This window comes from Eleutherodactylus coqui, chromosome 3 (assembly GCF_035609145.1).
Source record: "Eleutherodactylus coqui strain aEleCoq1 chromosome 3, aEleCoq1.hap1, whole genome shotgun sequence".
Taxonomy (NCBI): domain Eukaryota; kingdom Metazoa; phylum Chordata; class Amphibia; order Anura; family Eleutherodactylidae; genus Eleutherodactylus; species Eleutherodactylus coqui.
Genome location: NC_089839.1, coordinates 7,752,211 through 7,824,299, shown reverse-complemented (window position 1 = coordinate 7,824,299; position 72,089 = coordinate 7,752,211). Strand labels below are relative to the sequence as shown.

General features: G+C 49.3%; 1 protein-coding gene across 1 annotated transcript; it reads right to left on the bottom strand.

Moving 5' to 3' along the window:
• Nucleotides 1-27,844: 27,844 nt before the first annotated feature.
• Nucleotides 27,845-62,040, bottom strand: LYPLAL1 (lysophospholipase like 1). Its single transcript, XM_066595082.1, has 5 exons — nucleotides 61,939-62,040; nucleotides 48,238-48,337; nucleotides 38,857-39,026; nucleotides 30,884-30,999; nucleotides 27,845-28,108 (listed from the first exon to the last, which is right to left on the bottom strand). Exons 1-5 carry the CDS (start codon nucleotides 62,021-62,023, stop codon nucleotides 27,863-27,865), a joined length of 717 nt encoding a protein of 238 aa, XP_066451179.1. The 5' UTR covers nucleotides 62,024-62,040; the 3' UTR covers nucleotides 27,845-27,862.
• Nucleotides 62,041-72,089: the final 10,049 nt, after the last annotated feature.

Genomic DNA, 72,089 nt, shown 5'->3' with positions numbered 1-72,089 from the left:
TTTCAGGGGTTCGCCTACACTCTTGCTACATAAATGTTACAGGGGTCCGCCTATACTCTTGCTACATAAATGTTACAGGGGACTGTAAGGTTTGAAGGGTTCGCCTATACACTTGCTACTAAAAGGTTTCAGGGGTTCGCCTATACACTTGCTACCAAAAGGTTGGAGGGGTCTGCCTATACACTTGCTACTAAAAGGTTTGAGGGGTCCGCCTATACTCTTGCAACAGAAAAGATTCAGCGGTCCGCCTATTTCTGTGGGTGCACAAAGGTTTCCCATAGCGGTGTTCAGCTGTCTGACACATACACAGAATGAAGTGTGTGGGGACACATGGATTTCCCATTGCTATGTAACTCATGGCACCTTGGGTCACACAAGGTGGAGGCTGGGACCGAGCCTGACCCAGGGCCCGCTCACGTACTTCCCACACAGAGTATTGTGGGTCCTACCTCGGTCATGGTTTCTCGGCCTTATTATGCCACCTCCTCCTCCTACTTGAGGTCTGGGGATCAGCGCTGGGCAGCATGTATTTGCTCTCGTGTTACCACAGTTATCTGGTTTGGACCAAACAAAAGAAGCGTTACTGAATTAATGAGACGTTCACAGCTGTACTAGCATCCGAGTCTGCTTTATCCCCACGATTACTGAGGATATGGGCAGAGGCCAAGGTTCTGGGGGGAAGAATCAACTGTGGCAGCTTTGGCCTGTCGAACTTCTTTGTGGTTCATCCAGTCTTTGGAGGGATGAAAGCAACTGTAACTGATTTAATGAGATGTTCACAGCTGTACTACCCTGTTTCCCTGAAAATAAGACGCGTCTTATAAAAGTTTTTGCTCCCAAATATGCGCTACGTCTTATTTTCAGGGGGTGTCTTATTTCGCCGCGGCAAATCCATCTGTGGCCGCTAATCCCTCAATTGGCCAGCTTTTTGGACGAAATTTCTCAGAAATCTCGTCCATATTGGACAGCAAATCTGTCACGGCAAAGCTGGGAGAAGCCGGTGTTGTGGTGCGGATTCACCGGCCACAGAAACGGAAAAGCGTGCAGCCAGGTCACTTCAAAACAAGCGGCTATGTGCCATGGGTTTTGAAGCAGCGCTTTCCCGGCAGAAATCTCGCTGTTTATCGCTGTGGCCAAACTGCGAGATTTCCGCTGGAAATACGCTCTGTGAGAACCCAGCCTTAAGAATCACACACAGGGTGCCTGACTCACACACAGAGCCATAAAAAAATAAGGGCTGTAAAGTAACGTACCTGTCTGCAGACAGAAGTTCCTGTACCACTTGTAAGCAGGGATGGTATTGCAGCTTCCGGCCACCAGGGGGAGCTCATCACAGCAGACATGTACAGCAGGAACAGAACGTACAGTATGGACTTTTCCAGCCAGCAAGGGGAGCTCACAACAGCACACTCGTACAGCACAGCAGGGACAGGATAACAGCAGACTGTCTGCAGATCTACCTATACATCTGGAGGTAGGAGACAACGGGGATGGCAGCAGGGGACAGGCCTCTTGACTTGCCTGCACACTTTACTATGCCTTACTATCGGGGAGTGCCTTATATTTGGGACTTCTGCAAATTTCAGGGGTGCCTTATTTTCAGGGGGTGCCTTATTTTCAGGGAAACATGGTAGCATCTGAGTCTGCATTATGCCCACGATTGCTGAGGGTGTGGGCCGAGGCCGAGGTCCTTGGCGGGGTGAAACTCTGCCATGTTTGGGGATTCTGATTTCTTTATCTGTAATACTATCTTTGAGTTTCATGGGCTCGCCTATGCTGTGGGTGCACAAAGACTTCCCATTGCGGTGTTTTACCTATCTGGCACAAAAACGCAAAATGAGTAGGGAAGAAGTGTGGGCCGAGGTCCAGGGCGGGGTGAAACTCTGCCATGTTTGGGCACTTTCTTTTCTTCCTGTTTAATACTGTCCGTGGGTTCCAGGGGCCCACCTATACTGTGGGTGCACAAAGGCTTTCCCATTACATTGTTCAGCTATCTGACACATACAAAGAATGAATTGGGCAGAAATGTGGGCCGAGGTCCTTGGTGGGGTGAAACTCTGCCATGTTTGTGCACTCTGATTTCTTTATGTGTAATATTGTCTTTGAGTTTCATTGGCTCACATGTATTATCTCTCGTGCTACAAATTACCACAGTTATCCGAGATACAGGATTGGAGCATTCACAGGAAGCGTTAGTGATTTCATGAGACTTTCACAGGGTCACTGTATACCTGTGGTGGCTACTTTTGCGACACCTCCTGCTTCAAACCAATCTTTGGTGTTAGTATGCACTGCAGCATTGTGGCGATGTGTAGAAGTGCTGGCACCTGAGTCCCCTTTATGCCGACGTTTGCGGCTCCTGACAATTTTGTGACGGAGGTGGCACGGGATTGGAATGATGATCGAACATCAATTTATCATCAATTCTCATCAGCATTGTGGGCTATTGCCCACACTTTCAAAGAGGGTCACTGCCTAGCCCTGCCAACCCTCTGCAGTGTTTGCCTCCGGTTCCCCCCTTATCCAGTATGCGCTTATAAATAGACATGCGGGTGGTGTGGCTATAAAGAGAGCATGTGGCATGAGGCCAGCTGAACACTGCGCAGGGACAATTTTGTGTGCGCTGTGGATGCAAGGTCGTGTTGAGGGTTGGACAGCAATGCCAGCATGTAACCCAGGAGAAGAGGCAGCGGTGTCACCCACAGACAGTGATTGTCCTTGGTGGCAGCTAGTGTGGTGCTTAGCTAAGATGTGCCAGCGCGTGTGCCTTGCTTCTTATGGTCTGTCCCAAGTAAATTGTTTCTGTGGTGTTTCCATGACTTTCTGATGTTTTCAGGTGTTTCAGAAATCATCCCCTATGCGGAGCATTGGTCCCATATAAAAATGATTGAGTCCCCCAATGACTTCAACGGGGTTTGTTACTCGAAACGAGCTCTCGAGCATTACGAAACGTTCGACTCGAGTACCGAGCACCCGAGCATTTTGGTGCTCGCTCATCTCTAGTTGAACACTAACTGCTCTGCACCATGCTTCCCTGCTGCCTGCTGACACTCATTATTGTACCGCTTTCCACCATGCTTCACTGCCGCCTACAGACACTCATTATTGTACTGCTCTCCACCATGCTTCACTGCTGCCTGCAGACACTCATTATTGTACTGCTCTCCCCCATGCTTCACTGCTGCCTGCAGACGCTCATTATTGTACTGCTCTCCCCCATGCTTCACTGCTGCCTGCAGACACTCATTATTGTACTGCTCTCCCCCATGCTTCACTGCTGCCTGCAGACACTCATTATTGTACTGCACTCCACCATGCTTCACTGCTGCATGCAGACACTCATTATTGTACCATTCTTGACTGCTGCTTGCAGAAACTCATTATTGTACCGCTCTCCACCATGCTTTACTGCTGCCTGCAGACACTCATTATTGTACTGCTCTCCCCCATGCTTCACTGCTGCCTGCAGATATTCATTATTGTACCGCACTCCACCATGCTTCACTGCTTCCTGTTGACAATCATTATTGTATCGCTCTCCCCCATGCTTCACTGCTGCCTGCAGACACTCCTTATTGTATTGCTCTCGCCCATGCTTCAGTGCTGCCTGCAGACACTCATTATTGTATTGCTCTCGCCCATGCTTCAGTGCTGCCTGCAGACACTCATTATTGTATCGCTCTTCCCCATGCTTCACTGCTACCTGCAGACACTCATTATTGTACTGTTCTCCACCATGTTCGTTGTGCTTGCAGACACTCATTATGGTACCACTCTCCACCATGCTTCACTGCTGCCTGCAGATATTCATTATTGTACCGCACTCCACCATGCTTCACTGCTTCCTGTTGACAATCATTATTGTATCGCTCTCCCCCATGCTTCACTGCTGCCTGTAGACACTCATTATTGTACCACGCTCCCCCATGCTTCACAGCTGCCTGCAGACACTCATTATTGTATTGCTCTCGCCCATGCTTCAGTGCTGCCTGCAGACACTCATTATTGTATCGCTCTTCCCCATGCTTCACTGCTACCTGCAGACACTCATTATTGTACTGCTCTCCACCATGTTCGTTGTGCTTGCAGACACTCATTATGGTACCACTCTCCACCATGCTTCATAGCTGTCTGAAGATACTCATTATTGTACTGCTGTCCACCATGTTTCACTGCTACCTGCAGACACTCATTATTGTACCATGCTCCCCCATGCTTCACTGCTGCCTGCAGACTCTCATTATTGTACTGCTCTCCAAAACTTCACTGAACAAACTACCTTCTGCTACAGCTGAATATTTCACATTGTGAGTCACTGCCCCAGAGCATCTACTGCCATTTCCTACACCCCCGATCTTATGTTTTCATGCATCGTTGAATCGCATGACCTTGTTTCCACATGGAAGGCATGTTTTTTGGCCCCAATTCCTCCTTGAAGACCACTTCTGACCAGACTTCTCTGAACAGTAGATGGGTGTACATGAGTCACACTGGTTTTTACTAGAGATGAGCGAGCGTACTCATCCGAGCTTGATGCTCGTTCGAGTATTAGGGTACTCGAGATGCTCGCTACTCGAGATGAGCACCACGCGGTGTTCGAGTTACTTTCACTTTCATCTCTGAGAAATTTGCGCGCTTTTCTGGCCAATAGAAGCACAGGGAAGGCATTACAACTTCCTCCTGTGATGTTCCACCCCTATACCACCCCCCCCGCGGCTCGCCACAGATGCATGCTGACATAGATCAGGGACAGTGCTGCTGCTGCTGCTGCTGCTATAGGGAGAGTGTTAGGTGTTATTTTAGTCTTCAAGAACCCCAACGGTCCTTCTTAGGGCCACATCTGACCATGTGCAGTACTGTTGAGGCTGCTTTTAGCAGTGTTGCACAATTATTTTTTTTTTGTATATCGGGCGTGCAGACCATAGCGTCCTCAGTCTGCAGTCATTTTACTCAGTATAGGGGCAGTACTGGTGAGGCAGGGAAAGAGATATACTGGCTATATAGGCAGTGGGCTTTTTCCCAAAAACTTCCAAAAAACACAATATTAGGCCTGCCTGTCACTGCCTTCAGTTTACTGCGTCTCTGCTGGGGGTAGTAGTTGTTGAATTAATACTCAGCCTTGCACATAATGGTTGCCTGCCTCTGCAGTGCATTACGTACGCGAAGTCAGCCTCCAACAGGGAAATCGAAAAACATTGTATATCAGAGGCAGTGGGCTTTTTCCCAAAAAGTTAAAAAATATACAAGATTTGGCCTGCCTGTCACTGCCTTCCGTTTACAGCGTCTCTGCTGGGTGTAGTAGTTGGTGAATTTATACCCAGCCTTGCGTATAATTGTTGCCTGCCTCTGCAGTGCGTTACGTAAGCGAAGTCAGCCTCCAACCACAGGCCAATAAGCGGCACATTTAATAACAGCGTTCTGTTTCTGCTCTACTCGTAATACACCATGCTGAGGGGTAGGGGTAGGCCTAGAGGACGTGGACGCGGGCGAGGACGCGGAGGCCCAAGTCAGGGTGTGGGCACAGGCCGAGCTCCTGGTCCAGGTGTATCGCAGTCAACTGCTGCGGGATTAGGAGAGAGGCAAGTTTCAGGGGTCCCCAGATTCATCTCACAATTAATGGGTCCACGCGGTAGACCTTTATTAGAAAATGAGCAGTGTGAGCAGGTCCTGTCGTGGATGGCAGAAAGTGCATCCCGCAATCTATCGACCACCCAGTCTTCTATGCTGTCCACTGCTGCAACTATGAATCCTCTGGCTGCTGCTCCGCCTTCCTCCCAGCCTCCTCACTCCATGAAAATGACACATTCTGAGGAGCAGGCAGACTCCCAGGAACTGTTCTCGGGCCCCTGCCCAGATTGGGCAGCAATGGTTCCTCTCCCACCAGAGGAGTTTATCGTGACCGATGCCCAACCTTTGGAAAGTTCCCGTGGTCCGGGGGATGAGGCTGGGGACTTCCGGCAACTGTCTCAAGAGCTTTCAGTGGGTGAGGAGGACGATGACGATGAGACACAGTTGTCTATCACTCAGGTAGTAGTAATTTCAGTAAGTCCGAGGGAGGAGCACACAGAGGATTCGGAGGAAGAGCAGCTGGACGATGAGGTGACTGACCCCACCTGGTTTGCTAAGCCTACTGAGGACAGGTCTTCAGACGGGGAGGCAAGTGCAGCAGCAGGGCAGGTTGGAAGAGGCAGTGCGGTGGCCAGGGGTAGAGGCAGGGCCAGACCAAATAATCCACCAACTGTTTCCCAAAGCGCCCCCTCGTGCCATGCCACCCTGCAGAGGCCGAGGTGCTCAAAGGTGTGGCAGTTTTTCACGGAGAGTGCAGACGACCGACGAACTGTGGTGTGCAAGGTTTGTCGCGCCAAGATCAGCCGGGGAGCCACCACCACCAGCCTCACCGCCAAATTGATCAGCCTGGAGATGCTGCCGTATAGGCTTGTGGAAACGGAGGCTTTCAAAAACATGATGGCGGCGGCGGCCCCGCGCTACTCGGTTCCCAGTCGCCACTACTTTTCCCGATGTGCCGTCCCAGCCCTGCACGACCATGTCTCCCGCAACATTGTACGCGCGCTCACCAACGCGGTTACTGCCAAGGTCCACTTAACAACGGACAGGTGGACAAGCACAGGCGGGCAGGGCCACTATATCTCCCTGACGGCACATTGGGTGAATGTAGTGGAGGCTGGGACCGAGCCAGAGCTCATGTCCTACCCACTCCCAGAATTGCGGGCCCCAGCTCGGTGGTGGTATCTGCGGCGGTGTATTCCTCCTCCTCCTCCTCCTCCTACGCAACCTCTGTCTCGCAATCAAGATGTGTCAGCAGCAGCACGTCGCCAGCAGTCGGTGTCGCGCGGCGTGGCAGCACAGCGGTGGCCAAGCGTCAGCAGGCCGTGCTGAAACTACTCAGCTTAGGAGAGAAGAGGCACACTGCCCACGAACTGCTGCAGGGTCTGACAGAGCAGACCGACCGCTGGCTTGCGCCGCTGAGCCTCCAACCGGGCATGGTCGTGTGTGACAATGGCCGTAACCTGGTGGCGGCTCTGCAGCTCGGCAGCCTCACGCACGTGCCTTGCCTGGCCCACGTCTTTAATTTGGTGGTTCAGCAGTTTCTGAAAAGCTACCCATGCTTGTCAGACCTGCTCGGAAAGGTGCGTCGGGTCAGCGCACATTTACGCAAGTCCAACACGGACGCTGCCACCCTGCGGACCCTGCAACATCGGTTTAATCTGCCAGTGCACCGACTGCTGTGCGACGTGCCCACACGGTGGAACTCTATGCTCCACATGTTGGCCAGGCTCTATGAGCAGCGTAGAGCTATAGTGGAATACCAACTCCAACATGGGTGGCGTAGTGGGAGTCAGCCTCCTCAATTCTTTACAGAAGAGTAGGCCTGGTTGGCAGACATCTGCCAGGTCCTTGGAAACTTTGAGGAGTCTACCCAGATGGTGAGCGGCGATGCTGCAATCATTACCGTCACCATTCGTCTGCTATGCCTCTTCAGAAGTTCCCTGCAAAGCATAAAGGCAGACGCTTTGCGCTCGGAAACGGAGGCAGGGGAAGACAGTATGTCGCTGGATAGTCAGAGCACCCTCATGTCTATATCTCAGCGCGTTGAGGAGGAGGAGGGGGAGGAGCATGAGGAGGAGGGGGAAGAGACAGCTTGGTCCACTGCTGAGGGTACCCATGCTGCTTGCCTGTCATCCTTTCAGCGTGTATGGCCTGAGGAGGAGGATCCTGAAAGTGATCTTCCTAGTGAGGACAGCCATGTGTTGCGTACAGGTACCCTGGCACACATGGCGGACTTCATGTTAGGATGCCTTTCTCGTGACCCTCGCGTTACACGCATTCTGGCCACTACGGAATACTGGGTGTACACACTGCTCGACCCACGGTATAAGGAGACCCTTTCCACTCTCATACCCGAAGAGGAAAGGGTTCGAGAGTGATGCTATACCACAGGACCCTGGTGGACAAACTGATGGTAAAATTCCCATCCGACAGCGCTAGTGGCAGAAGGCGCAGGTCCGAGGGCCAGGTAGCAGGGGAGGCGCGGAGATCAGGCAGCATGTACAGCGCAGGCAGGGGAACACTCTCCAAGGCCTTTGACAGCTTTATGGCTCCCCAGCAAGACTGTGTCACCGCTCCCCTGTCAAGGCTGAGTCGGCGGAAGCACTGTAAAAGGATGGTGAGGGAGTACGTAGCCGATCGCACGACCATCCTCCGTGACGCCTCTGCTCCCTACAACTACTGGGTGTCGAAGCTGGACACGTGGCCTGAACTCGCGCTGTATGCCCTGGAGGTGCTTGCTTGCCCTGCGGCTAGCGTCTTGTCAGAGAGGGTGTTTAGTGCGGCTGGGGGAATCATCATGGATAAGCGTAGCCACCTGTCAACTGACAGTGCCGACAGGCTTACACTCATAAAGATGAACAAAGCCTGGATTTCCCCAGACTTCTCTTCTCCACCAGCGGACAGCAGCGTAAACAATACGTAGGCTGCACCCGCGGATGGAAGCATCGTTCTCTATCACCATAAAAAACGGGGACCTTTTAGCTTCATCAATCTGTGTATTATATTCATCCTCCTTCTCCTGCTCCTCCTCCTGAAACCTCACCTAATCACGCCGAACGGGCAATTTTTCGTATGCCCACAAGGCTCAGTCATATTACTTTTGTAAACAATGTTTATACGTTTCAATTCTCATTAAAGCGTTGAAACTTGCACCTGAACCAATGTTTATTTCAACTGGGCTGCCTCCAGGTCTAGTTACAAATTAAGCCACAGTAACCAAAGCGATTAATGGGTTTCACCTGCCCTCTTGGTTGGGCATGGGCAATTTTTCTGAGGTACATTACTACTGTTGGTACACCAATTTATTTGGGCCCTCGCCGACAGTGTAATCCTAGTAATTTTTATGGGCTTCGCCTGCACTCATGGTACAGCAAGGTGTGTGGGGTTGGCCTACACTTTTGCTACATAAATGTAACTGGGGCCTTGTCTATACTGCAAATACTGAAATGTGAAAGAGACTGTTATCTCCCTAAACTGCTGCAACGGGAATGTTACTGGGGCCTGTCTTGACTGCTACTACTACTGAAATGGAACTAATACTGTGCTCCCCCTATAATGCTGCTACTGATATGTTACTGGGGCCTGTCCCTAATGCTACCGCTGAAATGTTACTAATTCTGGGCTCTGCCTATACCGCTGCTAATGCTATGTCACTGGGGTGTGAAAACGGAGGCTTCCCAAAGACATGATGGTGGCGAGGCCATTTCCCACCAACGCGGTTACTGTTAAGGTGCATATAACCACGGACACGTGGAGAGGACACGTAGTGCCTCAAAAACATCCCCCTCCTCCTCCAACAATGAAAACATTCTTGGCAAATACCTTTGCATTGGTCCGTCTGGTGGCAGTCCAAGAATTTCACCTTTACCGACACAACAAGAGAGCCCCCCCACCATCCCCCCGCCACGGCCCACTTAATCCTGGCCACATTCCGAAAACCAACTAAATAAACCGCACTACTAGGTCCGCAGTCACCACCACATTACCACCAACGCGGTTACTGATAAGGTACATATTACCAGTCTGACTGGGGCATGCACTGTGGGCCGAAGCCCACCTGTATTGTATGTGACGTTAGCTCTGCTGAGCAGGGCACTGCAATGAGATACATTTATGTACCACCGGTGGGTTCCAGGGAGACACCCATGCTGTGGGTCCACAGGGACTTCACATTAGGGATTTGTACCTGCCAGTGTCTATGTATTAAAAACCCCGGTCAGACTGGGGCATGCAGTGTGGGCCGAAGACCACCTGCATTTAATCGGACATTACCTCAGCTGTGATGGGCAATGCAATGGGATATATTTATGTACCGCCGATACATTTATGTACCGCCGATGGGTTCCAGGGAGCCACCCATGCTGTGGGTCCACAGGGAGTTGTAACTGCATGTGTCTACTTATAAAGAACCCCAGTCTGACTGGGGCATGCAGTGTGGGCCGAAGCCCACCTGCATTAAACCTGACGTCACCTTAGCTGTGCTGGGCACTGCAATGGGATATATTTATGTACCGCCGGTGGGTTCCAGGGAGCCACCCATGCTGTCGGTCCACACGGACTTCACATTAGTGAGTTGTACCTGCCTGTGTCTATGTATTAAACATGGACTGGTGCATGCAGTGTGGGCCGAAGCCCACCTGTATTTAATCTGACGTTAGCTCTACTATCCGTGGCACTGCATTGGGACAAACTACAGGAGCAATACAGCGCTAATGCGACGTGCACAGCTACGCTAGCATTGGAGTCCGCTGTAGGCCCGCGATTGCTGAGGGTTTGTGCAGAGGCCTATGTCCTGGGTGCAGTGAAAGTCCGCTTCCTGCCTAGGATTGCTGAAGCTGTGGGCGGAGGCCTATGTCGTGGGCGCGGTGCAAGTCTGCCATGTTTGGCCGCTCAGATCAATTTTTTGTCTTGGGCTTCCTAGGACCCCCCTATGCTGTTGGTGCAAACTTAGTTCCCATTGCGGTGTTTGACCTGGCTGGCACAAAGGCACTGATTGACTTGGGTAGAGGGCAGAGCGCTGACGGCTTTCCCCTTGCAGTGTGGATTGAGCTATGCGACACCTTGACAGAATGAATACTGTGTGGCACATGGATTCCCGATTGCTATGCCCACGTTTGCAGCTCCTGATGGAGGTGGCACAGGATTGGAGTTCTCATTGCTTCTGTAAAGCATTGTGGGCTATCGCCCCGCCCCTTATAAAGAGGGTCGCTGCCTGGCCCTGCCAACCCTCTGCAGTGTGTGCCTCCCGTTCCTCCTCATGGCAGACGAACTTATAAATAGACATGAGGGTGGTGTGGCTATGAGGCCAGTGTGTGGCATGAGGGCAGCTGAAAGCTGCGCAGGGACACTTTGGTGTGCGCTGTGGACACTGGGTCGTGCGGGGGGGTTGGGCAGCATGTAACCCAGGAGAAGTGGCAGCGGAGTGTCATGCAGGCAGTGATTGTGCTTTGTTGGAGGTAGTGTGGTGCTTAGCTAATGTATGCCTTGCTAATGAGGGTTTTTCAGAAGTAAAAATTGTTGGGGGGGGGGGCACTCTTGCCGCTATTGTGGCTTAATAGTGGGACCTGTGAACTTGAGATGCAGCCCAACATGTAGCCCCTCGCCTGCCCTATCCGTTGCTGTGTCGTTCCCATCACTTTCTTGAATTGCCCAGATTTTCACAAATGAAAACCTTAGTGAGCATCGGCGAAATACAAAAATGCTCTGGTCGCCCATTGACTTCAATGGGGTTCGTTACTCGAAATGAACGCTCGAGCATTGCGAAAAGTTCGACTCGAGAAACGAGCACCCGAGCATTTTGGTGCTCGCTCATCTCTAGTTTTTACCAGTTCTGAGCTGATGGCCCTGCTGGACATCTTCTAATTTCGAGAAGTCAGCATGACGTGTCTTTAATAAGCAGCATTACGTTTCCTTGGCCAACTACGGAGTCTACGGTCTTCAAAGTTGTCTATTTCTTTGTGCTTCTTTGAAGAGCCTGAACAGCGCGTCTTAAAACCCCAGTTTCTGAAATCTTTGCCTGGGAGGCACTTTGCTGATGCAGTATAGGTAACTTGTGTCTTATTGCTGGGTTGAGTCCTGCCATGGTGTATGACCTGTGACATGACATGGTGTTCTAAAAGCTGACCTTTTAGCAGAGTTTGGCTATTCCTCACAGTTTTCAGCCTCCTACACAGCTGTTTCAGTTTCAGTTAATGACTGTTTCAATGCTGATAATGATCACTTGTTTGGTATTATTGTTTAATCATACACATATCATCCTGCAAAATCCCGATGGTCTGCAGGTGTGCTGAGAAGAATTCATGCTGTTTAGAAGGTAAAAGGCGGTCACACCAAATATTGATTCTCTTCAGATTTCTCTTTTGTTTGGTTTGTTTTCGCATTTTAATAGTTTATTTTTGCCAACTAACAACACTTCTATTTCTGAAAGCATTTTTCCTTTTGCATTGTACAGTATATTAGGGTATGTTCACACCACGTTTCAGTTTCCATCCAGGGGTTCTATTCAAAATACAGAAAAAAACGAATTGGGATGGAGCCCTTGGATAGAAGCAATCTCTCTATCTCCGCCATTCTAGGAAGCTGTAGAAAGGAGACCATGAGGTCTCCATTTTGGCAGGTTCCTGTTAACTTCTAGAATTTCTGCCAGAAATACAATCCCTTCTGTCCGGGAGTTTGGACCCAATTGTGTTTTCAGGGCTTCAGATGTAACCCAGGATTAAACCCCCAGAATGAAGCTGGACCGAGATGGAACCTTCTCTAACATTCCAGAAAGTTGTCGAATTGAAGACCATTAGGTCTCTGTTTCGACGGGTTTTTGTTCATTTCTGGCATTCTATGCCAAAAAGAATAATGTGGTTCACCTACTGGTCTCTATTTCAACAGCTTTCTAGAATGGCAGAAATACAATTGCTTCTGTCCAGGAGTTCTGGCCCAGTCTTGTTTACAGGATTTGGGGCATAACCCAGGATGGAAGATCAAATGTGGTATGAACATACCCTTGTATGTAAAATGCTTTATACAAAAATAGCTTTTTGATCAAGATCTCTGGGCAGGGTCCAAGTGGCCAGTCCAGTTCCACTGGTGGGTCCAGTTGCTAATGGAATAATGTCCACTAGAAGGCAACACCATTTGGAGGTGACTTTGAAGTCAAACACTTGCTCCATTTCTTATAAGTTTATTAAAAATTAACTTATTAGAACTTTTGATAAATGTACAATGATAATAACAAAGATAAAAAGTTGGCATGTACATGGGCATGTGTATAGATGGAGAGTAGACCCCAGAATAATCTACTCTAGGGAGCCTAAGGAACCTCAGTCTGACACCATTGCTGTGGACCACAACAGCCCACTCTTGCCCCAAGTCTCAGTATACGATGTTATTATGACACTGTTGCTTACATATTCTTCTTTGAAAGGTAAACCAAAACAAGTCCCCATTGGAATAGTACATCTGTCCTCTGAAGGTTATCTACCGGATGCTAATATTCTGCTAACTCTAAGTGACCAATAGGAAGCTGGAAGCCGCATATGTTGCCTACTGACTTAATAGAAAAAAAGACTCCAGTTTTTAAGACGTCAGGACTGCAGTCACTTGACCTCTTTGGTCTTGGTGAGCTGTAGAGGAGGCTTACATATGCATTGCCCTGCTTTCAAACCCAACTGGCCATGTAGTAGTCACCCATTCGAGACCCCTTGTATGAGCCAAAACGGAAAGGTGCTAACAAGCATTGGCTCTTGCTTTGGTGGGGTGAACTAGAGCTGTCCATTTATCACATGGTTGGCCATTAATTGCAGGGGAAGTATACAGTCGTATGCTCTAAAAACGGTTATTTGTTGAAGTGTGAAAGCCAGACTGGCAGAATCAATCTGAATAGGTGCAGTCGTTTTGAGACAACCCCTTGAAAACTCTTAGTGAGTATTGTGAAGGCTATGGGCCTAAACATGTACATATATATTTCATCCTGTCTCCTATGAGCATCTCTGATATACGCTTATACATTATATGTTGTTTGCACAGCAGGATTGCATTGTTGCAGGAATATAAATAGAGAATAGTACTCAGAAAAAGTATATATATATATCTTACATGCTTTCCTTATCTTCTGTTACACTGTTCAAAGGTCAGTGTGCAACAGTGTCCAGTAAAGACAAGGCCTTAATGATTAACTGCTATCTATGTAAAAGCACATGACTGGCTGAAATGTACACATAGTGACAATAGACCCCTCTCCAATAACATACTATATAAAGGAAGAGGTTTTGTAATAAGGACAGATTGCCTTTAGACACAGTCTTAAATCTCTGTGTCCATTGCTTTCTCAAGGCGGCTACCATAACCACCTCTGATTTGGAGCCTCACAGCATACTGACGGAATGATTGAATTTCCCTAGCAGTACAATGACCTCCCATAGATCCCATTTCATCACTAGAATACACATACAGATTATAATGGACTTAAGGTGCATTTACACCACAAAGATGATCGCTCAAAAGATGGCATTTGAGCGATCATTTTGCATAAACTACTACTTGGTACTAATACCTACAAGACCTCCCGCTGTTCCCTGATTACTTTCACTTTGTTCTGCTGGCGGGGCTGACAGCTGAGACAATGCAATCAGCTGTTATCAGCTCTCCCCAAGAAGAGCTCAGCGTGCGGTCCTGCTTATCAGCGGTTCTGTTGGATGTTGGACAGACATCTGTCTGGGATGATTTAGTGAGCCTGCACTGAGCAGGGTGTTGGACCCGATGACCCCGGAGGACCCGACGACCCTGGAGGACCCTTCCAACTCTACCATTCTATGATTCTATGTTCTGCCAACGATGGTTTTCAGCCAGAACTGAAATTCATTGTTCGTCCAAACAGTGAAAGATGGGCACATTTACACACAACGATTTTTCCTCAAAAGATGGCTTTTGAGCGATAATCGTTGCGTCTAAATGGACCTTTATGTGTAGTTGTCATCTTCCATTGTCCAGTGTATGACCTTCTGATGGTGCTATATACCAATCATAGCATTCTGTTCTCTAAGGAACGTAGATGCATTTCCAGACATCCTCCCAATAAATACAGATCAGGATTAGTGGTTACAGAAGTACATTGTGGCCGGAATAGAATTCACTCGCCAGTAAGCAGATTTACAAAATTCTTCAATGTGTCCATCTGGAGTTTATAGGATCCGGAATATATATGGGTTCAGATCACAAATCGCAGAAAAAGGGATATTCAAAATAATCACAGAAGACGGCCTTATACTTACTGATATACTAATACAACTTAGAAGGGCCACATCCCTCAGCATGCAGACAAGCTGTTACATGGAGGAGCACTGCATAGCTGCACAGCACTGAAGAACAACCACTCACACACCTACCTTACCCTGAGGGAAGTGGCTGCTAAGTACTATACTTGCACATAGATAAAGCATACAAAGGGTGTCAGGCCTCATAGTACATGTAGTGCACCATGCAGGCCTACAGTCTATTAATGATACCACATCTCCATCTGGAGGGTTGCCCTGCACCTCAGAAGTGAACCCACTGGCACTGAGTCATCCTTGTCGGTGCGGAGCTACAGAGTGAGTTAAAATGCTGTTTGCTTTGTTGCCTCACTGGGGGTACTATTACTCCTGGAGGACAATATTACTACTAGAACCACTATGGTGGTCACTATTACTCCTGGGGCCACTAACTGTGTCTCTGATGTCACTGGGGCCATTAAGGGGGGGTCACTATTACTATTTGGGCTACAACTGCGCACACTATTACATTACTACTGGTGCTATTAAAGATATCACTATTACTACTGGGGCTACTAATGGGGGACAATATTACTACCAGGGCTACTATGGGGGGGTCACTATTTCTCCTAGGGCCACTAACTGTGTCATTACTGTCACTAGGGCCATTTAAGGGGGTCACTCTTACTATTTGGGCCACAACTAGGGAAAACTGTTACATTATTACTGGAGCCAGTAGTGGGGGCACCCTTACACTGTCACTTCAGACAAGTCTCAATCAATGGTTTAAATGTGTTGGGTATCTTGTGTATTAGCGCTTCCAGTGCCTGTAAAGGTAGTGGGCTTTTTATGTGGAGGTGGGGGGGTGAATTTTCACACTTTGCCTCAAGCAGCATAAGGGCTTGGGGCGCCCCTGGATGCAATACCAGATAGAACATTTGCTTTTCTACTTTCATACAGCCCTTTTTGTCTTGGGACAAACTTTTTTAACCTGCTCATTAGTGCCCCCTGTTGACTATTACACTGCCAAGCGAAATGGAAGAAGGAAAATGAGAACGCTCAGCGACAAAGTGCCTTTACACAATACTGGCCAAAATCCTGCAATCTATGGGCAAGAACAGGCTGAAGTATTCCCATACGGGACTAGAACTTTTTGTTTACGCAAAAAATGAGCATTTTTCAATTTGTGTTGATTATATCATTCTGCTTATAATTGCACACCAATTATGTACTTCCCGCTTGGTTGCTCAAAAGGGAGACACCCGGGACTCCACCTCAGAACTAAGTCATCTAGTGACAAGATGATGGTAATTTAGACTAAGTCAGAGTATTCCAAATGTCACCAGAGAAGACGAATGACGCAGAACATGTCCCCCGCCTCGGGTCGGCACTGTGTAATGGCGTAAGATGTTTGAGAGATTACATGTGTCGCTTCATCAATCTCTTTCCATATATCCTACTAGGGCGCATGGATGTTATAGACGGGACTCCCCCAACTACTAAAGGGAAGGACATTGGAAAGAGTGGTTCCTACTCTGGAGGAATCAGTGCAACCTCACACTACATGGCCTCCAACTAATTTTAATCGGCACCATATATTACAAGACTCCCCTGGTGGGCATCGCCAGCCTCAGGTCTGATGGGACCTTGTGCGTCATAAGAAAAAAGTAATATATATTATAGTGATGGTCGGTCTGCCCGATTCTGCTTGTGCAGAAAGCAGCAAAATAGCAGCATACCTGCACCAGAACAGCTCAGTGAATAAATACTGTACCGGAGTCAAGCTCAGTACATACAGTCCCAGAACCAAGCTCATAACATAAATACAGTAGCAGAACTAAGTTATTGTGTTGCGGGGGTGCTGATGGTCTGACAGTGGTGCCTTGGAACATCAGAGAAGAGGGGAGGGAGCCAGGAGGAGGATTCTTTGACGCTAATAGACTGAGAATACAGACTGCAGCCTAAGTTGCTGTCATGGCAGCAGATGTAGATCCATTATGCCCGAGAATGGATCAGATTTAGGGCTAAATTGTGGAGCCGGACCTGAGTTCTGCAGTTTTCTCCCTTTTACCCCACCAGTTGGGATCTAACCTTCGTGGCAGGGACCCATAGACCATTACCCTAAAAACAGTCTTACTCGGGGGTCAGGCCAGGCAGAAGACAAGGAAAGTGTAGTCAAATAATGAGCTAAGGTCAGGATTACAGAGGTCAGGAAAGCTGGGCAATTTAGGCATGGATCAAATACTAAGAGATCAGACAGAAACAATCCTGAGCATTTCAGAGATGTTATCACTGGCTTGCTGCAGCAGGGAGTGGAGAACAAGGCAGCAGCAGAACGGTAGTAGCTGGGGCCCGAATGAGCTGTGTTATTTTAAACAGGTTGTACCACAATTTATCCACTGTTCATAGGATAGGGAATAACCCGCTGATCGTCGGGGGTCTCACCATTGAGACCTTTGTCAATCCTGAGAATGGGAGGTCGAGTCTCCTACGTCTTCCTCCCTGCGAGGTTACTGCACCCCCTAAAGCGAGAAGACTGAATAGCCCACAGGTCGCACAAGCTCTTCATTCACTTTCAGTTGGACTGTGGAGATACCATAGTGGGTGCTGCTCAGATATTTCCATCAGGCCCATTGAAATGAATGGAACTCTGACTGCACACATGCTTGGCCAGCACTTCATCCGCAGTGACATCACTGCAGCGGGAGAAGCGAACCCCACAGTGACAGGAGCGCGGGATATGGGATTGGCGGGATCTCAGTGGTGAGACCCCCACAGACCAGCCAGTTACCCCATCCTATGAATATCTTGTGGATAGGGGATGAATTGCAATAGTGGTCCAACCCTTCACTGCTCATCACTAGACTAGGCACGTTTCCTTGTTGGGGAGGCTGGATATCCCCTCTAAGTGAACATAATAGCTGCTTTGGGGGGCGGCTGGTCCAAGTCAAGTTAAACTGCCTCTAGGGGGCAGGAGACGATCAATCTGTTTACTCTTCCTTTCCATTCGATCATTTTCCATTTCCTCTACTTGAATGATGGCGTTAATGACAACACAAAGGCAGCCTCGGCATCCAGTATACACTGCGCTTACACCGTGTTCCTGCCCGATACAAGGCGTGCTGTTTACTCCTCTCTATCACATAATCAGCTTTCCTCATCATTCGCTTTGGATGAAACATCTGCATTCTTTCTAATTTAACAAAAACTATTAAAAGAACCATTTTCACTCCTTTTCATAACAGTTTAGTTAAAAGGAATATAGTTTTGTTCGAAAACCCATTTTGTGAAAGTCCTTGTGCTTTATCGGCGCGGCGCGTGCCAGCGACATGTGACCTGCTTTGCTTTTAGAATAGTCGGGAAAGCGATGTGTCGGCTTCGCACTTAATCTAAACTTCAAGCAACAAAAAATAGCTTCTTCTGTGAAAAAAAAGAAATGTAAAGAAAAAAGGAAAAAAACTGCCCAAAATAATATCCACTTCAAACCATATTTACGAAGACGATTTTATGGCAATGCATAAAAACTCGCAACGGAAATAGAACCTATTATTCTATATGGGGGGAGGGGCTTGTTATTTGTATAGCGCCAACTTATTCCGCAGCGCTTTCAGGTAATTTATTTATTAACCTCCACCCAGCTGGGCGCTTATTTTACCGACCTCGGAAGGATGGAAGGCTGAGTCAACCTTGAGCCGGCTACCTGAACCATGCTGGGATTGAACCCGCAACCTTCAGATCATGAGCGAGAGCTTAGGACTAGAGATGAGCGAGCACCAAAATGCTCGGGTGCTCGTTACTCGAGACGAACTTTTCGCGACGCTCGAGGGTTCGTTTCGAGTAACGAACCCCATTGAAGTCAATGGGCGACCCGAGCATTTTTGTATATCGCCGATGCTCGCTAAGGTTTTCATGTGTGAAAATCTGGGCAATTCAAGAAAGTGATGGGAACGACACAGAAACAGATAGGGCAGGCGAGGGGCTACATGTTGGGCTGCATCTCAAGTTCACAGGTCCCACTATTAAGCCACAATAGCGGCAAGAGTGGGCCCCCCCCCCCCAACAACTTTTACTTCTGAAAAGCCCTCATTAGCAATGCATACCTTAGCTAAGTACCACACTACCTCCAACAAAGCACAATCACTGCCTGCATGACACTCCGCTGCCACTTCTCCTGGGTTACATGCTGCCCAACCCCCCCCCCCCCACGACCCAGTGTCCACAGCGCACACCAAACTGTCCCTGCCCAGCCTTCAGCTGCCCTCATGCCACGCCACCCTCATGTCTATTTATAAGTGCATCTGCCAGAGGAAAAGCAGGCACACACTGCAGAGGGTTGGCACGGCTAGGCAGCGACCCTCTTTAAAAGGGGCGGGGCGATAGTCCACAATGCTGTACAGAAGCAATGAGAAATCCAATCCTGTGCCACCTCCATCTGGAGCTGCACACGTGGGCATAGCAATGGGGAACCTATGTGCCACACACTATTCATTCTGTCAAGGTGTCTGCACGCCCCAGTCAGACCGTGTTTTTTTATAAATAGTCACAGGCAGGTACAACTCCGCAATGGGAATTCCGTGTGCACCCACAGCATGGGTGGCTCCCTGGAACCCACCGGTTGTACATAAATGTATCCCATTGCAGTGCCCTGGACAGCAGAGCTAACGTCAGATTAAATGCAGGTGGGCTTCGGCCCACACTGCATGCCCCAACCTGACCGGGGTTTTTAATTCATAGACACAGGCAGGTACAACTCCCTATTGTGAAGTCCCTGTGGACCGACAGCATGGGTGGGTGCCAGGAAGCCACCGGCGGTACATAAATATATCCCATTGCATTGCCCATCACAGCTGAGGTAATGTCATGTTTAATGCAGATGGGCTTCGGCCCACACTGTATGCCCCAGTCAGACTGGGGTTCTTTAGAAGTGGACACATGCAGTTACAACTCCCTGTGGACCGACAGCATGGGTGGGTGCCAGGAAGCCACCGGCGGTACATAAATATATCCCATTGCAGTGCCCAACACAGCTGATGTAACGTCAGCTGTAATGCAGGTGGGCTAAAAATTAATTTGATTACACTGTAGGCGAGGGGCCCAAAAAATTGGTGTACCAACAGTACTAATGTACCTGAGAAAAATTGCCCATGCCCAACCAAGAGGGCAGGTGAAACCCATTAATCGCTTTGGTTAATGTGGCTTAATTGGTAACTAGGCCTGGAGGCAGCCCAGTTAAAATAAAAATTGGTTGAGGTGAAAGTTTCAACGCTTTAATGAGTATTGAAACGTATAAAAATTGTTTAGAAAAATTATATGACTGAGCCTTGTGGGCCTAAGAAAAATTGCCCGTTCGGCGTGATTACGTGAGGTTTCAGGAGGAGGAGCAGGAGGAGGAGGAGGAATATTATACACAGATTGATGAAGCTAAAAGGTCCCCGTTTTTGGTGGTGATAGAGAACGATGCTTCCATCCGCGGGTGCAGCCTACGTATTGCTTAGGTATCGCTGCTGTCCGCTGGTGGAGAAGAGAAGTCTGGGGAAATCCAGCCTTTGTTCATCTTGATGAGTGTAAGCCTGTCGGCACTGTCGGTTGACAGGTGGGTACGCTTATCCGTGATGATTCCCCCAGCCACACTAAACACCCTCTCTGACAAGACGCTAGCCGCAGGACAAGCAAGCACCTCCAGGGCATACAGGGCGAGTTCAGGCCACGTGTCCAGCTTCGACACCCAGTAGTTGTAGGGAGCAGAGGCGTCACCGAGGACGGTCGTGCGATCGGCTACGTACTCCCTCACCATCCTTTTACAGTGCTCCCGCCGACTCAGCCGTGACTGGGGACCGGTGACACAGTCTTGCTGGGGAGCCAGAAAGCTGGCAAAGGCCTTGGATAATGGTCCCCTGCCTGCGCTGTACATGCTGCCTGATCTCTGCGCCTCCCCTGCTACCTGGGCCGCGGAAATGCGCCTTCGGCCACTAGCGCTGTTGGATGGGAAGTTTACCATCAGTTTGTCCACCAGCGCCCTGTGGTATAGCATCATTCTCGAACCCCTTTCCTCTTCGGGAATGAGAGTGGAAAGGTTCTCCTTATACCGTGGGTCGAGCAGTGTGTACACCCAGTAATCCGTAGTGGCCAGAATGCGTGTAACGCGAGGGTCACGAGAAAGGCATCCTAACATGAAGTCAGCCATGTGTGCCAGGGTACCTGTATGCAACACATGGCTGTCCTCACTCGGAAGATCACTTTCAGGATCCTCCTCCTCCTCCTCCTCCTCCTCTGGCCATACACGCTGAAAGGATGACAGGCAAGCAGCATGTGTACCCTCAGCAGTGGGCCAAGCTGTCTCTTCCCCCTCCTCCTCATGCATCTCCCCCTCCTCCTCTGGCCATACACGCTGAAAGGATGACAAGCAAGCAGCATGTGTACCCTCAGCAGTGGGCCAAGCTGTCTCTTCCCCCTCCTCCTCATGCTCCTCCCCCTCCTCAACGCGCTGAGATATAGACATGAGGGTGCTCTGACTATCCAGCGACATACTGTCTTCCCCCGCCTCCGTTTCCGAGTGCAAAGCGTCTGCCTTTATGCTTTGCAGGGAACTTCTCAAGAGGCATAGCAGAGGAATGGTGACGCTAATGATTGCAGCATCCCCGCTCAGCATCTGGGTAGACTCCTCAAAGTTTCCAAGGACCTGGCAGATGGCTGCCAACCAGGCCCACTCTTCTGTAAATAATTGAGGAGGCTGACTCCCACTACGCCGCCCATGTTGGAGTTGGTATTCCGCAATAGCTCTACGCTGCTCATAGAGCCTGGCCAACATGTGGAGCGTAGAGTTCCACCGTGTGGGCACGTCGCACAGCAATTGGTGCACTGGCAGATGAAACCGATGTTGCAGGGTCCGCAGGGTGGCAGCGTCCGTCTTGGAGTTGCGGAAATGTGCGCTTACCCGGCGCACCTTTCCGAGCAGGTATGACAAGTGTGGGTAGCTTTTCAGAAAGCGCTAAACCACCAAATTAAAGACATGGGCCAGGCATGGCACGTGCGTGAGGCTGCCGAGCTGCAGAGCCGCCACCAGGTTACGGCCGTTGTCACACACGACCATGCCCGGTTGGAGGCTCAGCGGCGCAAGCCAGCAGTCGGTCTGCTCTGTCAGACCCTGCAGCAGTTCGTGGGCCGTCTGACTCTTCTCTCCTAAGCTGAGTAGTTTCAGCACGGCCTGCTGACGCTTGCCCACCGCTGTGCTGCCATGCCGCGCGACACCGACTGCTGGCGACGTGCTGCTGCTGACACATCTTGATTGCGAGACAGAGGTTGCGTAGGAGGAGGAGGAGGGTGGTTTAGTGGAGGAAGCATACACCGCCGCAGATACCACCACCGAGCTGGGGCACGCAATTCGGGGGGTGGGTAGGACGTGAGCGGTCCCAGGCTCTGACTCTGTCCCAGCCTGCACTAAATTCACCCAATGTGCCGTCAGGGAGATATAGTGGCCCTGCCCGCCTGTGCTTGTCCACGTGTCCGTTGTTAAGTGGACCTTGGCAGTAACCGCGTTGGTGAGGGCGTGTACAATGTTGCGGGAGACGTGGTCGTGCAGGCTTGGGACGGCACATCGGGAAAAGTAGTGGCGACTGGGAACCGAGTAGCGCGGGGCCGCCGCCGCCATCATGCTTTTGAAAGCCTCCGTTTCCACAAGCCTATACGGCAACATCTCCAGGCTGATCAATTTGGCAATGTGCACGTTTAACGCTTGAGCGTGCGGGTGCGTGGCGGCGTACTTGCGCTCGCGCTCAAACAGTGGCGCTAGCGACGTCTGGACGCTGCGCTGAGAGACATTGCTGGATGGGGCCGAGGACAGTGGAGGTGAGGGTGTGGGTGCAGGCCGGGAGACGGTAGTGCCTGTGTCCTCAGAGGGGGGTTGGATCTCAGTGGTAGGTTGGGGCACAGGGGGAGAGGCAGTGGTGCAAACCGGAGGCGGTGAACAGCCTTCGTCCCACCTTGTGGGGTGCTTGGTCATCATATGCCTGCGCATGCTGGTGGTGGTGGCTCCCCAGCTGATCTTGGCGCGACAAAGGTTGCACACCACTGTTCGTCGGTCGTCAGGCGTCTCTGTGAAAAACTGCCACACCGTAGAGCACCTTGACCTCTGCAGGGTGGCATGGCGCGAGGGGGCGCTTTGGGAAACAGTTGGTGGATTATTCGGTCTGGCCCTGCCTCTACCCCTGGACACCGCACTGGCTCGGCCTGTGCCCACACCCTGACTTGGGCCTCCGCGTCCTCGCCCGCGTCCTCTAGGCCTACCCCTACCCCTCAGCATGGTGTATTACCAGTAGTGCAGAAACAGAACGCTGTAATTAAATGTGCCGCTTATTGGCCTGTGGTTGGAGGCTGACTTCGCTTACGGAACGCCAGGAAATAATTTTGCGCAAGCCTGCTGTAACACTTAGCTGGCTGCGTATGATTTTGGAGAACTACTACACCCAGCACAGACCCAGAACACTGAGGACAGTCACAGCCAGCCCAAATAGATTTTTTTCCCGAAGTTTTTTTGCAAAGGCCCACTGCCTATATCCAATCAATATGTCTTCTGTCCCTGCCTAAGCACTTCTGTCCCTGGAGTATTACTGCAGGGCTCAATGCTCTGCACGGCCGATATACCAAAAAAAAAAAGTGCAACACTGCAAAAAGCAGCCTCCACACTACTGCACACGGTTAGATGTGGCCCTAAGAAGGACCATTGGGGTTCTTGAAGCCTACACTAACTCCTAACGCTCTCCCTATAGCAGCTCCACCAAGATAGCACTTTCCCTCAGCTATCTCACAAGGCATGTGTGGCGAGCCGCGGGAGGGGCCGATTTTTATACTCGGGTGACACCTGATCTCGCCAGCCACTCACTGCAGGGGGGTGGTATAGGGCTTGAACGTCGCAGGGGGAAGTTGTAATGCCTTCCCTGTCTTTCTATTGGCCAGAAAAGCGCGCTAACGTCTCAGAGAGGAAACTGAAAGTAACCGGAACACCGCGTGGTACTCGTTACGAGTAACGAGCATCCCGAACATGCTAATACTCGAACGAGTATCAAGCTCGGACGAGTACGTTCGCTCATCTCTACTTAGGACTGAACACGGCTGCCTTAACACTCGGCGCCGCACAGGGCCCCTAAATCTACTTACATGTACGATTTTTCTCTGGCAGCGATGAGAGAGAAAAGGTCCAAGTCTCTTGAAAACGTACTGCGCTTACATGTGTGAATACGGTCTAAGGCGACCTTTTTGTTCTCGCTACACACAAAACTTGCCCATTCTATGAACTGGGTCTGTCCACACGTGGATTGATCCCTCGCAGCGACGCTACAGGATTGGTTGCAGCACGCCCTATTTTTTTGCGGTTCAGCTGAAAACTCGCCAGTTGTCTCCAAGGAGTGAGGAGTGCATCGCCCTCGCACGTCCGGTAACGACAGCCTCATGGAGGGGCAATGCAAGGGTTTAATTTTCCTATTCAAACATGCGTGAAAATCGTACGCACTGTGATGCAAAACATCGGACTAGCAGGCAAAACCACGGGGGGTAAGAGTGCGATATCGGTCTGAGTGTGCTCTGCCCGGGGCATGCGGCGTTATCTAGAGTCCTTTCACCCACGCAGTCCTTATAGTGCAAAACTAGGTAAGGCCCTGTGACTATTGCGTCTTAGCGTATATCTCCTGACCTATAACTCTATTGGAAGCCCCTGCTGTGCACCGCTGGGCGTATTCATCACTGCACTCCGCCCACGGTGCTGTATATGCATATGGTAGCATGCCTTGTCTATAGGTTTCCATTGAACAGAGAAAACCATATACTTATTTTTGGCAGAGGCCCCCCCATATAGGACAAGTGGTCTGCACTCTTTTGGCCTCTGTTGGGTAAATGGGGCCCTATGATGTGTACTGCACAAAGAATTATAGGGGTTACCCTTAAAGGGATGTTCTGAGATTGGGTGGAATTTTCAAAATTTCCCTAACGTTTCCACTTACAGCCATTATTGCAAACGGCCATCTGAATAGTCAAACTGAACTCCAGCACTTCGTTTGCTGACTTCGCCACCGCTGATTTCCAGCAGTTTCAGATTTCCACATTGTTTAAACTACAAAAACTACATCTCCCACAATGCCCCACCGCCAGTTACTGCGCATTCACAACTGTACAAACGGTGTCACCACTACCCAATCTGAAGGCACTGAGCAGCCCGACCGGTAACACAGCAGCGCGGTCAGGTCGTAACCACTGGAGAACTAAGCAGGGGGACCGCTGGGAAAGGAAGACCTCTGCAGGTGGAAAACAAGTGGTAACATTATACTGAAAAATAGTATGTAATCACCTGATGGAGCGAGTAGCTTTCACTTTGAATTGGCAGAACCCCTTTTAAGGAGAGACAGTCCGGAACGTTCACCATTTGTACATATTTGTTTCAAAATATGTTTATTGAGATTTTTACAATAAGAAAACCAATAAAGTGACATTCAAATTAATAAGCCTCGAAATCTAATTAACATGTTAGTTTGGAAAAGTACTGGTGGCATTTACGATGGTCACTTTGGTGACCCAACAAGAGAACCGTGTGTGTGGGCAGCTGTATATGAGACAACCGTGTCTCCTCAAGTTCTGCCGCTTGGTTAAATATCGCTAGGCTTCAGAGTTTGGAGTTGATAGCCAAGTAACGTCGATACACCTAACTCGGGTTTATTAAACTATGTGCGTCACTTGTTGGATGTTGACGCCTTAAGGAATACGTAGGGGCCGGAGCGGTTCGGGGTGAGCTTCGGCTCCTAGGTGATGTAGTGTAAAGGGGAAGAGCACAGTGAGGTAAGGGGGGATGGGGAGCAGGGAAGAGTGACCGAGGTTAGGTCTAGAAGGGGAGTGGGTTAGGGTGGGGGTGGGGGGTGGGGGTGAAAGTGAGTGGAGAGCGAAAGGAAAAGATAGGGTAAGAGAAAGGTAGCGTCTCGGAGGAATGCCCCTGTCGGGGTTTGTGTGTTTGTTTAACTGGGCAGGACCCCATGTTCAAGCCATTGTTTGAACCTGGGGGAACCACGGAACGTCATCCATACCTCCCATAGGGCGTAGTATTTGGACCATTTTTCGTCGTCTTTGGCTCTCAGCTCCTCCATGTATCTAATATCCTCTAGGGCTGTTGACCAGTTCAGGCGTGTCGGCGACGTCTGAGATTTCCAGAGTCGAGGAATCACTGTTCTCATGGCTAAAAGAAAGAATCTCAAGATGTCTTTTTTACTAGCCGCGATGGAACTCGGCATGACTGAGAGAAGAGCAGTTTTTGGGGTGAGGTCTAGTGAGCTTTTTTTAAGGGTGTTGTATAGGGCTTGAATCTCTGACCACAGAACTCTGATCCCTGGGCACGACCACCATATATGTGTGAGCGATCCTGTCTCCCCCTTGCATCTCCAGCACGTTGCTGAGGAATCAGGGTATATTCGTGAAGAGCTTATAATTTAGCTCGTGGTGCCTGCCCGAGACCGACATTCTGTGAGTCATGTTGGTGCCCTTAACCCACTCCTCGTCAGAGAGGGTCTGTCCCAACTCTTTCTCCCACGCCTTACGGCAGCCCTCTCTCAAGTCCCGGGTCCCCCCGGCCAGCAGCATACCATAGACCGTGGAGATTTCGCCTCTCGACTCCCGAGGTTTTGCACACATCTCTACGAAAGGAGTGGGAGGGACCGTCAGCTCCGAGACTGGACCTTGTGCTCTAATGAAGTGGCAGAGCTGCAGGTATTGGAACCACGCACCCGTCACGGCCCCCTCATCTCCCACTAGCGAGCTCAGAGGTCTGATTCCCTCCTCCCACAGTAGATCTTGAATTCTCGGGAGACGGACTCACAGGTTTTCTAGGAGTGGCAGGCCTTCCATCCCCAGGGGGAAGTCCGGGTTTCCTACCACGGGGGTCCAGAGGCCTGGGACAGTGACCAGCCCTCCCATTTGTACATATTTGTCTAGCCATGGATTTATATACACTGTCTGTAGCTTTTGTAGCTTTCTTCAGCTTCATGCATCTCTATAATATATGATCCTCGTTGTTTGTATCAAGGCACGGTTCACGCTAACCAATTTTCTTGAGAACAGATATGTCAGTAACCAGGCTTTGTGTGCCTTTATTTAATAGGCAAAGCATCTGTGAAACCTGCACTGCCAATCTCCATTTCTTACCCAAAACACTTTTTGCCAACGAACTCTTGAAGGAGTCATAAAATACAGAGGTTCACTTACTTTTCTCCCTGCACTGTGAATGGTTACTCTATGTGCTCAATAAATGAACAGTACAACAATCTGTATGGTATTAATTACAATTGGCTGAGCAGTGTTCGAGAACCAATCACAGCCATCGCTTCCTGGAGGCGGGATTTATGAATCCCATAACAAGGAAGCGATCTTCTGTGGGTGGACGAGGACTGCAGCTCATGTGCTGGAGCTCTGGAGAGCAGTGGGACGGCCCAGACCGAGCTTGCTAGTTAAGCATAATAAGACATCCCCTGAAAATAATACCTAGTGCCTCTTTTGGGGTAAAAATTAATATAAGACAGGGTCATATTTTGGGGGAAAGACAGTATTAATCAGTTCAGTAAGCCAGGTCATTGCAAAGGGTTCACTTAAATTATTGCAAATGTATTCTGCTCTGCTGTCCACATTTCAATGACGCTCAGAATATCTTCAACAGACTAGGGCTAATTTCATAGGAAGCCAGTAAAGCCATCAGTATGTTTTTGGAATGTAGCTGGAAACCGAAGAACCCCTGAGAACACGCGGAGAACATACAAACTCCATGCAGATGGAACCCAAGAAGCCAGTGCTGCGAGGCAACGGTACGAACCACTGAGCTACTAGAATAAACTAAAACACACAACAATCTTGTAGCCGGAACGTCTCGAATGCCTCTCAGCGCTCAAACTAACCCAAAGGAGGATTACAGAATCACAGTCGTAAGAAATAAGAGTCGTAAACAATTTCAGACACACAGAATGTGGAAAAGCTTCCCATAAAACCGACTCCGGACCCAAACACAACGTATCTCTGATTACAAACATTTATTAGGTTTCTTCTCCTGGTGTTGCTGTGACCTCGGGCAATTTCTTTAGGATCCAAGCCCGTAACTGTTCTAATTCTTGAAGACTGAGTTCATGAAGGAGGTTTGGGAAACTGTGGAAAGATGAAGTCACGCCAAGACCTTTCAGTCGTGTGCAAGTCTTTTCTCCCCACTGGTGAAAGACTAACTCGTCGGCCTGTCCGTGGCACTGGAATAATTCCGGTAGGCCCTGCCGAGTTCCTTCCAGTTCCTGAAGAAGATGGGAAAAAGCAGTAAAAATAAAAACTCATGACTTAAATGAGAATTCTGCTTTTAGAATATCAGGGCTATTCTTTGTATAATGACAGGTTGTACAAGTTGCTGGTATACTTTCTGGATTGATTCCTTATGGTTTTTAACCCTTTCGCAACCACCAACGGTAAGTTTATATCACTGCTGGCTGGGCTCTGTGCAGCAGCAACATAAATTTACGTCAGCGGCTCTGTAAAATACCAGAAACAGGTTGTTTAGGGGCCGTCCTCAGGACCCGATTGGTTCAGGGCCTGGTGACATCATCAGTAAAAGCCAAGGTTTGTTATACTACAAACTTTCCCGGCCTGTCAGTGTTTTTCCTTCCCTGTCCTGTCAGTGTGAGATCGGAGAAGAGATAAGGAGGATACAGTCTGTAAAACGGCAAACTTTAACCCTTTACACACATTAACCCCTTCTATTACAATCCCCTATACTATCTAGTTAGTATAGGTGATTATATAGTGTAGCGGTCATTTTTTAATAACTTATCTAGAGGCCCCAACGCCTGCAGCATGGTTGGCACTGTGGATTTTGGTGTGAATTCTCGTCTAAATCTTGGTCCAAATGAACACCATTTCACACTTTCAAACGTAGGGGGCGGAGTCTGTTGCAGATACATGTAAAAATCCGCACCAGTGGTGTAAGGCAGGATTGGACAAGGACTTTCTGCAGTGGAAAATCCGCACCGATTCTGCTAAACGTGAACATTACATTAACGTATTACAGAAATCAGTCGTTCCATCAACTCATTTACTGAACGCCATCTTTATAACCTTGAAATTATAAAATGCAATTTAAAAAACCACCAAAATAAAGTACAATATATGAAGAAAAACAAAGAGTCAGGATTAATCGGATGTGTAAAAACTACGAGTTCTCCTCTGTTAAAGGGACACATGTCAGATTCCAGAATTGGCCCGGTCATTAAGGCACCAACAGGCTTGGCCTTTAAGGGGTTAACATGTGATGCGTGTGTTTTTTCGTATTGCTACCTGAAAACCATCAACAAGCAGGGTGATAGAAGATGGGTTTAAGCTGTCAGCAGACGTTACATCCACTGTGCGAAATTCTGTTTATTCTGGGTTTGATGCCAATCTAATGTCTATGGAGGCATCAAACCTTTGGCGTTGGAGGAAACCTGGAGCGGACACGATGCAATATATCCATGGAGATCCGTGGTGACCAGAAGCTTTCACTCATTTCGCGCTCTATCTATTGTTACAAAAAACATTCCCACGGCTGTACACTGATTGGCCCATTTATTAGATCCCCCTGCCCTTTACTAGAGATCCCGTCTCCTTATTAGATCCCCCAGCTCTTTATTGGAGCCCCCAGCCCCTTCATTACAGCCTCTGTCCCATTCATGATTGGCCCCCCCTGTACGGTAATTCTCCCCGTACCCCGGAGCATAAAATCACGTGACAAGTTTTCCGTGGATCAGTTTCAGTGTGAATCCACATTAGACGGGAAAATCAAGCGATCTGAGCGACTTCCAACAAGGCCGGTCATCAGTGCTGGACTAGCCGGGGTCTCACCGCCAACCGTGGGGTTTTTTCTCATGTAACGGTGTGGAGAGTATACTGAGAATGGCGCGATTGAGGAAAACATCCAGCGAAAGGGGATCCTGTGGACGGAAACAACTCATCACTGAAAGGGGTCGGAGGAGGATGTCAGGAATCGTTCTGACCAACAGGCTGCACAGTCAGCTGAATACAACGCTGGAGCTCCAACTAACGTGTCCGAACGCACAACTCGCCGTTCCTCCGCACGGATGATATAACAGCAGGCGACCAGTTCCAGCGCCATTGTGTCTAAGAGAAACAGAAAGACTCCAGCGGGCAAAAGAGCGCAAAACTTGTATCACTGAGCAGCGGAAAAACATCTCCTGGTCAGATGGAGCCAGATGTCTGTTGCTGATGGGAGGTCAGAATTTGGTACAAGCAGCATGAATCGCTGACCCCTTCCTGTCAGATGGTCAGTACATGTCAGCGTCTTCATCTAATCTACAGCGACTACAAGAAGCTTCCTGTCCGCAGGGGCCGATATTCCTGCAGAACCGTTTCATCACCGAGTGGGGTCTACAGCACAATGAACTGCTGCAGATCTGAAGACCAAAGGAGTCCAACGCTACTAGATGGGGGGTAAAAAGGGGGTCATGTGGTATATATAATGTTGTATCCATCAAGTCTTTTTGGGTCTTCCCATCCTTCTACACATCCTCTGAAAACACACATTTGGTTTTTCCCTCTCCTCTCCTAGTGACCCGATGGTTTACAGCACTTATCTCATCCCACTTCTTGTCCCCCCTCTACTCACAAGGAGCGGTCTCAGGGCCCCCCGAACCTGCGGCTGCACCCCCTCCTCCAGATACTATTTACTGCATTACTGATGATCTGCAGGCCGATGAGATATCTGAAGCGGAGAAAACCAAGTGCTGCCGGCAGTCGCCCCCCTAATAGTATACGGTTTGTGTATTTACCAAGCGAACATCTCTTCAGTACAGTAGAAGTACCATGCCGCGCCGCGTGCGTCATCGGAGGAGCGGCAGTTATGTAGCCTTTATGGCCAACGTTAGTTACGTCATGAATGAGCAGATTCCCCATTTACAGGACTGATGCCGCGCTCAATCCAACTCTCAGACGGCCCACCGTAAGCCTGTGAGTCACCGGCCAAATCCGAGGCTTCGTGGCCGACGGTAGAACAAAACCCGCATCCCTTAATCCATGGCCGTTACCTTATAAACTACCGAGTTGTCATTCAGAAAGCTTGAGAGCGCGAAGACTCCAGCAACATCTCGATGGTACCGGTAAGCCAAGTGCATGGCCATAGCGCCACCCATCGAAAATCCACCTAGAGAAAGGGAAAAAGTGGGAGAGATAAAAAACAAGAGCATCTATACAAAGTGGAAATGACGTCAGTAACACCTACACCCATCGGATTTGTCAGCTTGAATCTATTAAAGGGATTGTTTTAATAGAGCGTGAAGCAACCCCGCAGTGACCGGCAGAGCCGCACACAGAACCCCCGTTCTAGAGATCGTGGGGGTCATAGCAGTGAGACCCCCACTAATCAGCAAGTTATGCCTTATCCTGTGGGCAGGGAATAACTTGTGATCCTGATACAGCCCCTTTAATGCCAGGTTGCAGGACCTAAAGCACCTATGTAAAATGCTGTGGTGCAGCAATAGGTTTCTGTAATTCAGATTGAGAATGGGTTCGGTTCCTCCCTGTGGAGAGCACAAAGTAGGCATCAAAAGACTTCTAGTCCACCCAATGCTGCTCTGGGAAACTTGGGATGCAAATGGGGCATAGTATAATGCCATTAGAGTGTCACCTATTGAAAGGTAGTCAATGTCCGACCTTCTAACAGGCCTTGCCACAGGACTAAGGATACGCAGAAGGTCCTAGTTTGACCTATATATCCTTGGTTCTATTGCAAGGACTGAGGAAGAGCCTTTCAGCTGCGAAACATGCTGCTATTAACGTTTTGGATCCTGCTCAGTACAGGCATATACAAGCCAAAGCAACAGAAGCCGACTATGCAATAAAGAAACTTTTTTTACCCCTTTAAAAGCCATAGGACTCATTCTCTCTTCTCCATAACTGGAATGTGGGCGCTAATGCCATACCGAGTGACTCTGCCATGACGGCGTGTGAGGTCAATGCTAGCTACTATGCTGAGCAGGAGTTTAATCATGGCAGAATGGACATGCTAACACATACAGCATGCGACTAGTCCCCACCATAGCTCCGCCCAGAGGACTAGTGGTGAGCGGTAAGTGGAGGGTTCAGGACTTCTTTTTGTCCCTCCAAGTACAATAAGCAATTTCAACAAGGGCGCATCCAGAAAGGTATTTACAGGCGCTGAAGCAGCAGGTCCGCGGTTTAATAACCAAAACTCTGCTACGGGCTCCTTCTGATGCCGGCTTCCTGCACTGGCCTTACGGAAGGGGCAAGGTGGCTGCAATTTTCACTCTCCTGACCCGCTCCACGGAATAGTTACCATTTCTTCTGAGTTTCCTCGACGTTCCATCTGCGTCGGCCAAGTTTGTTTACACTGGATAGCTTCGCCCTATCACTTTCCCCATTAGTGTAAGTCATTTCCCATGAGTACCTGCACTGGCTTCTCTGCGCAGGCGCAGTTCAACAGTTCTTGGGGGAACTGGATGCAGGCACAGCAGCTGGCACAAACCGCGCATGGGCATAGCATTCCTTCAACAAGCCGGGGACATCTGCATTCACTGAATTAGGTGCTGATCCCAGATTAAACCGAAAGCCGGGGACCCGCAAAGAATCGGAACGCGAACAGAAGACAGAGAATTGCCGAGTGGAGGGATCATGTCATTGGACACTAGCCTGGCCCCGCTACCTCCCACAAGGAGTTTCTTCTGTTTACACTTGCATACGTATGGGCTCTTCTTGGATTCGACTCCTGAAGCTGTGAAGGTGTCAAGTGGGCGATCCCCACCGCTTACTATCAATCCTGTCTGATGAGACCCATTGACACAGAGAGGTAGAGACGGCCCGCTTGACACATTTACAGCGCTGGGAGCCGGATCTAAGATAAGCCTGTTAGGCAGAGAAGGGAGGAGAGAAGTTAGAACAGAAGAAAGGCTGCGGTTGCAAGGCTATAGTGCCGGCCCTGCCGACGTGCACATGGCAGGTCCTCTTTAGGTTGTACCTACTGAAATAGAGCTCATAGTAAAAAACCCTCCAAAGTAACCCAGAATGTCTTAATTCCATCCCGCTCCTCTAGTTTTCAGCTGGTTGAGGGAGCAGAAAGAGTTTAATAGCGCTGTAACTTTATATATGCTCCCTCACATACTACACCGTGACATTTTATGGCTGCTATTGCATAAGTAGCTTCGCAGAATGAATCCATTGAAATCGCATTACTTCTGAGAAAACCCAAAAGTTACATTTTACACCCAGTTAGTCACAATCTGGCAGATATGACGGGGATGACTCACTTACAATCTTCTATGATGCAGTCACCTCCAGCGTCGAATATTAAGTAATGATACTTTCATGTGGTGAGCGCTACAAGAAGGAGGCTGAGCGCAAACACAGAACCAGGAGGAGAAGCTCAGCGCCTTAAAGGTCATTTTCCATGGGAAGCAAAAAGAAAAAACAAAAACCCCCTGCAGCGCCTCATCCATAGCCCAGACCCCCAGACCCCAGACTCCCAGGTACGGACGGCAGTGAACGCTCTGCAGACGGGGATTCCAATAAACATTTAGACTTTGTGGCAAACTTTTATGATTCAGCGAGATAGTATTTCAGGGCTGAGATTGACGTGATGCATAAAACACATGCCGCCTGCTTAAAGGGATCTCCTTTCCTTCTTCTCGGGAAGAATAACACGCGTCTTCCTTGGCATCGCCTCCAACAATGGTGACATAATGACTTGCTCGCTACGTGGAGTGACTGCTCGGCATTTCATAAAGTCTCCTCAAGAGTAAAAAGGTAATGTCTTGTCAGAAGCCAAAGTTCTCGGTCTTCCTCCGGCTCACGACACAAACGTGGGACCAGCCGGAATGTTCCATGAGTTCATTCCAATCATCTTGGATCAGGATATCGTCTATCAGCCGCGTGTTACATCTTTTGTGATCTGCTAACAATGTGTTTGGGTTGTAGGAAGCGTCTAGACGAAGCCCCGAGGGGGTACTGGGGGTCTATCTGTGAGGTGGATTCATGATGCTTATTACGTGATGATTACCATTAGCTTTGGTTGTACATTATGATATTTATACAGACTAGTCAGAACGTCTGACCGGCGCTATAAGTCATACTGGTGTCTGACAGTGAAATAACAGAAGCGTACTTGAATAGGAAGGCATGGATGCGCTACATAATGGTGCAGCGCACCGGCTCCTGGGGGCCCTACACTATTGTGTTGTGGCCCCTGTAAGAGATCGAGAGTAAAACCCAACTGCACAGGTGAAGAGCAGCGTGTGAGGAGCAGAAATCCACTTCTCGTGTCCCTCTAAGTCCTGTGGGACCGCTGCTATGACCGAGGTAAGGCCTCCTTCTACGATACATGCATAGAGCCACTCAACACTGCAGTCCAGGGCCGATTCAGTGCGGATGTGATGAAGATGACCCAATCAAGAGACAAGGAAAATATTAGTGTGAACGTGTTCATTCCAGGGACTCTCAAAGCAGATCAGTACCGGAGTCTACTGCAGATGGCGGTGGGTGACTTCCTGGATGTTCGGCCCCTATCGTCGCCGAAGGAGGCCACTCCTAGTCCGCTTTCCTTACTTCAGTCATAGCATCGGTCCAACGGGACTTAGAGACATGAGGGAAACGGATCTCTGCTCCTCACACGCTGCTCTTCAACATTGCAATTGGGTTTTACTCTCTACCTCTTACAGGGGCCACAACACAAAATTGAAATCCATGTTCCGGGGTCCCCAGGAGCCCATGTGCTCTACCATCTTGAAGAACATCCATGACTTTCTATTCAAGTGTGCAGGAGATCTGGTGCCGGATCAGCTTTTTGACTACACCCTCTATAGTATTTATATTATCATGTTGTTTCTCTTAAAGGGGTTGTGTCAAGATGGTGGGATTGGACCTCCAGATGAATTGGAACCATTTATGGCAAGACACCAAAGTAATAAACTTTCTTTTCTTTATTGGGTGGTAGGAACACAGATCAACATACTTCTGACCGGGACCCAATCCTTTGTGGGATGTTACGCCTAATACTTACCTGGTGAAGGATTGGGTCCCGATCAGAAACGCCTTCATGGTGTTCCTACCACCCAATAAAGAAAGGACAGTTTACTTCCCTTGGTGTCTTGCCGTGGGAAGTGCCGAATTATCCGGAGGTCCGATCTCTCAGGGTCTTGTTGTACCACAATTGCAAGTTATCCCACATCTACAGGATAGCGAATAACTTGCTGAACGGAAGGCTCTCACTGCTTAGACCCCTGCTAATCCTGAGAATGGGGTCCCGTGTCCCCCGTCCTCCTCCCTGCATGGTTACTTCACCCCCTGCAGTGAGGAGGAGGCTGAATGGAGTGCTAGTAATCAATTAATTTTCATTGGGACTGCGGAGATACCAGAGCGACCCCCATTGAAATGAATGGAGCACTCCCTGCACATGCTCGGCCAGCGCTCCATTCAGTGACATCACTGTGGGGGAGGGGAGACTTGCAATTGTTGTAGAACCACATTAAGGGTTTATTCAGAAAATTGACTCTTATCATGGATGCACAGGATAGGTAATAGAAGTAAAAGTCTGATCAGTGGGACCCCCAACTATCCCAAGAATGGGGGTTTAGTGTTCCCCTCTCCTACTCACTGCCGCCTTGCTGCACCCACCTGCAGCCAAGCAGAAACTGAGTAGAGCAATCGCTGAGCTCCATTAATTTCAATGGGAATGACGCAGTACAAGCGCTTGGCTACCTCCAGCAGTCCCATTGAAGGTGAACCGAGTGGAACTGTATATGACCGATCGCCACTCCATTCAATCTCCTCCTCGCTGTGGGGGGTGCAATGAGCCTGCAGTGAGGAGGAGTATGGAACATGGGACTCCCCGATCTCAGAATTGTTGGAATCTCAGCAATGAGACCCTCAATGATGGGACTCCTTATCTATCTTATTGATAGATGATCGCAGTCGACATTGGGCATACCCCTTAAGGGTTTGTATGTCCTGTTTCTGCACATCTCACCCTGTAGCTGGCTATCCTGCACAAAGCCTTTTCCATTACATAAGCTCAGAAGTTATCGGCGGTCCACAGGAGAGGGGAGAACTATCTAATTGGTGGGGGTCCAACTGCTGCAACTCCCCCTTATCACACGATTCGGGGCCTTGAAGGTCCCTGCCTGAACAGTGTGGTGGTCGAGTACACGCTCTGCCACTCCATTTATTTCAATGGGACGGCCGGAGATCGTCCAACACTACAGCTCTACTATTTGTGGTGGTCCTGTTGGAATGAATGAGGCAGATGTTTGATGGGCGTTCCATGCAGGGATCTTTGGGACCCTCATTCTCACGGCCAGTGGGGTCCCAACGATCAGATAGTTAATGTCTTTCCATATTGATAAGCCGATCACCCGCTGCTGGGAACAGATAGAACCTGTGAAGGAACCCAGAAAAGAGGGTTCAACGCTGCAGCAGCGCCACCTCAGGAGAAAAGGAGCGCTGCAATCGCTGTGCTGCCATTGTAACAGTTAGTGTTCTGGCTTCTCCGGATGGATGCGTTTTGTAGCCTCTTTCCACTCGGTTTAAAAGGGTATTCCAGGCCATTTAAAGTAATGATCTATCCCCTCAATAGGTTATTAGTAGTTGATGGACGGGGGCCGCCGCTCTGGACCACCGCCCATCAGCCTGCTGTCTACATATGGTCAACATTGGTCAGAGGAGAGAGTCGGAGTGCCGGCTTCTCTCCCATTGAAATCAATGGAGCTTACTACTCCTACACTTCCTGCCCCAGACAGGATGTGACCATGAGAGGAGCCGGAGCTATAAGAGCAGGGTGGTGCTCCATTAACTTCAATGGGAGTGAAACTGGCACCCCGGCTTCCTCTTCTGAAAACCGATGACGATGTCTGACCAACGGCACAATTACCTGATAAATGGGGGTCCCAGGGAATAGGCCACCTGTTAAAAAAGCCCAGACTAGCCCCTTAATAGATAAACCCCTGTACTCCCTAATAGGGTGTTTGAAGATGGGTTTTTGTACCAAATGACGCTCTCTAGTTTGCTACTCAAGGACACAGTGAGTTTTGGGGCATTTTTACCTCCTTTTTCAAAAGCTGTAACTTTTTGTTTTTCCATCAATGCGGTTGTATGAGGGTTGTTCGCTGCGGGACGGGATGTAGTTTAGATCCACCCCAAAAGTGTACCAATATAATGTATTGCATATATTTTTTTGGTGTGGTGGGTGCGGGGTGTGTTTTGGGGGGAGTATTAATTCTGCCATTGTTTTTAGGTTTTCCACAATAAAAATGATTACTTACATAGCCTGTTACCCCCAGTGTTGATCTGGAGGAGGGCAAAAAAACCCCAATGAGGTAGAAGCCAATTTTCCCCATTTAAGGGAAAGAAATTCCTTCCCGCCTCCAATCTGGCAATCAGAATGATCCCCGGATCACCGACCCTCCTGAGTGATCAGTGATACAATGTGTAATATTGTAAGACTCAAGAACGACCTCCAGAACCTCTTGTACTCTTCTCGTATCCCCGTCACTGCGTTCCAGGCTCTCCTAGTTGTGCGCGGGCTCATGTCTTACAGGCGGTCCTGCAGCTTCTATTGGTTGGAGTTCATACGACTTTTTGATTGCTTTTTATAGGTTTTCTTGGAGACAAAGTGACCAAAAAAGCACAATTCTGGCGGTATATATATTTTTTTTCCTTTCTGGAGCCCCTTTGGATTGCCCCTAACCCCTGTATTCCTGTCGGGTGCGAGCCGCTCACAGTCAGTAATTAGGATGTATTAAACGTTTCCCAGTTATTGTCTGCGCTCTTATTGTTGAGGCCGTTCTCCCAGCCTGTAAGGTTTAGGGCAGCACTAGGCTGATAGAACTTGGCCTTCCTAAAGTTTAGTATTTTCGTAGCTCCCCTGTAAAACAAGTTGAAATGTATTCTATTCTGGTCATTATTTCCCAGGCGACCCTCAGCCAACCTGCAAGGGGTTAATGTCAGATGTGAAGCTCTCTGGTCCCAGTGGTTGCGGCAGGGCCTCGGACGACCGGCAGTTACGACCAGCTCCTGCTGTGGATGGCGCTGGCATCTAGATGCCATACATGTACGTCATTTCACGGAAGGGTTTCCATCTCACGGCGGCCATGCAGCATGGGGGAGGGGCCAGTGGTTAAAGGGAATGGATCAGCTGTTTTTTTTTACTAATTGAAATCAAATAGAAAAGTTTCACTATTTTCTAATCTGTTTTTATATTTTGACTGCATGTTTTTTCCTATTTTGTGCACAGGGCGGCCATCTTGCCTGAATTGCAGTTAGCAGCGTTTCAAGATGTTTTACGGCATGGTCCATAGACACAAGCTACAGGACGGGACTCATTAAAGGAGTTAAAAAAAAAGTTAAGAGGGCTTAAAAAACAAACAAAAAAATCAATACCAACCCGGACCGCCGCACTACAGACAGTGCCAGGCAAACAGAGGGCCGGCGACAATCCTGAGCTGTGGACCAATCAGCTATTGATGACCTATCCTGAGCTCATCAATATCAAAAGTCCCAGAAAACCCCTTTGGTGGACCTTCTGCAATCATTGGGTCACGTTTACACGGAATCATATGCTTCATGTAACACAGTGGATTCGATGTCACGTGACTGACGCTAATCCTAATAAATGATCATCGTCACCTTAAAGGAGTATCCCCATCTCAACCTTTATGGTAGATCCACCTCTGGGGGGCGCTGCTCCTATCTCAAGCTGTATGCGGTGGCTGGGACCTAGAGGAACAACCAAACGGTTTGCTGCACTCTTAGGAGTCAATGGGAGTTACGCAAACAAGATATCCGAGAACGCTACGCCTCCGTAACTCTGGAGCGGTGCTGTTTATGTCTATGGGTAGTCTCAGGAGCGGCGTAGCCCTACCGCTGCTTCCATCCACCTGGCCACCGCGCACACAGGGGTGCTTCCATCATGGGAACAATCCGAAAACTACTAAACGTCATATAAGAGAACTATGAAGACTAAACAGGTTTACGGCCCGGCGGCACCGGATCTTACCCAGCAATATTCTGTTTTTTGCAACGCCGGATGCCACTTCCTCTTTGATTAGGTCTGCTAATACGTGGCACATAGGAGTGATGGAGCCGAGGTGTTCCGGGCTGTCCATGGAGATCTTATACCTGTCGAACCAAACATTGGAGATGCCTCCCATCATAGGTGTGTAAGGTCTGGAGGCAAGAGAATAAAAGGCACATCAGAAATACTGCATGTCATTATCAGTATGTGGGCTTCCAGGTTAACCCCTTCCTGCTGCCACCCTTTTTTGTTTTTTTTTCATTTTCATTCCCCACCTGCCAAAAAAAAGGCACAAAAGTGGGAAAAAGCGCAAATCTTATATATATACAAACACGTAAGAATATATATAAATAATTTTGGCATTGCCGTGTTGTGATCGCACCAATCTGCAGAAGGAAGCCATCATGTCATCTACGCAGTATGATTAGTGCTATAAAAAAAACAAAACACAATGACAGAACTGATGTTTTTTCTCCTTGCCACCCCAAAAAGGTTTTAATAAAAGTTATAAAATTACACGTACCCAAAAATGGTACCAATCAAACCTACAGCTCGCTGCGCCAGAAACACGCCCGCCGTCGATGGAGAAATAGAAATGTTCTGGTTTCTGAAAAGTGGTCCAAAATAGACAGCGTCACTAAGGGGTTAAAGACATATTAGCACTCGCAGGATTCGGCTAGGATACGCCATCGCTCCATAATTGGTCCGGAGGATGACGGGGCTGAGGCCAGGGTTTGGCGCGGCTCCTATCATTTTACGTACTTTCCTCTGTTTGTCTATTAGGAACCGCGCAGATGATCCAAGAAGCGTTCTGCCCTCCGGCGATCAGATGGAGGATTAGCGTCGCACACGCTTACCTTTGATATCAACCGAACCGTGAAAAATGGGGGAAAAAAACCCGAGCCGTCGTCTGGATGTTTGTTTGAGCGATCGTGTCTCCGCAGGCGATGGAGGTTTTGCCAAAATGTTCTATTTTTTTTGGGTCGCAAATAAACGTGTTGCTGAATCAACAAGCGTCATGTTAGACGGCGGGCCGGCCGCTGAAGGGCTCTGATCTCCCAAAGCCTTCCATCAGATTACGGATCTGACAGGCTTTGATCAGACGGAGATCTGAGATGCCGACTTGCTACATTTTTCCTCCAAGATGGGCAATAAACAAAGGCTTTAGGGTTAAATCAACTCCCAACATTCTAACCTACATGTCCTCAGGCCAGCGGGGCCGGCTATAGAGCTGTGCGGCCGCAGACCCACTGAATCCCACTGGATTCGCCTCCCCATACTTTGAATTGGTCAAGTGGGCGGTCTCTATTGCTGCCTGTCAATCGAATCTGAGGTCATCCATTGTCAGGGAGTGATGAAGACCGCCCACTTGACGGATTCAAAGAGCCAAATCTAACTGGACTTGGAAAGTGGGAGGGAGTAGAGAGAGAAGAAAAGGGGTGATAAAGTCAGCAGGGCCACGGCGGCAAAGGTCTAGGTCAACAGGGACAGCTGTGGCCCCGCCGACTATCACACCTGCTCTTCTCTCTCCTCCCCTCACCCTGCCCCAGCAAGACTCGTTAGTTTCGGCTCCTGGCACTCTGAATTGGTCAAGAGGGCAAACTTCCCCACTTCCTGTCAATGGCTGACTTTAGATTTGACAGACAAGGAGAAGTAGAGACCGCCCACTTGACCAATTCAAAGCGCCAAGAGCCGAATCTAATGTGTCTCTCTAATGGGGGAGGGGAGGAGAGAGTATAAAGAGAAAAAAAAAAAGTTGTGATAAAGTCAGCGGCTGCGAAAGCTCTACAGCCGGACCAGAGGGCATGGCGGACCAGAGGACATGGCGGACCAGGGGACATGGCGGACCAGGGGACATGGCGGACCAGAGGACATGCAGGTTCTCTTCAACTGCAGTATCCAAGTTGCCAGTTGATTTGGGGGGGGGGGGGGGTTGTTCGCTGGCAAATTTATATTTTAAAGCCAAATGAGTGAAAACATTAACACAAAGGGTAATTGCCCGTCCACAGCGATCCAGCACTGCAATTCTCTTGGTTGGTTGACAGCAGAAGTCAGGTGACCACTACCCACCAATCAGAGGCCGCAGTGTCACTGTTCTCAACTCCTGGCAACATGGTGCCCAGAATGTAAATGCGGATGCCAGGAAACCGGCAGTCAGCAGTCGCCAGACAGCGACAGTCAACTGGGAGATTCACGGGGCATCTGTAAATCGGCCGAAGTACAACGCAGGTGGTAAGAGGGAAGTGTGATCATACCCTATATGTACCTGATAATGCTGCCTTCACCGTGCCGCTCGCTGTAGGCTAACGAGCAGCTCATACTCATCCTAGCTCTCCGCACAGCACTCTCAGTCAATCACTAAAGCAGGTTGTCCAGGACTTCTACTGTTGATCACCTATCCCTAGGACAGGTCATCAATAGTTGATTGGCGCAGGTCTGACACTCATGATTCTCGCTGATCAGCTGTTCGCTGGGTCACCATCAGTGTGGACAGTGCTAGAAACAGATAGCGCTGTCCACACATTGCAGTGGCTCAGGTTGGTATTGCATTGAATTCAATGAGAGCAGTGCCTGCAGTACCAAACCATTCCACTGCAATAGGGACGGCGCTATCTGCTTCCAGCAATGTTCTCTATATATAGGTGTCACCTCTCAGTGTAACCCTGACTGTGATGATAATGAGATGACGGATAAGACGTTTTCTCTACAGAACAGGAATTGTTAGAGTACTATTCGGCTTAGTGGTCAGTGTGCAGGGAGGGGAGGAGGTGAGCTGTAACTATTGTAAATGGTGGCTCCTGTATATATTGGTGTCTCCTCTCAGTGTAATCCTGCCTGTGATGATAATGAGATGAAGGCTGAGAAGTTTTCTCTACAGAACAGGAAGCGTCAGACTATTACTACCGTACGCTTAGCGGTTTAGTTTTTTAAAACATATCATGACAATGAAAAATAAACAAAATTACCAAAAAATCTTTTAAATATAAAAACCCAATTTCTAAATCCCCTTTAACTGTACATAGCTGTGCAACAAAAATATATTAAAAGTGAAAAACCCGCCCCACGCAGGACATACAGATACACCGCAGGCCAAAATACATGCATGTGAATGGGGCCCCAGGATCTGTGCAAGACCCCAGACAATGTAGTGCAGCATGCTGTGGTATTCTGTCCGCCAAAGGCCGGGGGGCATGACTGACCCCAATTACAGTTAATGGGGTCCTCCTGGTGCCGGTCAGCTCCATCACAGAACGGATGCTTTCTTTACACGGATTCTGCGACGGGAGCAGGAAAGTTGGAAGCCAACCACAGATGTGAACAGGGCCTTACAGGAGCGGATCCTGAGCGGGGGACCTGGACAAGAACCTCCTCACAAGGTGTTCGAAAAGGAGTTTTCCTACCAGATGGTCCCTTTGAGAACAATCTCCCAGGTGTGCCTTTACAGAAAACAATTCCTGCGCAAGGCTGAGATGTTTGTGGAGCCGCCACTAGATGGTATTGCTGATTTGCAGAATGCAGAGTAAAGCCGTCTGGTGCGGAGCTTACCGTCCTACTGCATTACCTCCCCTGGTCGCTGAGGACGAGGGGTTTCTTCTCAAGAACTCAATGACCTCACATTTGGAACTTAAAAATAAAAAAAACATTTAAAAAGTTGGGTGATGTCCCGTCGCCCCTCGCTGGGGGAACCAATAATCCTACTTATAACCGCTCAACAACATTCTGCCAACCCAGAACAGCCGGCCGGTGGGTGCAGCGCCGTCCGATCTGTTATGCCGATCAAAAAGAAGCAAAGAATGAAAAAGACATTTGTGTCGGGGCCAAACATTCCTCCACCAAACCGCAAATGTAAACGAAGAAAGAGGGATGAAGGGGCCACGGGTGAAGCAGCGCACGGTCAAGGCTCCGAGAGTTGGAGGTGGTCAGGAGTAATCCAGGTCACGGCCTCAAGTCATGTAAGACAGTCGGGTCAAAGAAAACACTAAATCTTACATGTCAATGGCTTCCATAGATTTATATACAGATGTAGAAGGTCACTTAACCTCTTAAAGGTTGTCCAAGGAGGGAGAAAACGAATCCGGTACAATGGTGCTCTAACCTTCACGTCGGGACCAGCTGCGACACCAGATCATGTGGGCTGGCTTTTTGGCTCATTTTAATAACTAAGCCAGCCCCCTGTTTTGGCCATGATGGAGAAGGGGGGGCGCGGCTTAGTTGGTGAAATAAGCTCAACAATAACCCCCTTGGGACGATATCATGGACAACAGAAGGGCCAAAGCATCTGACTGGGTATCAGAACCAGGATAAAAGTAGAGGGTTCAACCCTGCTGGACCTGGTAAGTATCCTTGGACAGCCCCTTTAAAGCAGCCCTCCAGTCTCAGGACAAAATTCTGTCCCTGGACAAAAAGGTGGAGGTGATATATTGCCTGTAGATCTTCTTGGAAGTCCCTCTGTTCTCCAGTTCCAGGACACTGTTTTTGGATGGCCAAGATTGGCCTTCACCATTATCTAACTACACTATGCACGATTGGCCATCGCTGATCATGTGAGCATCACATGATCATCCTAACACTACCAACGTACTGTGTGATCAGGTAGTCTAGAAATGGTGGTGGCTATCTTGGCTGCCTGAAGACGGCACCCAAAACCAGCAAAGCAGCGAGACTGCCAAGAAGATCATCTACATGTAATTTACCTCCTCCAACCCCCTCCTGGCACTGAAACTGGAGAGCTGCTTCAAGGATGCAGTTAGTTTGGCCTTGAAGGGGATATCCCACCAAAAATACCCATAATGTATCCACCGGATGAGTGTTTGATCGCAGGCGTCTGACTGCTGGGACTCCATGGTTCATGAGAACAGCGCCCCGAGGATGGAGGAGCCATGTATTACAGAGACAATCACATGTAATGTCAATCACGTCTCCAGGCGGGACGAGAGAAAAAAGTTAAAAAAAAATAAGAAGTAAAAAATATTTTATAAAAAAGTTAAAACTAGACTTTTCCTCCCTTGGGCTACCTACACACGGGTGAGAGGGATATCTCGGCCCGATATTGCGCTCGCCAATGTGTGTTTTCACGCTGATACGAGGCGTATTTCTGCCCAAACCGCCTCCCATCACTTCTGTGAAGTAGCGGTGCGGCTTTCAGCTGCGCTAGAGGATCGGCAAGAGTTTACCATTGTTTTCAGTTGGAAACCTTCCACCGCACTTCTGTGCAGCTCGCACGGAGCTCAATGTCCTTTACTGACAGGAACGGTCATCATTCAGGCTCCCTTGTAGCCCACAAAGTGCAGCAGCTCTACTTAGCACCCATTCCACAAGTGAACAGAAGGCGTTGGAGGGATGTTGTGCCGTCTGGTGGGACGTTGTGCCGACTGGAGAGCCGCCCACAGGTCCGCAGTATTTGTAGGATCTCAGGTGTGAATGTTGGGCGAACGTACAAGCCGCACCACCCATAGGAACTCTTCAGACTTCTCATCCAATCAATTTCTGGACGCCTTAGACTTGGTGGCACGGGGCATCATCCTGCTGGAATATCCTATTCTTTGGGGGTACGTCAAGTCCATAAAGGGCTGCAAATGGTCACCAAACAGTGAAATTTAGCGGCCCCGATCAATGGCACGTTTAGGTGGACCAGTGGACCCAACCCATGCCATGACACCAGTATGGAGCCACCAGTAGCCTGTACCATGCCTTGATGACAACTGGGGTCCGTGGCTTCATGGGGTCTGCGCCATGGACAAACTCTACCTTCAGCCCGAAGCACTTGGTACTCTGACTCTTCATACCACACCACGTTTCCAGTCCTCTAGGGTCCAGTTACAACCTCACGAGCCCAGGTGAGACGCTGTGTCCGGTGTTGCGGTGGTCTGCTCCCACATATTATGGAACGCTGCAATGACCTCCGCAATATACACGTGGGGCCTCCGGCACTGAATGTGGACGTGATTTCTGCAGTTCTTCTCGATTGTTCTAGCCAGATGCTGCCAGGTACAATCATCAAGCACCCATTGGTGGCCACTGCACTGGGCATTGTTGGTGGTAATGCCTTCTATGACGTTTCCCGCAACACACGTGGCACTGTAGATCGGGGAATGCTAATTACTCGCACAACTTTGGAAATGGAATGTCCCATCAGTCTGACATCCACTATCGCGCCTTGTTCCAACTCCCATAATTCACGTCGCCTCACCGTGAGCCCGCTGGACAGGGTTTAGCCTCACTCACAAGTTATACAGGTGTGGGCGATCCCGAGTGCCCCCTGAGGTAATGCCACTTCATCATCACTTTGCACACCGCTATCCCATGACTTCTGGCACATCAGCGTATAGTAAAGACCCTTAAAATCATGACCACAAAATAACTAAAACATTGTCAATCCCAACTTTATTTCTTTGAGTCATGCCCCTGAGCCGTGGGCCGAGGAGTGGCAGGATGGCTTCCTGACACCATGGCGGCTCTTTATAGTAAACCGGGTGATTAATATCTCTCTCTTGCTGGTAATTGCATCGAGGAACTTGGCGCTGGGAGCGCTGTGAGTTACGGGCAGGTTTTGGCTCATTCTTCACACTTTTTTATGGCCTTCCGACTTTTTTTTTTTTTTGCCAGTAATAAAAAATAAAAAAAAGGCAGAGGGGGAAACCCGTGACCAAGATCCCATAAGCCTCCCGGCCAGCGGCTCTCGCACCTCTCGGACGCTGCAGATGCCATTGCTCACTGCCTGGAGGACACCGATGTGATGCGTTGTGCTTCCTCAGTTATGGGAAATGAGTCGATGAATCACCGTAGCGCGATCCAAGCCTGGACAGTAACTCCATCCCCGAGGAGAGCGCATCGGCCTCGGGATTCCAATAAGTGATTCAGCTTTCAGACATTTTCCTGGAATGAATGAAGAAAACATGCGGAACGGCGGGGAGCGTGCGGATGGAACCCTTCTGCAACTGTACGAACTGATTTAACGGAGATCGGTCTCACCAGGGGTGCGAACAGACGCCGCCGTCTGCAGCCGCTGGCCTCGTGCTCTTGGGCTCCGCCTCTGCAACATCGCCTCTCCTCAAAGTTTTAAAAAGTGCGTTAAGGCGACCCAACCAAACCAGACGAACCGCGATGACCACAAGACGGCTTCTGAGAAGACTTGATGCACACAGCGTGCCGGTAGTGCAGCGATAGTCTAAGACACTACGTGCGGCTCTGATTGGCCGGCGCTGCTCAAGTCCTTCTTGCGCAAAAAATTCCAACTTTTCTGCTTTTTACACAATAAGTGAGGATTGGCAGGAAGGGGCGGGGCCAGCGGTTGGGTTCACTATAAATTACGCTTCAAGCTGACGAAAATAATAGCGCAGATCTACGGCAAGTTTCTGCTGCCATAGATTTCAGAAAATGGTGCATGGCCGCTCAAGATGCGCCAAACATAATAAGACGCTTACGTATTTCATTACCTTTGGCGCATCTTACGCTGCTGTAACGTATCTAAGATCTTCGTGTAAACCGGCGGTCTTAGAGAAATGTGCCGCCATGTTCACTTTAACCCCTTCTCGCCCTGGGTGATGGACGTGCAGTTACGTACTAAGCTGAGCCCCTGCAATCTGCAGACCTACAGCCGGCCTCCAGCTGTAACAGCGGGGATAAGTGAGACATCAATCCCCGCTGTTAACCCCTAACATGCCACAATCAATGTTGATTGCTGTATGTAAAAAGTTTGCAGAGTGAGGGTACTTCCTCCGTGACATCATCAGTCCTCCGCTATGTAACCACAGAGGGCTGATGGGTTGCCATGGTAACTGGATGCCAGTCAATGGCGTATGGGATAATGACTATGATAAACAATAAAGCATTGCAGTACAGAAGTACTAAAGTGTATTATCACAGAGATCGTAGCATCGCAGGTTCAAGCCCCCGACAGGGACATTCAAAAAAAAACAATGCTCTGTCGGCAAGGAGGAGGGAGCGACAGCCTGCAGCAGCGCCACAGACCGCCGGGGGAGGGGAGTATTGGTTTTTTTCCCCTACAGCTTATACCTGGCGTATAAGACGACCCCCGACTTTGGCGAAGATTCTCCTGGGTTAAAAGATCGTCGTATACGCCGCAAAATACAGTATATATATTTTTCACAAAAAGGGTTTTTATTGTGCAAAAGAGAAATAACCTAAAAAATACATGTATTTTGGTTATTGTGGTAATTGCACCGACCTGCGGAAGCAATTTATTGTGTCATTTACGCAGTATGATTAACGAAGTTAAAAAAAACTCAATGACAGCCAGCGGTACCAATAATAACGACTCGACACGCAAAAAACATCTACGTTGTCGGAAATAAAAAAAGTTATGGCTTTTGAAAAGTGATCCTTAGTTCCAAAATAAGTCGCGTCACTAAGGGGTTAAGGGGTCAATAAGTTGCGTCCTTAAGGGGTAACTGTTAAACTATTAGCAAACTCCCTGACTTCTGGAAGCTGTGATCTGATCAAGGCAGAGAAGTGAAGCCGATGCCAGCCATTTAACCCTCTGCTTGCTACGATCGAGCAGGAGCTCCACAGTATAGGGGATAACTTGACGATCAGCGGGGGTCTCACCGCTATGAACCAGGGCTCCGTGTCCCCCTCTGTCTGTCACAGCGAGCAACTGATACCAGGCTAGCAGTAATTGAAAACAGATCTGGAAGCTGACAGCGCCGTCCACACTGCAGTGGCCCAGGTTGGTATTGCAGGCACAACTTTTATTAAATTCCATGTAATACCAACCGGCGTGCTGCAGTATAGACAGCGCCATCTGCTTCCAACTCTGTCCATACCGACAGTGGGCCTGGCAATCCGTCAATCAGCAGAGATCCTGGGCGACCGACTGCAGCCGTTCAGCTGTTGATGAACCAGTAAAATGGACCAATCACGTATAACTCATCTTCAATTAATTCCTAAATCTGTCATCAGTTTTTTACATAGTAAGCTACCTACCTCAATAGGGTCAGCAGCACACGGCCTCTACTATGTGGCGTATATGCATAATCGCAGGCTATTGCGCCCGGGTCGGTGCATTTCACTGTACGTTATTGCGCTGCCGAGGCTGCTCACATCGGGCGGCACCAGCAGCTCCAACAGATTAACTGCAGACGCGCCGGTCCGAGGGCGAACACGAGATCTACACCACGGCGGCGATGTATGGAGAACATCAGCACAGTACTGGCACTGAGAGGGGCATCATAAGAGAGTCGCTCTGCCCCAACCTTAATTTGCATGCGGCACGGGTCAAATAAAACCCTGATTTGTTCCGGAATGCTTGGGACCGTGTTTGTAACAACTTCCCCTTGTGATTACCTGTAGGATCAGTGCGTTCACGGTCAGGAAGCTCACCATGTAAACCAAACCACTCACCGGGCCGGCGCTGTGGGGAAGATCACCCTGATGTGGCCGAATGCTAGGTCCTTCTTCAGGATCTCCCGTACCCATGATTTAATTCCCGGTCCTGTGTCCCCTATAGAAGAAGAAAAACTCATGAGCTTCAGGATCTGCCGGATCAGATTCCTCTCACAACTACATATTAACAAGTAATTAATTTAAAAAAATAAACAGATTCATCAAATCTCATCAAAATGAAATGGTTCCGCGATCTGGATGCTCACCAACCAACGACGGATCTAGTAGACCTTCTGTTTATTGTGTGTTTAGTCAAATTACACGACTACAAGAAAGAAGCAGACAGACGGCTGACGGACAGCAGATATTACACCGAACTGATCAAGACCCGACTCAGAAATATGTGAGGGAGTTGAAAAGGGTCATCCGAAGCCTGTTTGGGGCTCCACAAAACTCTTGGACTTGATACCGGAGAACCCCCGGGGTTGGAACATTCTACATGCTTCCCAAACTACACAAAGCAGGCAACCCAGGGAGGCCAATTATCTCCAGTGTGGGAACCCTCACTGAAGGGATCTCAGGATGGGTAGAAGATGTCCTCAAACCACTGGTGAGGAATACAAGCAGCTACTTGCAGGACACGATGGACATACTGAACAAACTGTCAACCATGGCACCATCCTGGCCCCAATGGATGTGGAGTCTGTATACTCCAACACCCCGCATGAAGATGGACAGACCGCCTGCCAGGAGCACCTTGAGGCCAATGGGGTTAACTCTGAGTCGGTGTTACAACTCACAAGATTCATCCTCACACACAATTATTTCTCCTTTGGCAAAGAGATATTCCTGCAACTCGCAGGAACCACCATGGGCAGTAAAATGGCACCGCCATATGCCAACCTTTTTATGGCAAAACTGGAGAGTGTCTTTCTGGCCTCCTGCCCCAACAAACCCTTGGCCTACTTCCGCTACATTGATGACATCATGATCATCTGGACCAACACTGACCAAGAACTAATAAAATTTTGTTAGAGATTCAATGCATTCCACCCACCATAAACCTCACATTAAGCTACTCGTATACCGAAATCAACTTTTTGGACACCAACATAACGTCAAACAACTCAATACAAAAATTCCTACACTGGAAACCAATTGATCAGCCCACATACCTCAGATAGGACAGTTCCCACCCTAAACACATCAAAAAGTCCATCGTCTACAGCCAGGCCATCAGATACAACCGGATCTACTCCAACCCAACGGACAGAGAGGAACATCTATACAATCAGATGAATGGAAAAAATGGGGAATCGGCGCTTCGCGGAATCGGGTCAAACCGGATATGATATCCAAATGGATGCTTGAAAAAGTCACATTTTAAGGTGATGAAACGCGTTGCATGTATTTTGTTTTTTGAATTAAAACATTTCATTCAATTACATTTGGATATCATATCCGGTTTGAGCCGATTCCGCAAAGCGCCGATTCCCCATTTTTTCCATTCATCTTCTACCGCATGGTAGTCGAGCCCTATTCCTTAGGTATGCAACGGATCTTGGCTTGCTCCACCCTGCTCATACAGGGTTTAGGAAACGTGGACGTATATTTGGACTTTATTACACGCATACCAGGACCTGGAGGTGTTGTGTGTGTGTGTGTGTGTGGGGGGGGCACTTCTTAGGGGCTTTCCCACCCACACCGGGTAAGTCCGTTTTAAACTTTCATTTTCATTGAGGTTGCTGTGGAGTGGGCGGAGCGTTGTCCTCATATTCTTTTTCCCTTATCTATACAATCAGGGCTACTATCCCATCTCAACAGATGACCAAATAACCAGAGCCACCAGGATCCCCAGAAATCACCAGATCCCCAGAAATCAACTACTGCAATACACAGAGAAGAATGAAAACAGTCGTGTACCTCTACACAGCTAGAGGTACTAAGGAAGACTGCAAAGACACTCCATCATACCTACACAAGGATGACCGTCTGACCACCATATTTTCCGGACTCTCCCCTTCAGTGCTACAGGAACCTCCAAGTCTGAGGAACTTTATAGTCAGGAATGCATTGTCCTCCGACACAAAGGAAAAAACTTATCCCTGTAATGTAGGGAGCTGTAAGACCTGCTGACATGTACGGACCGCGGACAGGATACATAACCCCAACACACAGCAGGACTATAAGATCCCTGTAATGTAAGGAGCTGTAAGACCTGCTGACATGTACGGACCGCGGACAGGATACATAACCCCAACACACAGCAGGACTATAAGATCCCTGTAATGTAAGGAGCTGTAAGACTTGCTGACATGTACGGACCGCAGACAGGATACATAACCCCAACACACAGCAGGACTATAAGATCCCTGTAATGTAAGGAGCTGTAAGACCTGCTGCCATGTACGGACCGCTGACAGGATACATAACGCCAACACACAGCAGGACTATAAGATCCCTGTAATGTAAGGAGCTGTAAGACCTGCTGACATGTACGGACCGCAGACAGGATACATAACCCCAACACACAGCAGGACTATAAGATCCCTATAATGTAAGGAGCTGTAAGACCTGCTGACATGTACGGACCGCCGACAGGATACAGATCCCCAATACACAGCAGGACTATAAGATCCCTGTAATGTAAGGAGCTGTAAGACCTGCTGACATGTACGGACCGCAGACAGGATACATAACCCCAACACACAGCAGGATTATAAGATCCCTGCAATGTAAGGAGATGTAAGACCTGCTGCCATGTACGGACCGCTGACAGGATACATAACGCCAACATAGCAGGACTATAAGATCCCTGTAAGGTAAGGAGCTGTAAGACCTGCTGACATGTACGGACCGCCGACAGGATACAGATCCCCAACACACAGCAGGACTATAAGATCCCTGTAATGTAAGGAGCTGCAAGGCCTGCTGACATGTACGGACCGCGGACAGGATACATAACCCCAACACAAAGCAGGACTATAAGATCCCTGTAATGTAAGGAGCTGTAAGACCTGCTGACATGTACGGACCGCGGACAGGATACATAACCCCAAAACACAGCAGGACTATAAGATCCCTATAATGTAAGGAGCTGTAAGACCTGCTGACATGTACGGACCGCCGACAGGATACAGATCCCCAACACACAGCAGGACTATAAGATCCCTGTAATGTAAGGAGCTGTAAGACCTGCTGACATGTACGGACCGCAGACAGGATACATAACCCCAACACACAGCAGGACAATAAGATCCCTGTAATGTAAGGAGCTGTAAGGCCTGCTGACATGTACGGACCGCGGACAGGATACAGATCTCCAACACACAGCAGGACTATAAGATCCCTGTAATGTAAGGAGATGTAAGACCTGCTGACATGTACGGACCGCGGACAGGATACATAACCCCAACACACAGCAGGACTATAAGATCCCTGTAATGTAAGGAGCTGTAAGACCTGCTGACATGTACGGACCGCAGACAGGATACATAACCCCAACACACAGCAGGATTATAAGATCCCTGCAATGTAAGGAGATGTAAGACCTGCTGCCATGTACGGACCGCTGACAGGATACATAACGCCAACACACAGCAGGACTATAAGATCCCTGTAATGTAAGGAGCTGTAAGACCTGCTGACATGTACGGACCACGGACAGGATACAGATCCCCCAACACACAGCAGGACTATAAGATCCCTGTAATGTAAGGAGCTGCAAGGCCTGCTGACATGTACGGTCCGCAGACAGGATACAGATCCCCAACACACAGCAGGACTATAAGATCCCTGTAATGTAAGGAGCTGTAAGACCTGCTGACATGTACGGACCGCGGACAGGATACGGATCCCCAACACACAGCAGGACTGTAAGATCCCTGTAATGTAAGGAGCTGTAAGACCTGCTGACATGTACGGACCGCGGACAGGATACATAACCCCAACACACAGCAGGACAATAAGATCCCTGTAATGTAAAGAGCTGTAAGACCTGCTGACATGTACGGACTGCAGACAGGATACATAACCCCAACACACAGCAGGACTATAAGATCCCTGTAAGGTAAGGAGCTGTAAGACCTGCTGACATGTACAGACCGCAGACAGGATACATAACCCCAACACACAGCAGGACTATAAGATCCCTGTAATGTAAGGAGCTGTAAGACCTGCTGACATGTACGGACCGCAGACAGGATACATAACCCCAAAACACAGCAGGACTATAAGATCCCTATAATGTAAGGAGCTGTAAGACCTGCTGACATGTACGGACCGCCGACAGGATACAGATCCCCAACACACAGCAGGACTATAAGATCCCTGTAATGTAAGGAGCTGTAAGACCTGCTGACATGTACGGACCGCAGACAGGATACATAACCCCAACACACAGCAGGACTATAAGATCCCTGTAATGTAAGGAGCTGTAAGGCCTGCTGACATGTACGGACCGCGGACAGGATACAGATCTCCAACACACAGCAGGACTATAAGATCCCTGTAATATAAGGAGATGTAAGACCTGCTGACATGTACGGACCGCGGACAGGATACATAACCCCAACACACAGCAGGACTATAAGATCCCTGTAATGTAAGGAGCTGTAAGACCTGCTGACATGTACGGACCGCAGACAGGATACATAACCCCAACACACAGCAGGATTATAAGATCCCTGCAATGTAAGGAGATGTAAGACCTGCTGCCATGTACGGACCGCTGACAGGATACATAACGCCAACACACAGCAGGACTATAAGATCCCTGTAATGTAAGGAGCTGTAAGACCTGCTGACATGTACGGACCACGGACAGGATACAGATCCCCAACACACAGCAGGACTATAAGATCCCTGTAATGTAAGGAGCTGCAAGGCCTGCTGACATGTACGGTCCGCAGACAGGATACAGATCCCCAACACACAGCAGGACTATAAGATCCCTGTAATGTAAGGAGCTGTAAGACCTGCTGACATGTACGGACCGCGGACAGGATACGGATCCCCAACACACAGCAGGACTATAAGATCCCTGTAATGTAAGGAGCTGTAAGACCTGCTGACATGTACGGACCGCAGACAGGATACATAACCCCAACACACAGCAGGACTATAAGATCCCTATAATGTAAGGAGCTGTAAGACCTGCTGACATGTACAGACCGCCGACAGGATACAGATCCCCAACACACAGCAGGACTATAAGATCCCTGTAATGTAAGGAGCTGTAAGACCTGCTGCCATGTACGGACCGCTGACAGGATACATAACGCCAACATAGCAGGACTATAAGATCCCTGTAAGGTAAGGAGCTGTAAGACCTGCTGACATGTACGGACCGCGGACAGGATACATAACCCCAACACACAGCAGGACTATAAGATCCCTGTAATGTAAGGAGCTGTAAGACCTGCTGACATGTACGGACCGCAGACAGGATACATAGCCCCAACACACAGCAGGATTATAAGATCCCTGCAATGTAAGGAGATGTAAGACCTGCTGCCATGTACGGACCGCAGACAGGATACATAACCCCAACACACAGCAGGACTATAAGATCCTGTAATGTAAGGAGCTGTAAGACCTGCTGACATGTACGGACCGCAGACAGGATACATAACCCCAACACACAGCAGGACTATAAGATCCCTGTAATGTAAGGAGCTGTAAGACCTGCTGACATGTACGGACCGCAGACAGGATACATAGCCCCAACACACAGCAGGATTATAAGATCCCTGCAATGTAAGGAGATGTAAGACCTGCTGACATGTACGGACCGCAGACAGGATACCGATTCCCAACACACAGCAGGACTATAAGATCCCTGTAATGTAAGGAGCTGTAAGACCTGCTGACATGTACGGACCGCGGACAGGATACCGATTCCCAACACACAGCAGGACTATAAGATCCCTGTAATGTAAGGAGCTGCAAGGCCTGCTGACATGTACGGTCCGCAGACAGGATACATAACCCCAACACACAGCAGGACTATAAGATCCCTGTAATGTAAGGAGCTGTAAGACCTGCTGACCTGTACGGACCGCAGACAGGATACATAACCCCAACACACAGCAGGACTATAAGATCACTGTAATGTAAGGAGCTGTAAGACCTGCTGACATGTACGGACCGCAGAGAGGATACATAACCCCAACACACAGCAGGACTATAAGATCCCTGTAATGTAAGGAGCTGTAAGACCTGCTGACATGTACGGACCGCGGACAGGATACATAACCCCAACACACAGCAGGACTATAAGATCCCTGTAATGTAAGGAGCTGTAAGACCTGCTGACATGTATGGACCGCAGACAGGATACATAACCCCAACACACAGCAGGACTATAAGATCCCGGGGACAGTCACATGTTCCACATCCCATGTTGTGTACCAGATCTGATGCAGTAAATGTCCTGTTGGGGCCTTTATGTTGGAGAAACAGGAAAAAAACTGAAAACCAAGATGAGCTCTTATCACTACATAATTAGAGAAAGACAGAATTACCTGCGGACGAGCATTGTTCTATTCACGGACACAACATACAACATATGAGAGTTACAATACAAAAAGGCAACTTCAAATCTCATCGCCACAGAAGAATTCGGGAGTACAAGTTTATAAACACCTTAGACACTGTCAAGACTGGAATGAACCTCGGAGGAGGCTTCCTGCATCAGTGGAGACATGAGAAATCGGGAGCAGAGATAACACTCTGGCCTGGTGACCCCCTAACACCAATTTACAGACCATAAAGCCTTCACATCCCTTATCAGTGGACTAATTAAGTATTTACTCCCCTACTCGTCCTGTTCTGGTATTGTTTTAAGTGCAGATTAATCCTACCATGTCTGTGCCTTGTCATATATATATATATATATATACACACACACACACACATATATATATATACACACACACACACACATTATATATATATATACACACACACACATATATACATATACACACACACCTCTTTGGATCTATTCCGTTAAGCCTGAGGAAGAGCCCTCAGTAGGTTCGGAGGCTCGCCATAGCCTCATGTATTCTTGTTAGCCATTACAAGGTCTCCTATCTACAGGATCACTTGGTTTCTCTTGCTGGGAACAATCACATTATAGTTAAACCAAACATTGCAAGAAATCACAGAAAAACCCATAAAACCATCAAAATCCCACAAACTCCAGATCCGGCCGCTCCGGACAGCGAGAAGCTTACATGCAGCAAACGAGGAGTGTTTCTAGTTTACGGGATTAGTAAATGATCGGTCCCTTCTCCTTTCCGGGAAGTTCCCCCCCAGCACTGCGCTCCGCACACAAGATTACTGGCAAACGGAGCGGTTTTAGGCTAATCACCGCGGCGCACGACAAATTCCTGAAACCAGCAAAATATGTTCCACACAATAAAAAGGCCGATACTTAATGTTTGGGCACAATTTATAGATCTGCGACCTCAACCGGCTGCAAAGCGCCAATCCAAAAACCTTTTTACATTAACCCCTTAAGGGAACGCGTCACATCCCCGCAGCACCGTAAACGCAGTTACTACGCCGTTAGGGAGCCGGTGTTGTATTGCGTCCACATCTGAAGTAGGAGCGCGGCACGAAGATCTCGCTTCAGAGTCCCGTGCGCACATCTATGTGAAAGGTCCCTTAAGGACTACTACAGTCTGAGGCTATTCTGCCGCAATGAAACATCGGACGAAAATCGCGGCTATCTGAAGCGCGGGATTCCAACGCATTTGTTCAGATCGGCGAATTTCGGCCGGCCGGAAAAGATAGAACACATGCTGCGGATTCTGGCCGGCAGCTTTTAGGCACGACCAGAAAAGATAGGTCTTGTCCTGTCTTGGCCGCGACCAGCCGGCAGCTCCCTTAGAAGTGCTGCTCAACTCCCTCCCCTTGGAGGCAGCTCCCATAAACTCCTATGTGAGCTTCTGTTGCCGCAATCAGCCGGCAGCTCCCTTAGAAGCGCTGCTCAACTCCCTCCTCTTGGCGGCAGCTCCCATAAACTCCTATGTGAGCTTTTGTTGCCGCAATCAGCCGGCAGCTCCCTTAGAAGCGCTGCTCAACTCCCTCCTCTTGGCGGCAGCTCCCATAAAATCCTATGTGAGCTTCTGTTGCCGCAATCAGCCGGCAAAGTGAGGGGGAGAGACTTTAGCAGCGCACCCGGCCATCTGAATGGGCGAGAAAACACTGGATTTAGCCGTGACTTGGTCATGGCTTTCTCTCGTTCATGCAGTTTTCACCTGCAATGCGGAAGGCCGATAATCGCAACGCCCGTGTAAATAAACCCCACGGATAGTTTGACATGTGATTCACGGCCCAATGCCGCACTTTCCACAATGTGAAAGCCCCGTGGATGCGAGGCGTTTTCATGTGAAGACAGCCACGCTTCACTACGGGGAATCCCTTCATCCCCGCCTCTAAAGGGATTTCCCCGCGTTCACAGCCAAGGCAGACGATTGCGGAGTTCTCCCTTTGAAAACATTAGGTGATATCGCAAAAAGGTAGAAGATGCTGCAATTTTTTTTTCTCTCGCAACATCGCATGAGTGAAAACATCGCAAATGTAAAGGAAACCTTTGAAAATCATTGGTTTCATAATTCTGCTTTTTTACCCTCTCTCGCATCGCGTGATTTTTTTTGCCCATGTGAAACCGGCCTGAGAATTATTGTATCCCCTGGGTAGATTCCCTTCTAAGAGCGCACACTTACAGATCAGGTGATGGCTCAAGCACACCTGATGCAACTAATCAAGAACTTCACTAGTTACATCAGGTGTGCTTGAGATAAAGCCCATCAGATACCTGGACCGCTGAGGGCTTTACTGACTACATGTAAGAACTGAGTGAAGAGAGGAAACAAAACGTTTAGAGAAGAGATCGCTGGATTGTACAAATAGCGAAAAGGATACAAAAAGATAGTAAAGGTGCTGAATGTCCCTAGAGATACAGCTGGGAGCAGCTCACAAGTAACTGAAGGACTGGCTGCACTACCTAGACATGGCAGAAAGAGGGCGCTATTACCGGCTGCCGCCAGATTCCTGAGGAGGCAGGCGGTCAAAAACTCTCCAGTGACGGCAAAAGACCTTCAAACAGAAGGATGATCCCGAACAGACCTGACAGTCTGCCGAGGCTTATTAATGACCCGGAGGCGAAGACTCCTCAAGAATAGAGATGAGCGAACGTACTCGGATAGGCACTACTCGTCCGAGTAATGTGCCTTATCCGAGTACCTCCCCGCTCGTGCTGAAAGGTTCGGGTGCCGGCACGGAGCGGGGAGCTGCAGGGGAGAGCGGGGAGGAACGGAGGGGAGATCTTTCTCTCCTTCTCTCCCGCCCGCTCTGCCCCGCTCCCCGCTGCGACTCACCTGTCAGCAGCGGCAGCTCCCGAACCTTTCAGCACGAGCGGGGAGGTACTTGGATAAGGCACATTACTCGGACGAGTAGTGCCTATCCGAGTACGTTCGCTCATCTCTACTCAAGAACGCAGTCATAACGTGTGCAGCAGTTCATACCCACTGATGCCCCTGCCTTCCTGCCGCCGTCGGATAATGTCACACGGGGGAGTGCGATATTGGGCCGTGAATCAGCAGCACATGGTGCGATGCTGCCGCCGGCCCCATTGAAAACAATGGGTGATACGAGGGCACGCCCGCAGGTATTGCGGTGCGGCACGTTCTTTGCTTCATCCACGTCTCATCCACATGAGAACGGCCTTAGAAGTGTGAGATGTTCGCCCGCCGCAAGAGAAAGCGCTCATCTTACAGGGAATGAAGGCGCCAATACACAAGATACCCAACACACTTGTGAGACTCGTCTGAAGTGACAACAGTGTCCCCCTCTACGACCCTCGGTAGTAACAGTGTCCCCCTCTACGACCCTCGGTAGTAACAGTGTCCCCCTCTACGACCCTCGGTAGTAACAGTGTCCCCCTCTACGACCCTCGGTAGTAACAGTGTCCCCCTCTACGACCCTCGGTAGTAACAGTGTCCCCCTCTACGACCCTCGGTAGTAACAGTGTCCCCCTCTACGACCCTCGGTAGTAACAGTGTCCCCCTCTACGACCCTCGGTAGTAACAGTGTCCCCCTCTACGACCCTCGGTAGTAACAGTGTCCCCCTCTACGACCCTCGGTAGTAACAGTGTCCCCCTCTACGACCCCAGTAGCAACAGTGTCCCCCTCTACGACCCCAGTAGCAACAGTGTCCCCCTCTACGACCCCAGTAGCAACAGTGTCCCCCTCTACGACCCCAGTAGCAACAGTGTCCCCCTCTACGACCCCAGTAGCAACAGTGTCCCCCTCTACGACCCCAGTAGCAACAGTGTCCCCCTCTACGACCCCAGTAGCAACAGTGTCCCCCTCTACGACCCCAGTAGCAACAGTGTCCCCCTCTACGACCCCAGTAGCAACAGTGTCCCCCTCTACGACCCCAGTAGTAACAGTGTCCCCCTCTACGACCCCAGTAGTAACAGTGTCCCCTATAAAGGCAATGAACTGCAGCTCCGGTCTGGTGGCCAGCACCGTTGTAATCAGACTGTAACCCCTGCACTGCATACAGGAACATCGGAGAGGAGGTCGGGGGTCACAGTGTGAATACAGCAATGGCGGCCGCCAAACCTGAGCCACGGACAAAGTGATGTAAATGCCTGACGTGTCGGGTTGCCGTTCAGCCGCCTCAAAGCTGGCAATTATTTTTTACCGCCCATTAACAGAGCCGGTAAATAATGAATACTGGCCTTAATCACCCGCAGCGACTCGGGGCGCCCGCAGATTGCGGGTTTTTTTAATGCGATTGCCAATTGGACTTTCTAATGTTGAAAAAGTATTGCGCAAAAATCGCAAAGCACCAACTTGTGATGCGTTATTAACCCTATAAAGTCCCACTGACATCTGCGTTTAAAAAACCACAAATATGTGGGAGCCCTTCGTCCGGCTGCAGACTACGGGGGGAGCCCACAGCTGAATCCGCGCCTGTGCCCGGCTGTCATCCGTGCGCACCGCACGTCTTTTCCTCTTCTCTGTACCGCGGACGGCCCGCACGGCGAGTGGCCAGACAGGCGCAGTACAGATTTCTTTTAACCTCCTGCTCTTTTTACCTCCTTTCTGCGGTGTCAGTTACGGACGCCCTCATGGGGGCGTCCCCGAGCAGCTGATTGCAGCTGTATTTCTTAAGGCGCCTCCAAGGACAATCAGCCTCATCTTCTTCGCACTGTTGTCTTCCAGATTCCTGGAGGGTCGGAGGGAGCACAGAAGTGACGCCTAATAAGCCTGCAGCGCCGGCCGGTGACTCACCGCCAGCCGCTGACCTCATGCCCATTAGTGGCGCCCGGCTCGTTAGCCCCATTAGCCGCAGGTACAAAGAGAACTAACGAGTCTTTAAAACGCATGACTGCAAGGCACGAATGTTAATGTCAGTTTACGGGCCGCTCACAGCGTGGAGCGCGACACGTGGAAAAACAAGGGGACGCTGGAAGTGACCGCGGGGTTAATTAGCCGCACGGCGGCACAGGAGCCGCTTCTGTCTACTGACTCCTACAGCTCCGGGGAAACTCCTGAAGTGACCCGCTGATTCTGGAGAAACCAAGATGGCCGCACCGGACCCACCAATCACAGCGCAGCTTTCACTTTACTGCAGGTCTTTATGAAGTGAAAGCCGTTGTTTGGTTGCTAGGGGCAACAAGGACCATCTGACCGTGAGCGGCTATTAGATGGCAGCGCTTCTCTCTTGCAGTGATGCATCCGGGTGCCGGCCGCCATCAGCGCTCCTCCGCCGGGGAATCACTGCTGGTCACTGAGGCCTCCGTCACACGGGCGCTCGCATCGTGGCTGAAAACTGCATGAACGAGAGGCGGCCGTGGCCAAGTGGCGCTGCATCTCCCGTGTTAACGCCCACTCAGACGGGACGGTCGCAGCGTATATACCTTATATATATATTTAGATCTGGTGAACTCCCTCCCCCTCCTTGCCGGCTGCCAGCAGAGGGAGGAGCCAGGATGGGGCAGGAGCTTTGCAGAGCTAATCACTCCCCCTCTCCACTCCAGCCTATGGGAGCTGCTGGCAAGGGGATTGGGCGGGACTTTAGCACACTAGTTCCCACCCCCTTCCTTTGCCAGCAGCCGCCAAGGCGGAGAGGGGAGGGGGTTTATCAGAGCCACTGCTAGACTCCCTCCTCCTCCCTTTGCCAGCTGATCGCGGCAATAGAAGCTCCTGTAGAAGCCTATGTGAGCTGCCGGCAAAGGGAGGGGGAGGGGTCCAGCAGTGCGAGCCGCTACTAAAGCCCCTCCCCCTCCCTTCTACGGAAGCGGCCAGAGGACCCATCCCATCCGGCCGGCCGATCATACGTATCATCGCCCACCTGAGTGACTGTTTGGCTCCGGCGCTGCAGCCGGTCGCGGTCTTCAGATGGCGTTTTATCGCGGCAAAACAGCCCCAATAGAATATTTGTGTGAATAAGGGCGGCGCCGCGGGCGGACGTAATTCACGAAGTCCGCGATCGGCACCCGCAGGGAGCGCCGCGCTCGCAGCAGGTTGGATTTGTGGGTTGTGCGTGTGATAAATAAATCACGGCTCCAATTACCCGCGGATTCCGTGCGGACGGCGCCACTGACCTCTATGGAAGAGAGCGATCCGCAATCCAACGGCGGATGTACTAAGGATCTGCAGGCCGACGCCCCGCTGGTTGTCGGCGACCGGCAGGGAGGCACTTTGGGCTTGTGATTGTCTTTCTGTGCGGACGACCTGCGTACATCCGTGCGTAAAAACGATCGCATCCGCGATTACGGCACGCATTTATTTTTGTCATTGCGTATTACGCGCTGTTAGACGCCCGTTGATTTTTTTGGCGCCGCGGGGCGCAGGAGTTAGAACACCTAATACGCCCCAAGAACGGCCTTGTTGCCGCTAGCAACCAAACAGCGCAGCTTTCATAAACAGCTGTGGTTACCAGGGGCAACAAGGACCGGCCGACCGCTGCGCCGCACGGACAGATTATTAGTTTGAGGGCGTATTCACATGAGCGTGTCTGCAAAATATGCGCACGCTGCGTAGAGGACCGCGCCCGCTATGTTTAATGGGTTTATTACGCTTCCGCTCGCACATTTCACCCGACGCTGCGCACAATCGCTCAATGAACCGCGCAATGTTGCGGGGAAATCTATGGCGCTGCGGGCAAATTAGGCGGTTTATTCCCCGGCAGCGTCGCTCCTGTGACTGGGGCTCCTATTCGCGCCCGTGTAGCCCGCGGCCGCCCTCGCACGGCGTCTTGGTGTTCCGCTGCGATTTCTACTGTTGCTGAAATAGCGCTTTATACCGTACCGCCGTTGTGAGAAGGAGCTTCAAAAAGTGCAACAATGCGCCAAAACTAGAGCAGACGGCGGCATTAGAGCGCAGCGCTGCGGGGCCCCAAGAGCGTTGTGCCGCGGCAGTAATCGCAGTAAGAAGCGCCTGACGGACCAGCAGATCCCGCGGATGCCAGACTAAAGGAATTTTAGGCACTGCTGCAGAGGCTCTATGTACCAGCAGGGGGGGCTCACTCCCCAGTGGGGGTCTTTAGTCTGCACTGTTATGTGGGCGTGGTCAGATTACTTCGGGGCGGGGCTTCTATTCCGGAGGTCTCCTCCCCCTCTTGTACATCACATATACACACACACACACACTACAGCGGGCGGCGCTGCTGGGACTTGTAGTTCCCGTCCTCACCTGATCCGTGCAGGAAGATGACAGCGGCGGAGGGCTTCCCAGCGGGAGACACCACACAGCGTGCGAGGGAGCAGGGCGCCGCCATGACAGCCACGTGACGTGCGCGCATGCGCAGTGTGAGGTGAGCGGGGAGTCGGTACCTTATGACCTGTTCTGTGTGCCCCAACCAATATGGCGGCTGTCAGGACTAACAGACCTCTAATATTACTTGGGGACAAGAAGTAATCTGTGATGGCCGACAGGCAGCGACCCCGCGTCACGGTAATAACATGGCGTGTGTTCGCATCCGTTTTACGTACGGACTTCAGAAGTAAGTAGTGGCCGGACCACGAGTCTCCGGATGCGAACTCGAAGCGCCATCCATGCGCTGCTCCCAGACGCCTGTGCTCAGCCGGGACGCCCTTCCGAAGTCCGTACGTAAAACGGAGGCAGAAAAAGACGTGGGCGAATATCGGCGTATATCGCCCCGATTGTGTTTAGAGCTCAACCGTTTTAAATTGCACCAAATTTACAGACGTGGCGCACGGACAAGATGGCGCAATCCTACACCAAAAATAGGAAAGCTGCACAATAAATGCGCCAATTTGTCACCCAGCTGTGTGGCCAAAAATGCGCCAATTTGTATTCTAAAAGGTTTTGCAGCACAAATTAAATTCTGCTTTTCGTACTAATATAAAAAACGATCCAGCGGCCGAATTACTGATTGTGACAGAAAACGGGGGCAAAAACATGAAAACGCCCAGTCCGGGCTTTTGTTTTGCCCCAATTTCCGCATAACGAGGCGAGCGCCTAAATTGTGCCCGTTTTTATTCAGGAAACCTGTTTTGCTCCCAAACGGTTATTCTGCGTCGTCCCCTAATATAAAGTAATCGGTCTGAAATAACGATGATTAGGGCGGCGATATCATCGCGTGCCGCGCGGGCGACGGTGTCCGTGAAAGTACATGGATTTACATTGATACATTCACACGTGTTTCACGCGCGTTAGACGAACGTGTCTCCCATTGTTTCACATTGCGCTCGCGTGCACCTCGCATATCGTACGGCGTGCAATCTCTTTTTAAGGTCCCATTGGATACAATGAGCGAAAAAAACGCCAAAAAAAAAAGGTGCGGCGATCTCTAACCGCGCAGAATTGCTGTGGGGAAAAAAATCGTTGATGTAAGTAGCTCCACTCAAAGGAATGCTGTTCACATTCGCGCGTTTTATCTGTTTAGCAACACACAAAACTCACGTGAATTCTGCACGGAGCCGAAAACAAAAAATGGGGCGAAGTCCAGAAACCCCCAATGTATGTAGTTGGATGTGCGCCAAATGTCTCTTCATTTACATCAATTTTCCTGAGGTTTTATTAGCGCCACTATTTCCTGACACATTCTTGCCGTAACACTCCATAATGTGTCGGTCTAATAGGCGCTGGCCACGCCCCCTGGTGGCGGCGGAGAGAAATGAGACTTGTCTGGATTTTCAGATGTTTTTCTTTTTGCACAAACTATTTTTACATTTGTCTGTATCTCCGTGCGCCTGAATTCTGGCGCAATTTTAGACAAATCTGACGGCAACACAGTGTGGTCAGTCGCTCACGTGTTCGGATGTAGTCACTGACCGCTGTTGTTCGCTGCAAGGATGCGGATCACAGAGCATTCTGGTCCCCACAATTAACCCCTTAATTCACAGAGGGGGGGGGGGGCTCCCTCTGTGATTGGGGGGGGGGGGGCTCCCTCTGTGATGTCATCATCACTCCACCATCTAATCTCAGAGGCCAGTGGCTCCACCATAACAACCAGACACTGCAGTAGGGAAGTACTGCAGCATATTATCTCAGTTTGCAGATTCAGACCTCACAGGGACAGAGTACTGGTTTAAAAATCCAAATTGAAAAAAACGGCAACAAAATCGTGCAATTTTCTCGCGATGCGACGGCGCTACAAATCACATGTATGTGAAGCCCACGCTTTCCTACGGGTTCCTTCACATTTGTGATGTTTTGTAGGCTGCAACATAGTGCTGCAGTGATTGGCTGAGCCACGGCACTCGAGAACCAATCAGAGCCAGTGCTTCCTGGAGGCGGGATTTTTAAACCCTCTGACCAAGAAGCGCTGGTTGAAGACTGCAGACAAGTGTGCCGGAGCTTCGGAGGAGAAGTGTGGTTGAGCGGACGGCGCCTGTTAGCTGATGTGTTGTTTCTCTTGTTTAATGCAGCTAGGGCTTATTTTCAGGGTAAGGTTTATATTTCAAGCCCCCGAAAATCCCATCAAAATTGCGACATCACCGTGAGAAAATGCAGCAATGTCGCCCCCGTGAAAGAGGCCTTAGATGAAAAGTGCGCATGTGCCGACCTCCTCAGCTCTACTATCGAAAGAAATGGCGGGTCTGTTTCCCTGACAACAAGCAGTTATCAACCAGAGGAATCAATAGCTGCAATGCCTGGAGAACGGAGCATTCTGGAAATAAACCTCTTATGGGTGAGGGCGTTGTTTCGTGATTTCATGCACATTGAAACAGGATTCCCTGGATCGTAATACCCCTTTAAGTACTGAACGAGGCCGCGTCTCTAAAGGGTTAAGACCTAGACTCCTCTGTTCTGTACAAAATTACATTAAAGTGTTAGTAAAGTAACCCCGCGCCCACGTGTGGCTACATCTCTGTAGGTATTTCTGGAGGGTGTTTGCGCCATTTCTACCTCACTGATGCACAGTGACACCACCGCTACAATACGTGAGATTACCGCACCCAGCAGCGCATTAGTCGCCAGCGCAGATGGAGAGTCTAATATTCTGCACCAACTGGGCCTGACAGCTGCTGAATATTTTTTATACACACGTGGGACACGTTTCTTTACGCGGATTCCCGCAATACTCCACAGTGCTCACTGCACGGAATATCGCGGGACGAATTCTGCGATTTCCCCCCCCCCCCCCCAAGAGTGGAAAATCGAAGGTTGATTTCCACTTATGGGCAGTGGAGAATCTTGTAACACCGAATGTCTCATGGACGGTCTTTGCTACAGAATTGGCGGCGGGCGTCTGGCCGTGAATTGCGCAGCGACAATCCGTCCGCGGGCGTTAGCCCTTTTTCATTCTCATGCAGAATTACTTTATTTTTAACAATATCTTTTTTTACAAAAAGCGGGCACGGCAATGGGCACGGCAATGGGCACGGCGTGTGCCCCAAGCTACGCAAATGTATCCAGAGGGTGGTGGGAATCCACAGTGGTATTTTCTGATGAGTTGGAACATTACAGAAGTCACATGCTGTTGTGGGGCGGAGCCATCGATGACACGCTTATCATATGAGATGGAGATGGCACTCATTGAGGAATTCGTATCCACTTTGCATAACAATAACTGATCTTACCTGCGATATCCATGGGAAGCAGATTCACTCTTTCTGGACATCTCACTGGATGAGAATGGATGTGTTCAAACCAATATCTATAGAAAGCCTTCAGCAACAAACAACCTGCTGGGATAGTTGGCATCCCCCTTCACTCAAGAGGGGGACCCCAGTGGGGCAATACTGAAGGGCAAGAAGAAACTGCTCAGAACAAACTCCCAAAGAGAATGTGATCATCATGCGGTTGCACAGGAGGGGCTATCCTATAAGGAAAGCATATAAAAGAGCTAAAACTGAGATCATTCAAGGTTACTTATGACCAGGTGTCACCTGGCAAAATTTTAAAAAGTGATCCACTGTAGAGGAACCTACGACGACGCAACTCATCAGGTCGTAAATCTCATGAAGAAATATTGGACAATTTTGTTAGGCGTCTTCCTGCTCTCACTGTATAATGTGGCCTTATACCTACACTTTCCTTCAGCACTGTGGGAGTTAAACCTTCCCAGTGCCCCTAGCCCAGCTGCAAGCTAATGAGCCATTGCTCACCTATTTACTGGGCCAGACATGCTCCTCCTTGCCTGAGCCTTGGTGTTTGTTTGTGCCTTGCTCCCAGCACAGGTATTCTGCTTCTGATTTCCGTGCACTGACCCTTGGATTTGTTATTTGGATTTGCTTGAATTCTGCCTGCCCCAACCCTCAGACTTGTGGCCTGGATCTTGTTTGTACACCGCCAGCCCCGACATTGGAGCGTATCCCGACTGTGCTCTTTGGCGTGTCTCGCCGACCCTCGTGGATCAGTCACCAGCTGCACCTGGACTAGCTGGAGGTAGCTGCCTGTTCAGTTCCCACAGCGAAGGCCAGATCCCTATAAAGTGGTTAAAGGGTGAATACCAGGGAACTAGCAGCATAACACCCTTAGGTTTAGCCCAAAGTCAAGCCGGTTACTTGACACAGTGGGTCCACACCCGCTGGTCATAATGAATTCTAACATCAGATTTGAATCTAGAAGGGGCCATTACCCCCTACCCAAGTGTTATGGACAGAAGAGGTCAGAGTTTACACTATCGTCTAGTGCATGGCCTGTTTGTCAGTCCTCTTGCCCTAAATAGATAACTACCCCAGATAACTACCCAGAGTAAGATGCCTCTAAGATATAGTATATAATATTTTGGTAAGACGGTTCAAGGACTTAGGATCCACATTTCCAAACACCTGAGCGCTATACGCACGAAAATGGACACCCCCGATTGCAAGGCATGTTAATGAAGGTCATGGAGGCGAAGGTACTCAACTAATATTCTGGGGCATTTGTCAGATAGAACTGTGTCCCCATAAGGGGGATCTGGACAAGAAATTGCTACACGAGGAGGCGCGGTGGATCTTCTGCCTTTGGAGTAAGAGCCCCTCGGGCCTAAATGAGGGATGTTCTTATTCAGCATTCAATTGAAACCAGTTCTTGGAAACCTTATTCAGTCACTTCTATGGATTGTAGAACTATTGATGAGGCTTGTGCTCTGTAGTGTAGCCCCCATAATCACTGCTTCTCATGTGGAGGGTCCTGACGTATTAGTGTAACATCACTCTCTCCCTCTAACTTAATATAAGAACTTCATCTATGAGTCCAACGCCTTGAATACCCAATTGGTAACACCCGGCGCTCCTTAGACGCGGAGTGTTGGAGAATCCCTTCTCACAGCTTCGAGGCCGCAAGAAAGGTTTTTAAAGCATGGACTCCTGCAGACGTGGCGGTTCATCAGTCCCTCCACCGGTGCGGTGGCTCCTCCATATAGCAGTCTGGCCATCTGCATGCTGGAGGATTAGTGGTGTTAATACTGGCCCTCCTGTATCAGTATATCAGTAAGTATACGGCCACTAGTTGAGAGAAGTAGCTGTACTCCCTAACCTCTGGATTCAAAATTCTCCAAGGGTCTCTGATGCAAAACTCAGGGCATTTTCAAGTTTGTGAAGTTGTTTTTGAGCGACTAAGGCTGTTCATGAAGCGATGTCCATTAATGGGTCAATTACCGTATTAATGTCACTTCGGACCACTATTAGGCCTTCGGCAAAATCCATTAACTTTTTATAAGTGTGGAGTAGCCATGATATTTGATTCTAGTTTGGGGTGTAGAGATTGGCAAAATATTATTATGTGCGATTGTGCGCTTTAAGGGTGCCTTCACACTGGCAAGGAAATCGCATGATTTCCAAACTCTGTGAGGCTGTAAGAAATCGTAAAATTATGAAGCCAATGACCCCATGCACATTTGCAATGCAGCGTTAAAACAAAATCGCGGCATGTCCGTTCTTTTTGAGATTTTTCCCATTGTTTCCAATGGGGCCGGTGGCAGCAGTACCAACCCTATTGAAAATTAAATGATTTTTCAATCTTTGACCAGAAGGAGAAAAAAAAGTGCGGGGACCTGCAAGAAGACGCGCCGGAGATGACAGCTCTACTAAGGTGATGTATTATTATTTTTTATTTATTTTTTTACAGTTATGGATTAGTTTCGGGGAGGGGGTAACTTATACTTCAAGACCCCTCCCTCCCCCCCCAAAAAAATCCTTGTCGCAGGGAGTCCCCTGCCACTGCTGTCACTGGCCCCATTGAAATCAGTAGGAGAAGAAAACTATCTCCTGCCACAGCAGGAGATTCCTTCAGCCCTGCTGGGATGGGAGGCTGCGGAAACGCCTTCCTTGCATCTATTGGGGATTCAGAAGGATTACGAGAGCGATATCGGGGCGTCAATCACATCCTGAAATTGCTCTTGCCAGTGTGCAGGAGGCCTAAGACAACCTATCTACAATCTGGGTCTGATAGCAAGACTAAAGGGGCGAAAGGGATGCTCTTACCAATTTCTACTGTTACACCTCTTGAGGCCAAAGAGTGTGCACTGTGGTACCATTTATTATAAATCTGGGTAGGTAGTTTGGGTATATGGGTATGTCTAAAGTGTGATTCCTGAAGAACACTTTCAGAGTTAAGATTTTTCAATAAGGTGAAAATTTGGTTTGGTTTTTGAGGAGTGTTCATCCCCCTGACATTAAAGGATGTGCGTTTGATGTTAGCCACGGAGTTGGTAGAACGGAAACCTATTATTGGGAATGCCTCTAAATGTCACTTCTGGATAGTAACGACCATACCTACAGAGGAAAGAACTATGTACATAGGTTACCACTGTAAGTGGCAGGTTAAGCAAATTCATGATGCTCAAGCAGGTGGTGGCCCGGCATGTGATGTTTAGTAGGTCCTGGAACGTTTGATGCGCACTGGTAGTTATAGACCATGCAAGACTCCCACAACTGAAGGGGAGAGGTGTGCATGCCCCATGTAAAGTAAGCAAACACTTCTAATGTGATTAAGGTAAAATAATTCCGATTATAATAAAGTAATTACAGTTATAACAAACCGAAGAGAAGGAACTATAAATAGTGTTCATACATTAAGTACGACAGGACTTTTCTTGAGTAAGGTAAGCGTGCTGCGCAAGTTCCACAGCGTCCTAGAATGCTGCCACGAAACTGGCAGACATGAGGAGTTCCGCAGACTAACGGAGAGCAGGGAGATCAGGGATCTATAGATCTAATCAGAAATACCAGTCTGTAAGGCAAATTAATGTTCATATCGGCTAACAGTCTTGGGGATAGCGAGAACAACTAAAGTCTTTTTGACAATCATAGGAACTTCACCCATATGAGAGAGTCATGTCCTGGAGGCCTAGGGAAGAAAAACAAAGAGAGAAAACACTAAAGAGACGTGAAACTGAGTGAGAAGAGTTAACTTATTCGTTAGTGATTTAAAGTTGTTGTTCAGCTTCCAGCTTTCTGTCTTTGAAAGTCGCGGTATCTTGCCCTGGAGGTGGACTGGCATTCATGATAGAATCTCTATCGGAGGGATTTCAAGTTTTTCCCAGGCCCTTCTCAGATCATCTGGAGACATGATAGTCATTTACTGGCCATCTTTAGAACCAAAAGCGAAGCGCCATCTCACTGGGAGTCTCTGTGCCTGCCCGGCATCTGTAAGGGGTTTTAGGCAAGTGCACTTGGAGCGATGTCTTGAAATAGTAGAATTCTGTAATTTTCAAATAGGATTTCTTGTGTTTCCCGTGCTTTTTGTAGGATTGCCAAGGTGGATCTGTAGAGGGTGGTCTGGGACCGGAAGCTCTGTGTATGCGTTTGATAGTTATTGTTTCAGCCCTCACATTTCCCAGTAAAGATTGGAATAGTTGTGAGGCCACACATCTCAGACCTTCATTTGCTGTGGATGCAGGGAGGCCTTTTAATCTAATATTTTTCTGCCTGCTTCTGTCCTCTTGGTTCTCTTTCATTAGCAAGGCCTGGTTTAGATGTTCTTGTTGAGCTGATACGTTATTTTGGATGGCTTTGCTGTGTTGAAGACTTTCATGGTGGGAACCTTCTTGCTCTTCGACCCTGGGGACAATATGTTTAATGTCTGTCTTTATATCAGCTAGTTCCTTCATTGCAGGAGAGAGGGATTGAGTCAAGAAACGGGAGATTGGGTCTTGATCTTGTTCGGCATTGTGGTCGGAGTTTGTGGCGGCACATTCCATGTTGGATTCATCCAGATCCTGTTCCGAGATTTGTGCTTCCTCCTTAGATGCTTATTCATTTCTGATTTCTTTATTTGGTTTTGGCATACCTGTTAGATCCCTGGTTTTGTCTCTGCCTGCTTTAACCATTTTGTGGTTGCTCTGTAGAAATTGAGCTGAAGTCTCTGTGGGGCTTGCATATGAATTAGTTGCTCATCCTGGTAATTGTTTCCAATGCCCCCTTAAAGACCATCGGCTTCCAATACATAGTTGTGGAGAACGTAACAAGATAAGGTCTGCTAGGGCTCAGGCCCAGAGGGTTTGTAGATTTCAGTGCTGTGGTAAAATAGAGCAACTAAAACTCCTAGTTTCCTTCCCAGTTTTTATAGCGGGATGGTGATGGTTGTTTGCCACAGCAGCAGGGAAAGTAGCTGCTGATCACCCCAAATATGTGCTGAGTAGTGTTAGGGCTCATGTAAGGGGAGCAGAGATCAACTCTATGGAGGGTCAAATTAAGAGGGATGGAAGGATAGTTGGGGGTCTCCCAAGACCTCCTTGTAAGCCTCTTGCTGATGCGGTGAGTATTAGGCCTCAGGGCCATTACTCTTCCCAGCACAGAATGGCGCCTCAGAGGGGCAGGCAGGAGAATGGTGGCGTCCGAAGAGGACCCTTCGCGAGTTGCTTACTTAGGCGGAGAGTGGACACCCGTCCATGGACAGTGGAGTCTGCCTTCAAGCTCCAGCAGCTCTGGTCATCCAGACAAAGCAAACGTCAGGCCAAAGGCACAGTTAGGTCAAGGCTGTCACACAGGCCATGCGGCTGGCAGCGCAAGAGGCAAAGAAGTGATGAAGTCCTCTAGAAGTGACCAGGACTCTCCCTTCCGAACAGCTATTCACTCGATGGAGACAGCAAGGTTGGTCCGCACCGGTTCCTCCGGTGATCCACGTACTAGGCCTCCAGGCCTGCAAGTCCCAACCAGACCTAACCCCTATGTCCTCAAAAAAAGGTCTGTTGGTTCCAAAGAGTTATGGCAGCAAGTCGGGGGAGAAGTTCCCTGATTCCTCTCTGCCCCTGCTACTGTTTCCCAAGTAGAAGTAGGCCTGGATTCCCTTGGATGTAGATCAGCAATGAAAGAGCTGTGTGGAGGCACATCCTAACAGCTCGGCTTCAAGCCACAGCCCCCTCAATAAAAGTTAGATTTTAATGAGTGTATTCAAGTGGGGTGTTTCTTGACAATTTTGGTGTTAATTATTGTTAATAAGCCCAGTGTACACCCTGAGGCACGTTTTGTATCCTTTATTCTCAGGATAAGTCATCAATACTAGATTGCTGGGGGTCCATTGACCGGGCCCCCTACCATTCAGCAGTTTGATGGGCCAGTACACTCGTATACTGAACTGAAATCTGCAGGAAGCAGACAGCTCTGTCCTTACTGTGGTGGCCAGGCTTCGTATTGCAGGCAAAATTCCCATTTATTTAAATTGGAGCTTTAGCCACTACAGTAGTAACCAAGCTGTCTGCTTCCTGCAGAAATCAGCTCAGTGCGCAAGCACGCTAGCCTTACAAACAGCTGATCATCAGGGGTCTCGGCAATGGACCCCTACCAATCAACTATTGATGACTTATCCGGAGCATAGGCCTTCAATAGTATTCAACCAAACAAGCCCTTTAAGTATATCCCGCTGTTCTGTGAATGTACAGCACATTGTGCCAAGATGTTACATACCTGTGACTTTAAGTCTCATCAACAGTTCAAAACTTGAGAAATTCCTGATCATCACGCTGACTGGCATCTTTATTAAGAGCCACAGCCCTCTCACGATTGGTGCTGTTATGGAAATTCTCCCCGTGACCCCGAGCATAAAATCACGTGACAAGTTTTCCGTGATCAGTTTCAGTGTGAATCCACATTAGATGGGAAAATCCAGTGATCGGAGTGATTTTCAACGAGGCCGGTCATCGGGGCTTGACTAGCCGGGGTCTCACTGCTAACTGCGGGGGGGTTTATCATGTAACAATGTGGAGAGTATACAGAGAATGGCGCGATCGAGGGAAACATCCAGCAAAAAGGGATCCTGCGGACGGAAACAACTCATCACTGAAAGGGGTCGGAGGAGGATGTCAGGAATCGTTCTGACCAACAGCCTGCACAGTCAGCTGAATACAACGCTGGAGCTCCAACTAACGTGTCCGAACACACAACTCGCCGTTCCTCCGCATGGATGGTATAACAGCGGACGACCAGTTCCAGCGCCATTGTGTCTAA

What these genes read in the sequence shown, in the direction of transcription:
- LYPLAL1 (XM_066595082.1), bottom strand. Translation starts at nt 62,023, where the DNA reads ATGGCGGCGCCCTGCTCCCTCGCACGCTGTGTGGTGTCTCCCGCTGGG. An exon ending in AAAAAACAGAATATTGCTGG is followed by an intron (nt 31,000 to 38,856) that starts GTAAGATCCGGT and finishes CCCTTTCTCTAG; the next exon opens with GTGGATTTTCGATGGGTGGC. An exon ending in ACAACTCGGTAGTTTATAAG is followed by an intron (nt 28,109 to 30,883) that starts GTAACGGCCATG and finishes CATCTTCTTCAG; the next exon opens with GAACTGGAAGGAACTCGGCA.